Here is a 62,130-nt window from a genome sequence, read left to right on the forward strand (position 1 = left end):
TGAATAGTAACAAATTGTGTCACTTCAGAAATATTAGTAGTTCTATTTGTTAGGAACTCTTAACTTGAAAAAGAACAAACTTTTCTTCTCAAACAGTAAAAAAGAGAAAAGAAAGCTCTCTTCAAAAGATAAAAACTAAATTCTCTTCTTCTCTGTGAAAAGCTACGAAGATCATAAGTCTGAAAGAAAGAATTCTCTCTTTACAAACTAAGCCAGGTATCAAAAAATAAGCTTTTGAGTATCAAAGCAAGGCATAAAACAACAGATATATCTCGAAAAGTTATCGTGATGCTTATTTGGATTGCAAACAAAATATGATGGACAAGATGGTATAGGTTCAAAAACATCAAGTTATATTATGTAGGGTAGTGTGTTGGTATGGGGCGAGTTGAACTAGCCTTCGCCAATTCATGAGAGCTTGCCCCGCAATTGCATCATCCGATATCATTTGTCATTCCTATTCATCAAACATCAATCCTCAATGATTGATTCGTACAGCCATTGAAATATCATAAAATATTTAAAAAGCAGAACAGTTTGCGGAGGACATAAACTTTGATAGGAAGGTGTGGAAGACGCGAATTAGGGTAGAGGGTTAGGAGATAGGAGTGCGTTGTTACTAGTAAGAAGGTGGGCTTTGTGGGTAGTTGTGTCTTTAGTCATAGTGTTATGCATGTGTCTTGTAGTTTCTTATTTGTTGTGTTTTGATATTGTTGGTGATTTCGGATAGATAGTTTATAGTATTAATCTATGGATGTCTTGTTTCTTGTATCGTTTGGTTATGTGTTTTTATATTTTTCTTTGTTATACTGGTGTCTGTTCTGAGTCAGGGTTTATCCAAATAGCCTCTCTACTTCATCTGATGTTGTGACATGAATTGCATACACTTTAAACTCCAAACTCCAATTCATAAGAATACACTGAATATGTTCTTGTTATATAGATTTCTAAAATATTCTTTCCTTCTTGAACTTTGTTTTCGGTCAATAATATAACCACATAAATGACACAAGGGAGTAACACCTGTCTTAACGAGTTAAATTATATACTCATATAATTTAACTAGTTATACACTATCAAGTTAAAGTACACACTCATATTATACTCTATCAATTAAAAGTGAATTATATCTTTCCGTTAATTTAGGTTCGGGCATGATAAGATAGATACCACTTTATCATATTAAAATTTTTAAAATTGATATCGTGATTTTAGTATTATGATATTTGATGTATATTTTTAGTTTTTTTTTTTTTTTATTTTTATATTTGATACGGCAATTAATATTTAAAGAATATTAAAATATTTTGTGCATCTCTCTCTATAGTCTATACTGAATTAATTTGATATAACAATGATAGCTTATTTTAATAATCAAAAATCAAAATCATCTGACCAACATTTTTAATAATGTACCATTCCCATTCATTCCCTAAATCATTGGCTTAAAAGAATTCAATTAAATCATCTTCATTATTGCATGTGACTCCAACACTTGCAAATTCATATCATTTCCACCTTTTTAGTTGGAGCTACATCATCAAATGAGTCATTTTCACACAAAATTTATGATTAGCATAAAATTAATTGTTTTGACGCTATGTTGTATTTCGACTACTTTATTTTGTTAAATATTTTTAATTGATTAGCGAAGAAATTACTTATATTTTCTTTTGAATGTTTCACGTGTAAAGAAGAAAATTGCTTGTATTTTTTTAAAAAATATTTCTACATGTGTAATTGATTAAATACGTATAAAATTTCTTGAACGTTCTTATGAATATTTCTACATGTGTAATTGATTAACGAAGAAAATTGCTTGTATTTTCTTTTGAACATTACTACATATATAAGGTGGTATTATGATATAGTTTGAACGTTTCTTGAAAAATCAAAGGCAAATAAATTAGTATAATTATCAATTTATATTGCGCTACGATATATCAAAAGCGAACTTAAGAATAACGAATCATACTGAATTAATCAATCTGAATAACGAATCATACTGAATTAATCAATCTAGTATGGTAATGATATAATATTTTTAAAAATTCAAAACCAAAATTACCTAACAAAAGTTTTTAATACTATACTACCATGCCCACCTCTTTCCCTACATCATTGGCTTAAATGAATTATTGAATCCACCCAAGAAATCCACTCTCTTCTTCGTCATAGCCTTTCCTAAAAAATGGAAGAAATTCAAATAATTTCCACCTGTTTAGTAGGAGCAACATCAAATGAATCAAATTCATACAAAAGCACCTCAAAAATTTCTAAAATTGAAATGACACCATGGGATATACAACTCCTCCTTCGTGATACTATCCAAAAAGGTCTCCTTTTCCACAAACCAAAACAAGATAATAATATTGATCACTTAAAAACATCCCTTTCTCACACCTTACACTTCTTGTTGTTTTTCGATCATCAAAAATACTAATGATGACACGGTTTCTTTCTTCATCAACTGTAATAACGCTGGCATGGAATTCATTCATGCCAGCGCTCCAAAATTAACTGTATCTGTTATTCTTGATTCTACACTCGTACCAATTATTGTTCATCATCTTTTCCCACTGAATAATGTTCGGAATTTTGAATGTGTTACTAAGCCTTTGTTTGGGGTTCAACTAATAGAGCTAGTTGATGGTTTATTTATTGAATGTACTATGAATCATAGCTTAGGTGATGGAACATCTTTTTGGCATTTCTTCAATTCTTGGTCTGAAATCTCTCGTGGATTAAAAGTTATTTTCAAAATTCCAGTTTTAGAACGTCATTTTCCTAAGAAAATGAGTCTTTCGATTCATCTTTCCTTGAAGATGGATGATGAGAAATTGTCTGAAAAAATTGAAGTTCCAACATTCGTTGAGAGGGTTTTTCACCTTAGTAAAGAAAGTATTGGTAGGCTCAAGGGTAAAGCCATTTTAGAAATGAGTGTTAATCGATTTCTTCTCTACAAGATTTTTTGGCGCATCTATGGCGCACTGTGACTCGTTCTCTCAAGCTTGATACTGTGGAAGAAGTGTTTGTTTACCTAACCATAGGTGAGCATACACTTCTCATTTGAAATAATGGTCAAAAATATATTTGGATTCACTCTTCGCAGGTTTTAATCATAACTGTACATTGTTTTCTTTTCCAATATGAATTATCAGTATCTATATATTAAAATACACCTAGTTGAGTTTCTGGTGATAGTTAACTAGTTCAACCATCCAAGGTGACAATTGATGGCTGTAATACCCCGATCGTTCCTTAAGTCTAAATCCGTCTTTTGAGTATATGGAAATGACTTCCAAAGTGAATGACGATTTAACCGTATAGAATTTCACTATTTTTGAATTTTTGTCCTGTAGAGTATTGAATAAAATTTCCATCGATATCAAATTCGCCCAAATCCGACACTCGGGTGAAGAGTTAGAGTCACTTTAGTGAGACAGTGTGCCACCTAGCACTTTAGCTCGTTGCAGAGCCAGCCAAAATGAAAATTGTCATTTTTCAGTGAGCCTCTGCGATATTGATGCATCACGCCAAGGATCAATATTAGGATTGTCAAATTTCAGTGCACCAACGTGATTCCACCGCATCACGGTGCCCTTCCAGGTCACAACCAAAGTGACAACGCGATTTCACTGCGTCGCGCCACTGAGCAGTTTCCCAATTGTCCAAATCCAGTGAAGGACCGCGATCCTAGCGTGTTGCGCCAGGGCCAAAACTCGGGCTCCAGTTCTAGAATTTGCTCAAGGGTATTTTGGTCTTTTCCACCCATTCTTACCCTCTATATATAGATCCAAGTAGAGAAGAGAAATTCATTTCTCTCCAATTTCTTTCCAAGAATATTCAAGAAGCTAAGGTTTTCTCTCAACCCAAAAATCCAATCTTCTCCAAGAAAATTCAAGAACCTTCCATAAATACCTTCAAGTGGTTCAAGATTTAAGATATCTAAGTCAAGGCATCAAGAAATTTAGCTCAAGAGCGCGAGAAAGAAGTTCCAATCAAGTTTCTTCATCTCAAAAATCATAATCAAGGTATGTGGGGTTTGAACAAGGACACTTCTTTCATTCTTGTGCCCAAAGATTTAATTTCTACTATTGAATTTCATGATTTTGCAAAGTGGGTTTACACCCAAATTACTTTATCAATGATTGAGTTATTAGAATTGAGCTATTCAAGATTGATATACATGACTATTTCATTGTTTTATTTCCTAAATTGGGAACTTATGCTATGAATTGTATATTGTTACTGTGAATTAGAATTGATGATTTCCAAGTGATAAATGATAAGAGTCATGATTTTAAGCTTTTCCATGAGAAGATGATTATTGAATATATATATTGACGTTTGAGTTTAAGAGTCAAGAATGAATCTTGTGATGCTTTGACATTTGATATGAGTTAATAAGCAAGTCCACTTGATGTTGAGAAAGATTGTTTTGAGTTGAGTCAAGTTAGGAATCCACAAATTATTTATGATTTATTGATGAGATATATTTATGATTTTGGTCTCTATGGTAGACCCTTGAGTTGATTAAGGTGGACTTCCTAACGCATTCTGAGCTTGAGTTTGGGAGTAGTATTTAACACCGAGCGGGAAGTGTGAGTTCAGCACATCCTACTTTCCCAGAACTACGTGCCCTCGTAGGATAAAGATTAAGGGCCAAAGGCCAAGACAGTGATCACTAAAGTTAAGGTTCTACTCCGATGGCAAGGATAGAACAGTTCTCCCCAACGCAGGCAAAACGTTGGACTCTATGTAAGCTCACATGATTTATGTTGGTTATAAGAAACTCCCAAGTCCATAACAGTCTAAGTTTCTTGAGTTACCGAGTCACTCTAAGTCATGAGTTAAAGAGTTTGAGTTGAGTCCAATGATTTATGAGATTTATAAAACATGTGTTACTGTTCATGATTTTTGAGAAACTATATTACTGTTTAATTCAAGCGAAGAGAGTCATTATTCTCAGCATGCATGATTTTATTTTACACTTATGATATTATTTAAAAATGTTTCATACACGCCCACATACTCAATACATTCCCAAAGTACTGACCCATATATATATATATGTGCATATATATATATATATATGTGCATATATATATATATATGTGCATATATATATATATATGTGTGTGTGCATATATATATATATGTGCATATATATATATATATGTGAATATATATATATATGTGTGTGTGTGTGTGTGTGCGCGCGCGCGCGCTACATTGTCTCATAACGTAGGCACAAGTGGTAGCGCGCATACCGTATTCAGTCAATTTACAGCTTCCAGTCAGCAGGTGGTGAGTCCTTTTGATTCAAGGGCTTGAGTTAGTTATACAGTTCGAGAAGTATTATATTTTCTTATTTTAGTCGTATTGAGCTTGGATAGTAGGGAGTCATGACCCGGCTATCTAAAGTCAGTACCAGTAGAGGCTTCATAGACAGTTAGTAGAAATTGATGTATTCAGTTTTAGTTTCATTTTGTAAAGGTAGAGTTGTAATCTTGTAAAGTTCATAATTATATTGATCTAGTTCAGAGAAGTGCTATGTTTTCGCTGATTTTATATAGATTTAAGCATTTTATTCAGTCGCTTATGAGTTATGCCAGCAGGAGGGTTAGCTTGGGGTCACTTGTGCTCCTAAGCACCTTGTGACGTCTCGGGACCCAAATCAAGTGACCCTAAGCACCTTGTGACGTCTCGGGACCCAAATTTCGAGGCGTTACAATGGTTGGCCTAACCAAGATATGTTTTAATATATAAATAGTGATAGGTCGAGTAGAAAAAAAAAACTAATAGTTGAGTTGTAAAACTCACGAAAATATGATATTTCAGTGATGCTATTTTGACCATCAACTCTTTTAATTTCTTAGTTATTATATTGTGAAAATGTTCAAATAAGCCATGAATTCTATAGAAATGGCCAACATATGTCATCTGTTAAAAATGGGGTAAAATTGGTCTAAATATGTCCTTATTCATTAATGACAAAAGCTTTTTTTTTTTTTTTAACTCATGGCCCTTTTTATTAGACAAAAGGCTTAAATTTGCCCTTCAACTTTTGAAAATAGTCTAAATTTGCCCAAGCCCAAATTTATAACCACCAACCCTCAAGCCTAAATTCCTCTCAAGTAAAACTCAAACAAACCTAGCTAGGTATACAATATTTAGTTTCTAAATCATTTGCTATGGTATTGTGACAGTCAAGGGAGGGTTATAGTGGTTATGGATTATTGGTCTTACAATAAAAAAGAAGCTAAAGATGAAATTGAGAGGCAGACTGTTTGAATGATGTGGTTTGGAATTTTTGAGTATTCATTATGGTTTTCAAGTAGCGTTTCATTTAGAGCGATGATTGATGATTGATGATAGATGAGTAAAATAAAATAAGCAAAATTTCACAAAGTTGAGGGACAAATCTGGATCATTTCACAAAGTTCAAGGGAAATTTGAGTCTGATTAAATAAATATATTTCAATATACAATAAAATCACTATCACAGACATATCATAAAATCTCAAATGTATGTTTTATACAACCGCCGAAATATCATGCTTTTAGATGCTCACATGACATTCACATATAATAGTGATTGATACTTATTTACATTGATGCATCTGTATTTATAAATTCTACAATAGCATATGCATTTTTCCTTCTTGTTGTGATCAATCTCTTGAGCATTCATGATTAATACCTGTTAAATTAAATTTAATGATTAAATTAGTTTAGAAGTTCAAAATCTAAATATAAAACACATTTTTTTATTGAAAGAATGCATCTCTTTCCAACCATAATTCTCAAATCATGATTCACATTTTGGTGTTACCCTTGAAGAATGTACTACAATTTCATTCAATATAAAATATAATAAGACTTCTTTTTTGTTAACGTATTATGTTTTTTGTTAACATTAGTTTATCAAAGATCCATAATTTGATACACATTTATTATGTCACACACCAATTCAATCTAATACTCTTATCTCTTTAAAATTTTATCGAACAATAAAAGAACATACGTCAGATTCACTATAACCTCAAGATTCTTTCTCATTCCAAATTTGCTGCTCCTCTAATTTAAAGATTGATACTGCTGACTACATGATATCCATCTGTGGAAATGATTCGGTTTCTAAATCTTCAGAAGGATAATTGTTGGGTACTATGTAGTTTTGATGATTCACAAACTAACACATGAATGAAACATGTTACTTGGGTTGGTCCACGCATAGAAAATCAGATTTCCAATTTCACTGATAGATGCAAACAAGATTGCTTAAAGACAAGAACAAATAAGCAAGCCTAATTCTGATATACTCAAGCTACTGAACATGTGGGGAATATAACAAGTTGAATTTGATTCAAATACTTAATGATAAGGGAAAGCAATTTGAGTTGAAAAAGGAGTCCTACGTGAAGAAGGAGTTTCACTTCTGAGTATATCTTGAAGAGTCCTATGTGTGGGAGAAGAAAGATTCTGATAAATAAACATGTGTTGATTTAAAAGAGTTGAAGTTTTACTACAACACTAAGGAAACAAGAGTTGGAATTAAAGAAAGAATCTCACTTGAAGTAGAACTCTATGCAATGAGAGTTCTAATTAAAGGAGGAGTTTGAAATAAAGAATGACTCTTTGAAGAGCTGTGCTTAAATAGAAGATGCATCATTCAGAATAATTCACGCACTTACAAAGCAAAAAAGCACAATCGATAGATTGACTTCACGAAGTGTTACTCAATTACTGAAGAAACACATTGAAGAACCTGGTCCTAAGTATAGAATCCAGCTAAGAGTTTTAGCGTTGATTTTTAGAGTTGTTCATTGTGTTTGAACTATTGATGTAATATTAGTTTCAGTGTGTTATAAACTGAATTAGGAGCTAGTCTTTGAGTTGGGGAAAACTCAGAGACTTTAGGAAAGCATACCTTAGGAGGTGTGTGTGTAGTTAGGAAGTAGAGTTTATAATTCCTAGTTGTTGAGTTATAGGGATTAGAGTTTATAATTCCTATTTGTTGGTTACAAGAGTTTTGTAATCATTCGTTGTTGAGGCTCAGAGTTATTTAGTGAAGTTGGGCTTAAATTCTATAGAGGTACAGGTCGTGGTTTTTTACACCTTTTTAGCCAGGTGTTTTCCACGTAAAAATCATTGTGTTCTTTAATTTCTGTTTTACTGCTTCCTTAGAACACGTCAGTGGAACACGTCAGGCAACCCGTTCCATCGATAAGCAACAGTTGGTCAAAAATAAGATAATCAGTAGGGCACGAATTCTTAACAAGTGGTATCAGAGAGAGGTTGTCTTAAAAAGGGCTAGCACCTAAGACAGAGATCAATATAATAAATTCCACACCACCTACCGGTCACAGTGAAGGTCAATCCACTATTAGACCTCTACTCTTTGATGGTTCTTACTTCATTTGGTGGAAAGTTTGGATGGAAACATTCATTCAAGGGGTAGACTATGAGTTATGGGATAGGATCACTGATGGTATTACTATTCCAATAAAGTTAGAAGATGAGAAACAGGCCAAGAAAGTAAGAAGTGAATTCACTCTTGATGACTTATTGGCATTAAAGAAAAATGCTAAGGCCAAAAATATTTTGGTATGTGGATTAGGAATTCTGAATACAACAGGGTATCAATATACACCACTGCTAAGAAAATTTGGCATGCTCTAGTAAATGCTCATGAAGGCACATCTCAAGTAAGAAAATTTAGAATTTCAGGCATTTATGATGAAGGAGAATGAAACCTTGCATGAGATGATGACAAGGCTTGCTGCCTTAACAAATGAGCTAACCTTCTTATGAAAAGCTATATCTGAAGAAGAACAAGTCGAGAAGGTACTGAGGGTATTACCAAAATCAAAGTAGAATATTAAGGTGACTACAATCAGGGAAGCAAATAAGGACCTTGCAGGCATGACCCTGGATGAATTAGTGGGGAATTTAAGAACTTATGAAATGAAAATTGATGGAACTAAAGTGCTAGAAGCCCCAGAGGATACCTTAGCTCTAAAGGCATCTTACAATGATGAAGAAATTGAACTTGATAAAGAACAAGTTCCCTTTATATCTAAGAACTTTAGAAAATTCTTCAAAAAGAAGAAGGGAACAGGTAGCAAGAAATGGTCAAATGACAATCTAAATGGATGCTACAAGTATGGTAAGACTGATCATCATATCAAGGATTGTCCTGTATGGGAAATAAAATAGAGAAAGAAAAGGGATGAAAAAGAATTGAAAGAAAAAAACAAAAAGAGGAAAGAATATGCAATGGTAGAAGCTTGGGGATTTGACTCAGATGATGATGAAGTTGATGAAGCAGTACTCATGGATCTTGGAGATTCAGACTTGGAGGAAGAAGATGATGCTTCTGAGGTAAGTATACTTGAACTTAAAGAAAAGCTGCATTTGTTTTCTAAAACAAAACTTATTTCCTTGACGAATGCACTAATTGATGACTTTCAAGAATCAACTTCTGATAGGGATGATCTGTTCAACAGTCTTACAAGAATCAAATTTGATTTTATTGATTTAGAAGCTTGCAAGAACACTCTTGAACAGGAAAACTGCTCTATCAAGAAATAGGTTGAGCAACTTGATTCTTCAAATAATGATCTTAAGTCTGAAGTTCTAAAATTGACACTCTCTGAAAAATAAAAAAACACCAAGAGTAAAGAACAAGAAAAAGTTGAACTTGAGTTGGTCAAGTACAAAGAAGAGTGCAATAATGCAACAGAAATGGTGAATAAACTGAGTCAAGAAGTCTCTAAACTAAAACTTGACCTTGAAAGAGCAAACAGGTGGACAAATTCCTCAAGAATTGTTCATAAATTGAGTGAAAGATATCACAGTGAAAAAGATGGTTTGGGTTTTCACAAAAGTCTTGATGCTTAACAAGACGTGTTATATCTATGGAAGCCTTGGACATCCAACCACTAAATGTCCAATTGCTGCCAAAAGCAGATCCAGCAGTCTAAATCTGGCAAATAATCTATCTCAGATCAAGAAAATGATAACTAAACCTGGTCAGAGAAACAGGTCATGCAACCTGTTGCCTGCATGGGCTAGAAGAAATCTGATTCATCCATTTACTCATAAGAAAGGACCCAAGCTTGTCTGGATGCCTAAAGTTAACCCCTAATTTGTTTTGTAGGTGAGAGTGAAAGAAGGCAAGTAAAATTTGTGCATAAATAAAGCTTGTTCAAGGCATAAAACTAGAAGAAAATAAAGTTTCTTTCACTCACCACATTTAAAGAGGGAATGGATTATTTGAAAGATGGCCAGATTTGTAGTACTAGTGTAAGGGGGAAGTAAGGGAGATTTTTAAGAAAAACATAAAAAAAAGGATGACAATGAAACTGATGAGCATGCATAGGAACATATTTTACTACCTGGTCCAACTGTTGTATAGACTGAGGGCATATTGACAGGGGGACAACAAATAAAGAAATGGATGCATCAACAAAACTAACACAAGTTGCTGGTAATTTTGTTGGTAGTTTATAAGAATTGGTGTTGTCAAAAGGATCTTGAGATATCCCATGGAAATCAATGGCTTGAGACTATGGTATCCAAAGAAAAGCAATTTCACTCTTGAGGGCTATAGAAATGTTGACTATGTAAGCACCAAAGGCACTAAGTAAAGAGCATTTTGAAAGGAATAGGTTAGACTTGGGGATGATTAAAATTGCATGAACTTCCCTCAATGATTGACTAAAATAATCATTTTTTTGTTAATCTTATTAGCTAAAGAGTTATTCTATTCTGTCTTGCGCATTTAGTTGTGTGTCCTAATTCCAGATTTTTGACTTTTCTAAACTAATTTTGTATTAGATTGTGCAGAAAAATAGGTACAAGCAAGCAATTATGACCACAAAGTTCTTCTTAGCAGGTATGTTCTTCACTGACATAAGTATAGGCTGTCTAAGTTGAAACAGTTGAGCACACCTGTTCAATTCCTCACACTTTATTCTCCCCTTGTCTTATAAAGTTGACGAATTGGTTGACTAAACTTTCTTTGATTCTCTCCAAATGGTTGTGCACAAATATGTTAATCCTATACCAGAAATTCCTTCTTCTCTCTCAACCAAAATATCAATTGTGTACCATGGATTTGTCAAGCTTGATCATCAATCACATGCAGCATAAGTTTTCTGAGAAATGAAAAGGGATATGATCTCCTTTTTAGTTCCTAATTGGTTATTTTTTTGGGATTTTTCAGTCCTAGTTCAGGTTGACTTAGAAAACAACAATAGATGTTCTTGCACAGATGAATTATGTTGCTCTACTAGTTTCAATAAGGAGCGCTAACACTAAAAAAAAATTGAAAAAAAATGATTTGGCTAAAAAAAAAAATATCTGAACTTAGAAGCTGCACAAGACAGTCATGAAGTGGAATAAGTGGTCCTTCAGGCTTGGATCATGACTTTGAAGCTTGACCTTGATTAAGTGAGGGATGAAAATGTTGAAGTAATTCGTCAATTGACACAATTGATATCACCTGTTCCTCCTTTTTCTTCACTATTTGCATCCTTAGCCATGTCCCACTTTTATACCATATTTTTTGATTAATGCTCAGTTATTTTGCTTTGTTCAGTACTAGCTTAGGTTAATGTGGAACATGCTCTGTCAGTTAAATGGAATGGCTATCTTTGCTAAATTGACTCATGTTTGCTCTCTTTAATACATTACTATGTTGGCTGGAGTCTTTGTCTGATTATTTTGGTGATATCCCCAGTGGCCATGGATAGCATAACAAATCACTTTGGCTAGTATATTATTGCATTGAAATGATTTTTCGATGATGCCAAAAGGGGAAAGATAATAGGGTTGTGCAATGTTTATAACCCATTGACTAACTTGTTTCATTCTAGTGTTTTATATTTTATTGCCTACAGGGTAAAGATGATTGAATGCACAAGACAAGAGGTTTGTAATCATCAAAAAAGGGGAATTTATTGGGTACTATGTAGTTTTGATGATTGACAAACTGACACATGAATAAAACATGTTACTTGAGTTGGTCCACGCATAGGAAAGCAGATTTCCAGTTTTACTAATAGATGCAAACAAGATTTCTTAAAGACAAGAACGAATAAGAAAGCCTAATTTTGATATACTCAAGCTACTGATCACGTGGAGAATATAACAAGTTGAATTTGATTCAAACACTTAATGATAAGGGAAAGCAATTTGAGTTGAAAAAGGAGTCCTACGTGAAGAAGGAGTTTCACTTCTGAGTATATCTTAAAGAGTCCTATGTGTGGGAGGAGAAAGATTCTGACAAATAAACATGTGCTGATTTAAAAGAGTTGGAGTTTTACTACAACACTAAGAAAACAAGAGTTGGAATTAAAGAAAGAGTCTCACTTGAAGTAGAACTCTATGCAATGAGAGTTCTAATTAAAGGAGGAGTTTGAAATAAAGAATGACTCTTTGAAGAGCTGTGCTTAAATAGAATATGCATCAGTCAGAATAATTCACGCACTTACAAAGCAGAAAAGCACAATCGATAGATTGACTTCACGAAGTGCTACTCAATCACTGAAGAAACACATTGAAGAACCTGGTCCTAAGTATAGAATCCTGCTAAGAGTTTTAACATTGATTTTTAGAGTTGTTCATTGTGTTTGAATTATTGATGTAATATTAGTTTCAGTGTGTTATCAACTGAATTAGGAGCTAGTCTTTGAGTTGGGGAAAACTCAGAGACTTTGGCAAAGCATACCTTGGGAGGTGTGTGTAGTTAGGAATTAGAGTTTATAATTCCTAGTTGTTGAGTTATAGGGATTAGAGTTTATAATTCCTATTTGTTGGTTACAAGATTTTGTAATCAGTCGTTATTGAGGCTCAGAGTTATTTAGTGAAGTTGGGGCTAAATCCTGTAGAGGTACAGGTTGTGTTTTTTTTATACCTTTTTGAGCTGGGTGTTTTCCACATAAAAATCATTGTGTTCTTTACTTTCTGTTTTACCGCTTCCTTGGAACACGTCAGACAACCCGTTCCATTGATAAACAACGGTTAGGAGAAAATAAGGGCACGAATTCTTAACAATAATGATTCTAGTTTGTTTTTGAGGTTATTCATTTCATTGGGATGATGTTACTTAAGTATCATATGTTCCCACAAGTTCACCTGTTATTTTGAGCTGTAAAGGAATGGAAGAGGTTACTGCTCACTGTTTGACCAATAAATGTTAAAAAATATTGCCCTAAGAAACTAAAGGTAAAAATTATGCCAGCACCTAGAACTTCTGTCCTGAAAAGTGATTAGCACTACTACAGCTATAAAGCTTCACCTCATCTTACCCAAAATGCTGAGATAAATTTGTAACATAAATGTTAAATCTGGATGTGTGCAAGACAACAAGGAGCAAGAAGTAACCATGCTTTTTAAGCAATTAAATAGAAGAATGAAAAATCAGACTATGAACCTAAATACCATGTTGAGCTGCAACAGCGATATTATAATAGAGGGTAATTGCAGATGAGAAAACTATTCTATGAAGGTAACACCAAAATGTTTATATTATGTAGTTTTACAGGGAATACCTGTTTGCTGGCTGAAGAGCTTCAAAGCTGGATACACGCCTTAGGTTAGCTGCAACAGATGAGAGAATACTTCATACATCACCCCATATAATACTATTGTTTGGGACCAATCACTGCATCAGTTTTAAGAAACTTGAAAGAAGACATAATATTGGGCCAAGTCAATCATAACAGTGTTTAATTTCAGAAATTATGCTATATTAGTGTTCAAATCAGCCCAATATGCTTATAAGATGAAAATGACATTAGAACGATGAGATCAAACGAAGCGATGGACTAAAAGTCAGTTCTTCAGACATGAGGACACATAATCAAAGGAAGCTCTAGTTATGATGCATAGACCAACCTCTGTCTTTCCTCTGAGTGGATACTCCTTGAATAGCATTGAAGATATCTGGTGTAAATACGTACACACCACAGTTGATGCGGTCACTCACCTGTATTCCAGTCATATTTAGGCAAGAATTCATGAGGATTAGTTTATGCAAGTAAAACCCCAGAGTAAGTTAGTGTTGGATATGGACGTACAAAAGTTTCAGCTTTTTCTGTGTAATGCAACAGTTCTTTGGTGACGGGGTCAGCGGCCAATTCTCCAAATTCACTGGCTGTATCAGCTGACACCTATACATGGAAACTCAAGTTAGACTTTTAACAGACAGTAATCACAATAATAGATGTTAATAAGCTATAAAATAGCCAATATCATGTGTCCTAGATAAGTAGTTAGAAGACACTTTCATCTACCTTGCTGACAAGAATGGTTCCCATTCCACCATATCTTCTATGAGCCTCTCCAAGTTTGGAGTAAACAGAAGGCAAAATTTGGAAAAAAATCAGAAATTCTAAACCACTACAGTGCTCTTTATTGCAAGAAGTTGATCAAAAGAGGATATGAGTGAAGGTAAAGAAGTGTGAACAAAGTATAAAGAGGGAAAGAAAGAGCCAAATACCGAGCATCTCAGGCAGTGGAAAACTACAACAAACGTCTCAGTTCAGCAAAAATATATGTGACTACCAGATGAGATTAAATAACCACGTCAATGGTGATAGCTATTCCATAAGATTAAATTAGCATTCAGTAAAATAAGACAAGTGACCTACTACTTTCATCTTTAAATCCCAACTATCATGTAGAATACGAATCTGGATTAGTCGAGTCAATAAACTCAAAAATAATAGGTGATTGTTTGTTTGTTTCTATAGCAAATAAAACAAAAAGGAGCACTTGTAGTATGATAAGGCAGTAGCCCCACTTGTATTTACAGATATTTTAGACCACTTGTTACTTTCTTTATTTCATATTTTAATTGGATTTATAATCAAAGTAATATAGAAATAAGATTTCTAGTTTTTAGTCGAAATAGGTTTTGTAGTACTATAAATATGGATGTTACTGCGTATTTTTTAAGGTTGAGAGTTAGATCTAAATAGTGGTGTTGGAACCTTGAAGTTTTGATGAATGACAATATGAATGAAACAAGTTGATATACGTGTTCCATTGATCCGACAAGTTCAAGAGTGCAGTCTATGATATAAATGATTAAAAATCAGAATGAGTTAATTCAGTGCAATTGAAAACTTCAACTTACTGATCACGTGGGGAATAGAACAAGTTGAATTTGATTCAAACACTTGATGATAAGGGAAAACAAGTTGAGTTGAAAAAGGAGTCCTATGTGAAGAAGGAGTTTCACTTCTGAGCATATCCTTAAGAGTCTTATGTGTAGAAGGAGAAAGATTTTGAAAATTGAAGAAGTCTATGCAAAACGTACAATTTGAAGGACTCTTTGGAGAGTTGAATTTTGACTACAACACTAAGGAGACAAGGGTTGGAATTGAAGAAGGAGTCTCACTTGAAGTAGAACTCTATGCAATGAGAGTTATGATTAAAGAGGTAGTTTGAAATAAAGAATGACTCTTTGAAGAGTTGTTCTTAAATAGAAGATGCATCAGTCAGAATAAACTACGCACTTAAAAATCAAAAAAGAACAATCGACAAGATTGACTTCACGAAGTGCCACTCAATCACTGAAGAAACACATTGAAGAACTTGGTCCTAAGTATAGAATCCATCTAAGTGTTTTGGCGTTGATTTTTAGAGTAGTTCATTATGTTTGAAATATTGATGTAATATTAGTTTCAGTGTGTTATAAACTGAACTAGGAGCTAGTCTTCGAGTTGGAAAAAACTCAGAGACTTTGGAAAGGCATACCTTGGGAGGTGTGTATGTAGTTAGGAATTAGAGTTTATAATTCCTAGTCATTGAGATAAAGGAATTAGAGTTTATAATTCCTATTTGTTGGTTACAAGAGTTTTGTAATCAGTCGTTGTTGAGGCTCAAAGTTATTTAGTGAAGTTGGGGTTAAATTCTGTAGAGGTGCAGGTCATGGTTTTTTACACCTTTTTGAGCCGGGTGTTTTCCACGTAAAATTCGTTGTGTTCTTTACTTCATGTTTTACTGCTTCCTTAGAACACGTCAGGCAACCCGTTTCATTGATAGGAAACTCTTACGTTAAAGTCACTGATCAGTAGGGCACGTACTCTAACAAGTGGTATCAGAGCAAAGTTGTCTTAGAAAGGGCTAGCACCTAAGACAAAGATCAATATAATGAATTCCGAACCATCTACTGGTTACAGTGAAGGTTAATCCACTATTAGACCTCTACTCTTTGATGATTCTCACTTCATTTGGTGGAAAGCTAGGATGGAAACGTTCATTCAAGGAGAAGACTACGAGTTATGGAACAGGATCACTAATAGTCCTACTATTCCAATGAAGTTAGAAGATGGTGAATAGGTCAAGAAGGTAAGAAGTGAGTTTACCGCTGATGACTTAGTGGCATTAAAGAAAAATGCTAAGGCTAAGAACATCTTAGTCTGTGGACTAGGACCGGCTGAATACAATAGAGTGTCAAACTATACCACTGCTAAGCAAATCTGGGATGCACTGGTCAATGCACATGAGGGTACCTCTCGGGTGAGAAAATTCAGGATTGCTCTTCTCTTTACTGAATACGAAGCTTTTAAGATGAAGAAGGATGAAACCTTGCATGAAATGATGACAAGGCTTACTGCCTTGACAAATGAGTGGACTTCTTTGGGAAAAGTCATCACTGTTGAAGAACAAGTTGAAAAAGTATTGAGGGTGCTACCAAAATCAAAATGAAATGTTAAAGTGACTGCTATTAGGGAGACAAATAAGGAACTCACAAGTATGGCACTAGATGAACTAGTAGGGAATCTGAGAACTTATGAAATGGAAATTGATGAAACTAAAGAGCTAACAACCCCTGAGGATACCTTAGCTATGAAGGCATATGACAGTGATGAAGAAATTGAACTTGATGAAAAACAAGTTGCCTCTATAGATAAGAACTTCAGCAAATTCTTTAAAAAAAAAAGGAACAAGTAGCAAAAAACGGTCCAATGACAATCCAAATGGATGCTACAAGTATGGTAAGACTGATCATCAGATCAGAGATTGTTTTGTCTGGGAAATAGAATGGAGAAAGGAAAGGGATGAAAAGGAATTGAAAGAAGAAATCAAAAAAAGGAAAGAATATGCAATGGTAGCAGCTTGGAGATCTAACTCAGATGATGATGATGAAGTTGATGACACAGCACTCATGGCTCTTAAAGATTCAGACTTGGAGGAAGAAGATGATGCTTCTGAGGTCAGAGTGAAAGGAGGCAAGAAAAATTTGTACATGGATAAAGCTTGCTCAAGGTATAAGACTGGAAGCAAATAAAGTTTCATTCACTCACCACATGTAAAGAGGGAATGGATCTTTTGGAGATGGCAAAAAAAACTGATGAGCATGCACAAGAACATGTTGTACCATCTGGTTCAACTGTTGTACAGACTGAGGTCATATTGATAGAGGGGACAACATATCAAGAAATTGATGCATCAATAACACCAACACAAGTTGATGATAATTTTATAGGTAATTCATAAGAATTGGTGTTGTCACAAGAATCTTGAGACATCTCATGGGAATCAATGGCTTGAGACTATGGTATCCAAATGAAAGTAATTTCACTCTTGAGGGATATAAGAATATTGATTATGTGGGTTACTTAAATGACTAGAAAAGCACCAAAGGCACTAAGTAGAGAGCATTTTAAAAGGAATAGTTTAGATTTGGGGATGATTAAAATGACATGAACTCCCCTCAATGATCGACTAGAATAATCATTTTTCTTTTAAATCTTATTAGCTAAAATGTAATTCGATTCAGTCTTGCACATTTAGTTGTGTGTCCCAATTCCAGATTTTTTACTCTTCTAACCTAATTTTATATTAGATTGTGCAGAAAATAGATACAAGCAAACAATTATGACCACAAAGTTCTTCTTATTAGGTATGCTCTACATTGACATAAGCATAGGCTGTCTAAGTTAAAAGAAATGAGCACACCTATTCCATTCCTTACACTTCATCCCCCCATTGTCCTATGATGCTGACGAATTGGTTGACCAAATTTTCTTTGACTCTCCAAATACTTGTGCACAAATGAGTTAATCCTACACTAGAAATTCCTTCTTCTCTCTCAATCAAAATATCAGTTTTGTACCATGAATTTGCCAAGTTTGATCATCAATCACATGCGGCATATGTTTCTGAAGAATGAAAAGGGACATGCTCTCTCTTTTAGTTCCTAATTGGCTCAGATCTTTTAGAATTTCTCAGTTCAAGTTTAGGTTTGACTGTTTAAACAACAATGTATATTTTTGAACAAATGAATCATATTGCTCTACCTGACTCAATAAGGAGGGCTAAAACTCATTGCAAAAAAAAAATGATAAGAAAAATGATTTAGCTAAGATAAATTTTGAACTAGAAGCTGCAATTGACAGTCATACATATGTGGTCCTTCAGGCTAGGATCATGACTTTGAAGCTTGACCTTGATTGAGAAAGGGATAAAAATGTTAAAGTCATTCGTCAATTGACACAGTTGATAACATCTGTTCCACCTTCCTCATCAGCTCTTCACTATTCGTATTCTTAGCCATGTCCCACTTTTATACCATATTTTTTTATTAATGCTCAGTTGTTTTGCTTTGTTCAGTACTAGCTTAGGTTAAATGTGGAATATGCTCTGGAAGTTAAATGGAATGGTTATCTTTGCTAAATTGACTAATATTTTTATTCTCTTTAATACATTACTATGTTGTCTAAAGTCTTTGTCTGATTATTTTGATGATAGCCCCAGTGGCCATGAATAGCATAACAAATCACTTTGGCTAGTATATTATTGCAGTAAAATGGTTTTCGATGATGCCAAAAGGGGGAAGATAAGAGGGTTGTGCAATGGTTATAACCCATTGACTAACTTGTTTCATTCTAGTATTTTATACTTTAGTGCCTACGGGTGAAGATATTTGAATGCACAAAGACAAGAGGTTTATCATCATCAAAAAGGGAGAATTTGTTGGAACCTTGAAGTTTTGATGATGACAATATGAAAGAAACAAGTTGATATACGTGTTCCACTGATCCGACAAGTTTAAAAGTGCAGTCTACGGTATAAATAATTAAAAATTAGAATGAGTTAATTTAGTGCAACTGAAAACTTCAACTTACTGATCACGTGGAGAATAGAACAAGTTGAATTTGATTCAAACACTTGATGATAAGGAAAAGCAAGTTGAGTTGAAAAAGGAGTCCTACATGAAGAGGGAGTTTCACTTCTGAGCATATCCTTAAGAGTCCTATGTGTAGAAAGAGAAAGATTCTGACAATTTAAGAAGTCTATGCAAAATGTACAATTTGAAAGACTTTTTGTAGATTTGGAGTTTGACTACAACACTAAGGAGAAAAGAGTTGGAATTGAAGAAGGAGTCTCAATTGAAGTAAAACTCTATGCAATGAGAGTTATGATTAAAAGGGGAGTTTGAAATAAAGAATGACTCTTTAAAGAGTTGTGCTTAAATAGAAGATGTATCGGTCAGAATAAACTACACACTTAAAAGAAAAAAAGAACAATCGACAGATTGATTTCACGAAGTGCCACTCAATCACTGAAGAAACACATTGAAGAACCTGGTCCTAAGTATAGAATCTAGCTAAGAGTTTTAGCATTGATTTTTAGAGTTGTTCATTGTGTTTGAAATATTGATGTAGTATTAGTTTCAGTGTGTTATAAACTGAACTAGGAGCTAGTCTTCGAGTTGAGAAAAACTCAGAGACTTTGGGAATGCATACCTTGGGAGGTGTGTATATAGTTAGGAATTAAAGTTTATAATTTCTAGTTGTTGAGTTAAAGGAATTAGAGTTTATAATTCCTATTTGTTGGTTACAAGAGTTTTGTTATTAGTCATTGTTGAGGCTCAGAGTTATTTAGTGAAGTTGGAGTTAAATCCTGTAGAGGTGCAGGTCGTGGGTTTTTTCACCTTTTTGAGCCAGGTGTTTTCCATGTAAAATTCGTTGTGTTCTTTGCTTCCTGTTTTACTGCTTCCTTGGAACACGTCAGACAACCCATTTCATCGATAGAAAACTCTTACGCTGAAGTCACTGATCAGTAGGTCACGTACTCTAAGAAGTGGTCTTAGTTGAGAGTGTTGATATTAAGGAAATTTTAAGTGAAAGATCAAAGCCTCCTATGTCCTCTCTCTATTTAGCTATATTTCTTCCTTACAACTATTGCTGAATCTTTCACATGTACCTAAGTTATCTTTGGGGTTATTTTGAAGCGTTCAGCATAGTTTCCAGTGGAGACAAAGGTATTGAATTCGAGTCTTACAGTCATCCATTATTCGAAAAGAAAAAAATCTACATGTTTGGCCCATGAAGAAGAATCAAGGCAGCACATGACAGGGCGTGTTGGAGACATAATTAAGGAAATATATGTGTGCTCTGTCTAACAGCTTCAACTTTTAAATGAGATGATCATGCATTTCAACTACTCAAACATATCATAAATTTCAGCTTAAATTTTTGCATGAGAATATAAAAATTTATTGCTTGAAATACCATGGAGAAGCAATTTCAGTTTTTGGAAAAGTTATCTACTGTGTTGAATCTTCTGTTTGGTCCAAGGACCTTTTGAACACTGCAAAACAACTGAAAAAGGATCCAAAATATGCAAAATAATGAAATGGAAGCATTACCAGGGAAGCTTTAGAGTGTCTTTCAACCATCCATGCTTTGAGTAGTTTGTAATAATTCTATTCATGCGTACAATGATCTTAAAATATATTGCAAAATCATGTTGTCATACTCCTTAATATTACTAAAATATAAGAAATCTAAAACAAGGTAATGCACAGTTGCACACTGTAAAGGTGGATATTTATCATCAGATAGATGAAAACAGGAAAAATAAATCATCTTCCACTTAAAAATGTCTAGGATCTTCAATGAGCTCTGGTAGGAAAAGAACATCAAATTGAAGAATGCAAGTTCAAAGTCAAACGACAACAGATAATACTGGACTAAGAAGCCAGATATCAGAAGCTAAAGCAAAACACACATTACTTCTGAAAACAACAAATAAAAATCCTTTTCTCAATCCTTTCACAAGGAAGTCATATCCATCAGAATGATTTGGAGTATGACATGGAATGTCTCCTATATTCAGTATGTGATGTTGCTATAACTGCATAGGAACGGCAAAAGATCAGATTGCATCAAAGTATTGAAAATAAAAGCGAATAGGTGGGCTTACTCTCTATGGTCCGGCGGATACTTAGATTTTGACTTGATTAATGATGGTCTATTATACTCTTTGCACATCAATCTAGCAGCCTCTTTAAGTGACTTGGGATGAAAAGGTTGGCATCCCTCCATCATCTAAACTCAAAAAAGTTAACCAACATTCAACAGTGAACTAAATCAAATACTGCAAAAGATAAGAGCTCTAGAATATTTGAGGAAGACAAAAATTAGCTAAAAGAATTATGTAGCAAAACGAAGGCAGCCATAAGTTAAACTTTCTAAAATTGAATCTGTACCTCATAAAGTAAACTCCAAAAGAATATACATCCACACTTCTATCAAATATTTTGTCATTATAAATCTCAAGTGCTATATAGGTACCTACAAGTAACAAGAAAGAGAATGCAACAGGCAACAGTTATCATAGTTACAATTTCTCCAAAAGTAGTGGATTTTTGGAGAAGCCGACATGTGTACAACATCGAAAATGAAGAGTCATCCCACTTAGGTGGACGCTAGTATCGAACTGGAAGGTTTTTTTTCTGCCTTCTATAAGGAGTATTGTTATTTAACAGTATGAGCTCAGATTTAAGTACTTACTTGCACGGTCAACAACTTCAGGTTGCAGCGACTTTGCTTTGTCAGGTGAAATGTTTGACAATCTAATCAAACCAAATCTTGCAATTTTCAACAGACCACCATTGTCCAGCAAAATATTTTTGGTACCTTACAAAAATTACAAACTTTAAAAGAAGTAGATATTTGGCATGAGTATACTGAAAATGGGTACTTAATATATAAGAATTATAAAGCATTTAGTTTTCTAACTTTGGCATTAAAAGACAATGGATGATTGGGTTCGATTTACATTCATGAAGATAATTCATGCCCCTGAAAATAAGATCATACGACGGAAACAGAATACAACCAAAGAAATAAGAACATCTTATCAACATAAAAATAAAACATCTCAGATGTAGTAATAGAGATTTTTTTCTGTACATATGAAAAAGATCAGACTTGCCTGGCAATATCCAGAGCAAATCTTAAAACCTTAGAAGGCGATAGACATCCCTTCTTCTGAAGATAGCTGCCCAGGTCCCCCTGGAAAGTCCATAAACATGAATGCACATACCTATCGGACAGCTAAGCCAAGAAACAAGAAGTAGAGCGCATAAAATCTATAAGAATGAAAATACATCAGGAGATAACTCAAATCACAAATTTGGATGTACTCTTGATGTAAGAGCTGATTGAATATTTCTCAATATTTATCTATGCATAAATAACATACAATATTGAAAATATAGTGTGTAGGCGGAGAGAGTGAAGAATGGATTTTTTTGTGGGGAGCAGGGTGAAATAGAGAAATAGAAAAGCTTACACTTGGATGATGCTCTATTACTAGTATCATTGGCATACTTTGGGTAAGAGCTCCAATAAACTGAACCACATTAGGATGCCGTACTTTTTCCAACAAGTTAATTCATGTTTCAAAGTGTAAAGGCCTCTGGCTGAACCATGTGGTTTGTCCTCCTTTAGGTATCTAGTAACAATACGTTCAATAGAGACATCAATAAGCTCCAAAGTTCAGAAAATTCACTGCACGGATAAGCAGGATAGTAATGTAATCTGACAGGAATACGTAGTTCATTTGAGATTGAAGAGACATATATCGCAAATTCACGCTCCTCATAGAAGCCAATGAGGTAAATCTGTGGTAGATTCGGAATCTGCAAAGCTATAGCACACAAGTCATTAGCTAGTTATTGGATTTTATGTCAAAATTTCACTTTCAAACTTCACATTATAATTAATCTTCTCTTATCGTTTAACATTGCACTTGATATTAAGCAGAATGCATGTTTAGCTTTGGTTTTGATGTATGTCCCATATTAATCAGGAATTTGATATCAGATAACTGTTAGTTGAAATTATCTTTATGGTACCAAGAGTAGTATTATTGATTTAGATGGTGCGATAGTATGAGAATAGAATAAAGACACAGAAGCAACAAAAACATAGTGAACCAACAAAAGCGACAGTTTTTAATAACATAACTTTCTCAAATGTGCTGCTAGTTTTGGAATACGGAGGAGCGCCAAAGTTGCACTTTGTCAACCAAATTATCCGTTACATACGGTAAGTTGACAAGTGTATTCTTTGCTTTTAGCTAAAAATACCAAGCTTATCACAAATCACTCGAGAGCCATAAAAAATACCCTGTCTAAGGTCATTATTCTGATATTAGTGTCAGATGAATCTTTTTAGATACAATTTACTCCCATATATTCTTTTTCATTTTATTTCGTTGCTATTTTGTTATCTTATAAACTCAATATTTCAATCTTTCCAGACCTGTATGTTTAGAGGCGAATATATAACATGAAATTGATAATCTGAAATACCCAAAAAGCAAGGATTCAAAAGAATATAAGGAAAATAAATAAGAATTAGGCAAAAATTAAAAGATAGAACAAACCTGAAATTTAACCCGTTGTGACACTTTAGAATATGATAGAGAGAGAGGCAAATCAATGATTCTAGATAAATATTGTGCAAAGTCAGGGACATTGCTAAACAAGACATTGCTGAATTACGTTAGAGGACAGAAAACAAGCATCATACCTGAGAAGTTAGTGTTCCCATTTCTGTTTGGATCCAAGATTGGAGTTGGCGTTTGAGAGCTTGATGAGGAAGAAAAAGAGGAAACTGTATGATGATTGATTGTGAAGATGCAATACAAGGATTCTAGAAAGTGTTCATAGAAAACACTAATTGTGGAGGGGCACTGCCACATAGGAAGATATTATTGAGAATAAAAAGACAAAATTTCCCTTGGTCGTTCCATTAGCTAGTGATGTTTCTATATAGTAGAAAAATAGACCATGTGTTGGAAATATTATGTGGTTGGTAAATAAAGGCATATTAGGACCAAATAACTATTGACGGATTGTGTAACTCTTTTTTTGACTGAGCACACGTGTAAAAATACGTGTCATTGTTTAAGACATACTGAAATGAAAATAGTATGTATAAATTGGAATGGAGAAAGTACTTAATAATGTTTTCAACAGGTGCAAGATCAAGGCTAAATCCTCCTCTTCCAGAAGGGTATTTTGGAAATGCAATTCATATTAAGCAAGTAAAAACAACTGCGGGAGAGCTACTGAAAAATGGACTGGGATGGGCTGCAATGCAAATAAACAAGATGGTTGTTTCTCAAAACTCTAAAGAAGTGATGATAAAATTCTATGAAGAGTGGGCAGAAAATCCACCTATAGTTCTCCAAGATATAATATTTATGGTAATGATTTTGGTTGGAGAAAACCAATTGGTGTGAGGAGTGGGATGGAAAATAAAAATGATGGGATGATTACTTTATTTCCTGGTGTAGAAGAAGGAAGTGTAGATATTGAAGTTTGTATTTTGCCTGAGACTTTGCAAGCATTGGCGAATGATCAAAAATTCATGGAGGCTGCAACCAAGAATTAAAAACATTCCTTAGTTACTGGGATCATTTTTATGTTGTATTTTCTTATTTACTTTTGTTAATCAGTAATAAATACTTTGAATTAAAAAAAAAGTATTTATTGTTGCTCCTAAAAGAATATGCAAATATATATGGTTGCCAAGTAATAAAGTGATGATATGATCAAGTATCATTATCACATAGATTTATGATCAACTGTTCACAAAATTTAACTAACATTAATTATTTATTAAACTACTATGAAAATGTAAAAGTAAGTACTTAAATTGAACGAGAAAGCTCAAATTGAAATCAATGAGAGAAGTATTACAGAGTGATTGTTCCACGAACAATTTTGTTGGAGTGTATATATATATTTGAACTGACTAAGTGGTTTGTCTAGTTTATTGATTAACATACTATTGATATTAGAGCAGTTAGTGATTAGGAGGTTGTTAAAGTAGTTAGATTAGAGGGTAATATAGTCTTTACACAAGACATAAAAATGCGGTTACCAACTCTATATGTACAACTTCAAAGTAACAGTGAAAAGGTAATCAAATGAAAATAATTTTTCTTCCTCTCTGTACTCTCAGTTGGTTCCTTCATGTGAAGTAAGAGAGCTTCAGTAGCTCATTTTCTCATGGTAGCTGAGCGGGTACTTGCATACATAAATCTCTAGTTCCAATCCTGGTTGAGATCACCATTGTTGAAGCTTGGTAGGAAATCGGCCATGGCGGAAAGTGGAACTACTCAAATTGGACAATCTCAGACCACACAAATAGATTACAATCATCCATTATTTCTACAGCCCAGTGATACTCCAGGTGTTGTGCTTATTGGATTGAAATTAACGGGGCCAGGAAACTACACATTGTGGAGTTGTTCTCTCACAATTGCGTTGTTGGGAAAGAACAAAGTAGGATTCATTAACGGAAGTTGATTACGAAGCTCGTATAAAGGAGATTTGGCGAAATAGTGGGCTCGTTGCAATGCTATCGTATTATCATGGATATAAGATGAACTGTTGCACCGGAGCTGGTTTCGAGTATTGTATTGGTTTCTACTACAAAGAAGGTATGGGAAGACTTCAAAGAAAGATTTGACAAATCGAATTTTACCAGAGTTTATAAATTACGGAGAGAAATTGCGACTCATACTCAAGGTAATGATTCTGTAACCACATACTTCTCAAAGATGAAAGACTATTGGGATGAATTTGATCTGTTAATGCCTACTCCACCTACTTGTGATTGTGTAGAATCAGGTCTTTACATTGCACATTTGAACAATCAACGTTTGTTACAATTTCTTATGGGGTTAAATGAAAGTTATAGTCATATGCAAAGTGATATTTTGTTAAGAACTCCAATTTTATCTCTAAATTAAGAATATGCCATGGTTGTGCAAGAGGAAAGCCAGAGAATACTAGGAGTAGTAGACATCAACTGAGAATCCTTGAACCTATTTGTAGGAAAGAAACAAATTCAGAATTACAAGCAAAAGAAACCTGGTAACAATGCATATAATGCATCAGGAAATACTTGTCGAAGTTGTGGTTATAAGGGACATTTGACAAAAGATTGCTACAGAAATATTGGTTATCCAACTGACTTTCAGAGTAATAAGAAGATGCATGGGATAGAGGAAAGGATATATACTCATCATGCTACTGCTACTACTGATGAACCAGGTCCTAGTGATGGTCATTACTTGTCAAATAGCCAGTATGAACACTATACGAAGCTCCAGGAAATGGAGAAATAGGGTTTGACTAGACCAGATGAAGCCACAAGTAGTTACTCCTCTAATATGGCAGGTATATCTGCTATACTGTCTAAGATAGAGAGTTATGACTGGATAGTGGATTCTGGAGCATCTCATCGTGTTACCTCTCTTCGAAAAGTTCTAAATGACTTCAAGCTTGTTAATAAAAACAAAAGTAATATAGTACAAGTGCCAACTGATAGTAAGTGCAATGTAATTCACATAGGAGACACAATAATACTGAAGAACCATACTCTTAAAAATGTCTTGTTTGTCCCAGATTTTAAGTTTATACTGTTATTTGTCTCTAAACTGACAAAAGAGTTGTGTTGTTTAGTCAAATTCTATCCTAGGTTTTGTGTTTCAGGCACTTTACAGTGGTAAGGTGTTGGGGATTGGTAAAGACAGTAATGGCTTGTATTAGTTGAATCAAGATGATTCTATTAGAGCTGGTGCAGTTTTACAGAGCAAATATTGACTCTAAAGTTTGGCATTTGAAAAAAATAAATAAAGAGACACACCGAAATTGCATGATCTGTCCACAGGAAAAACAAACCAAATTCAAATTCCCTCAAAGTGAAAGTAAGACTAGTGTTATGTTTCAGCTCATTCGTGTGGATTTTTGGGTCCCTTCAAGGTTCCTAACTATGATAGAAAACTTTATTTTGTCACTATAGTAGATGATTTTAGCAGGCATACTTAGGTGTGTATGATACAATCTAAATCTTTCATTATTGTGCTTAATGATTTCTTGCTTAGAGTCGAAACTTAATTTGATACTACTGAAAAAATTCTGAGATCAGCTAATGGAACTCTTCAACTCTGGTTGTGGAAACTTGTTTTCTTCTTATGACATTATTCATCAAAGCAGCTTTCCATAGACTCCATAAAAGAATAATGTTGTGGAGAGAAACACATTTTAGATATAGTAAGGGCATTAAAGTTCCAAAGTTTCATTCCTAATCGATTTTGGAGAGATTGTATGAAGACTGCAGTTTATTTGATTAACAAACTGCTTGCTCCAATTTTGAATGGTAAATCTCCTTATGAAATACTACATAACAGGCCTCCCACATTTGACCACTTGATACACTAAAAACTTGGAAACACAAGAAAAGTCACAAAACATACACCAAAATCAGTCCACAAGCTAAGATAGTCGAGGACCCCTTTTGGTGACCTCTCTCAGATTCAAGAACACAACAAGAACACTATGTAATAAGGTGTTTAACACCTATTTTCCAGAAGCAACCCAAACTATTTTAGCAACAAGATAACAACAACAACAATGTAGTAACAATAACAACACCTCATGGGTTGGAGTACAAGAACAACAAACAAACGATTACAACAATAAAATGGATAGATAGTTAAACAAATGAAGGTATAATCTTAAGAATCCAAGAATTTAGTGGACTCTTGACCCTTAACACCATCCGCAACACAAACCTAACTCTACGTTGACACAAGAGGGCCTTTACCTCCTCTAAACACAAACATTTCAAGCCAATGTGCAAACACAAGTGAATTTACACTTGTATCTACCCTAGTTTCAGTTGGAACTCACTCTCACAAGACTAGAGAGGGAACTTTTAAGTGTTACAAGTTTCAAGTATTAAAAATAATCAACTAAGGAGCAAAAGACCTAAAATGTTTTATTTATATTACATCTCAAATAAAAGGTGAAAATACAAAAATGCCCTTTAATGACCAAGTGAACATTACGCACCTATGTAGTGCCCATTATGGACGGTTTTGGAGTCTCTATCACACTTAACGTGTGCTCCTTCTCGATTGAGTTCAACAAGCTCAAAAATATGTCTACCTACAAGGTCGTACTTGTATCATCCTCTCTACCTTGAAAGGAGTTTGACCTCAAACTCATGGCTTCATCAACATCATGGCTCCTCCATAGAATCACCTCCTTATTTTCTATCCCAAAGTTTTGAGGATTTCCCAAGGGTTCCTTGAGTTCATCAAGCATGTGTTGGTGAGAAAGTTTCTTGGTGTCTCCCCTACGAAGAACATGATCATGTACTTGCATACAAGAAAAGGCGGTACTAGGCAAAATGCTAGTACCTACATTAGTGAGAAGTAAAGGATTCCCGGGGGTAAGTCCCAAAAGTAAGGACCCCTTGTCTCTTTCCTCATTGGTTCCCTCCTCTTCTCTGTACTTCCACTCTTGGCCTTTCCCTTTCTCTTCTTCTTTCTCTTTTTCTCCAACTCCCTCACTTGTTGACTAACTTCGGCTACTTGTATCGGTGAGAGAGGGTGGAGCATATATCTTCGTCCATGGAGCTCCAAAGTATAGCTATTGGTTCATCCATCAAGCACGGTAGCTCTATTTTATTGCCATGGTTTCCCCAATAATAGATGGCACACTTGAATAGGAATAACATCACACAACACCTCATCAAAGTAGTTGCCTACCTTGAACTGTATCACCACTTGTCGGTTTACCTTTATCTCACCACACTCATTTAGACATTGAAGGTTGTATGTGCTGGAATGATGGATAGTTGGAAGCCTCAAAACATCAACCAATGTACTACTAGCAATATTGGCGCAACTACCTTCATCAACAAGCATAGAACACATAACCCCTTTAATAAGGAATTTGGTGTTAAAAAGGTTTTCCCTTTGACTAGGATTACCCAAAAAATTACTAATCATGGACTTTCTCACTACAAATAATGGCACTTCAACCTCACCATCACATGTCCAAGAATCCTTTTCATCCCCTTCATTTGGCTTCTCGGGTTCTACCCCCATCTACCTTGCGATTGATCATCAATTTCTTTCGGTTCAAGTACCACCTCCTCCCCAAGAAAATACAATGTCCCCTCCCTTAGAATCATATTTCTCCTATTCGGACACTCACTAGCCTTTTGTCCCCAACCTTGGCATTTAAAACATTGAAAGCCCTTAGAATTAGAAAAGGAATATGGTTTACCTTCATTTCTTAGAGGGTACCTTTAGTGAGCTTTATTCTCGGCTTGGGCAGCCTTGGTCTCGGGTTGCTCCACTTTGGATGGATTATTCTTGTCATGGTGCCAACTCGAGGGTTATTGGACTTTGAACTTGGACCCTGTTTTTTCCCGCAACTCTCTTTCAATTTCCAATGCAGCTTAGAATATAGCATCAAAGGTGTCAAACTTGTGAAGTGTCAAACGTGAAGCAATATCTCTATTCAAACCCACCTTGAATTGGATGATGTAATGACTCACTTGTTCCCCTCTATGATCAAGTTTCAGGATGAGTTATTGGAACTCATCGTAGTAAGCCACGACGCTTTTGTTTCCTTTCCTCAAGCATACAACTTGGCAAGAAGATCTTGATAATATATTTCAGGTAGGTACCTTTGTCTGATGAGGTACCTTAGACCAAGGAGGGGTCTTCCCCTCTACCAAAAAGTTGCCAAAACGCTTAACATACTCCCACCATGTAGTAGCATAATCCTCAAAGTGAGAAATAGCATAGCAACTCTTCTTCTCCTCAGTAAGATCATTGACTTAGAAGACCCCCTCACATACGGATTCCCATGTAAGAAACTCTTCGAGATCACTCTCACCCTTGAATATTGGTATCCCCATTTTGATGGTATTTAGTCCTACTTCACGATTTTGGTTCCCTTGTTGGTTACAATGACCAACTCTTCTTTCTCGGCCATGAACCTCTTGTAAATCAACATGTATACCCCGTACCTCTTCCCCCTTCATGTAACCATCATCAAACAGTCTATATCCCTCATTTTTGATAGGTATATTTGGGTTAAGTGGAGCTTGTAGTGGCGGGTTTGGATTTGGTGGATAATAAGGTTTGTGGTCAAGTGGAGTTTGATTTGGAGGGCTCGGGTTGTGGGGTAGCATTTGGGTTCCGAATCCTTCTTGTTGAACTTGGTGAAGTAATGGTTGGATTTACCTCTCATGGTATTGGGTGAGGGAGTATAGTGGAGTTCGGTTTGTGACATTAGAGGGTTTTCTCGGTGGATGGAACATTTGGTGCAAGGCCTCGGTAGTAGTGGTTAGGGAAATATGTTGAGGGGTGGATGGTCGACTTCTTTGACTTTCCACATGCTCTAATCTCCCACTTATTGATGCCACATCCATATCTAGTTTCTCAAGACCCATATTTAACCTAGACACATCTCGGGACATAGTTTCAAGGCGAGCCAAAATGAGATTAATGACATTACTATCCATTATTTGAGCATTTGAAGCCTCGGGTTCCATTATGATGATATCAGAATTAATCCTTCATGTTAAGGTCCAACAAGTCACCAAATCAGTTAACTATGTAACACACAACAATACAATAGAAAAGCTACAAAACAAAACACACGTTAGTTCAAACAACTTCACTATTCTCTCACTCACGTTGTGGCCTCACACTTGATGTCACAAATGTTTGCAAGTCGGCTTCTAGTTGTGGTGAGTTGAAGATAAGTCTACTCCTTAGTCCGAACGGATTCTTTATTGGACGACTCAAGTAAGTAATGTCCGAAATTGAACCAAGAAGCACTACGATTATAAAAATGACAAAAGCACAAAAGAAACGTAGACACAAGCAATGGATTCAAAGGACTAATTGGCAATCTAGTAGGAATTTACTAGTTTGTTAATTAGTTTTAGGATCAACTAATGAAACCAAAAATCAACAATTATAAACTAGAAAATTCAAATTTGAGCTTAATATTGACGTGAACAGTAGCAAGTGGTGACGTGGCAACAAGAAATTATCTCGGGCCCACATAATTTATTCATAAATTTTGAATCTTTAACTTTCACACATTTTAGAATTGGAGGACAATTGGTTTTTGGAGGAAAAAATACAAGTCTTCGAGTCCTTTGTAAGTTTAATCTCAAAAGATGATCTTGACTTCTACTAATTCCACCAAACAAGGCTCCTTGATTTAAGGATAGTAGTTGGAAAAGTTGATGTCAAGTCTAGGAGGTGATGGTTCAAGTCTTCTCACAAACAACTTTACAACATTTGTCTTACAACTTTTTGGATCTATTTTTTCACTTTTTGTTGTCTTAAGTTGTAATAATAGATGAAGAACAAGATGAACATATCAACAATCCTTCAAGAACATAATAACAACTTCTCAAGATCACAACAAGAACAACACCAATCGGTTACCAATCTTCAACAACAAGGTTCAACACATGACCAACTTTAAGTCACCACAACAATAGTCAATATTAACTTTAGATCTAGACTCTTTAGCATTGGTGAGAAAGAAACCAACACTACAAATACACTAAACAAGAAAAAATCAACTAGATCTAGTCATAAAAAACTCTTGGCCAAGTCAACACCACAAGACTAAGAGTTTTGCCAAGGTCTAACAATAACAAAATGTTTCTAAATTTGGTAAGATCTTCCCAAGATTGGTTTTGTGAGAACAAAACCAAGCCTTGAGATTTTATACCAAATTATACACTAAAAACTTGGAAACACAAAAGAAGTCACAAAACATATACCAATATCAGTCCACAAGCTAAGATAGCCGAGGACCCCTTTTGGTGACCACTCTCGGATTCAAGAACACAACAAGAACACTATGTAATAAGGTGTTCAAAACCTATTTTTCAGAAGCAACCCAAACTATTTTAGCAACAAGATAACAACAACAAAAATGTAGTAACAATAACAACACCTTACGGGTTGGAGTACAAGAACAACAATAAAATGGATAGCTAGCTAGACAAGTGAAGGTATAATATTAAGAACCCAAGAATTTGGTGGACTCTTGGACCCTTAACACCATCCGCAACATAAATCTAACTCTAAGTTGACACAAGAGGGCCTTTACCTCCTCTAAACACCAATATTTCAAGCCAATGTGCAAACACAAGTGAATCCATACTTGTATCTACCTTAGTTTCGGTTGAACTCACTCTCAGAAGATTAGAGAGAGAAATTTAAGTTTTACAAGTTTCAAGTCTTAAAAATAATCAACTAAGGAGCAAAAGACCTAAAATGTTCTATTTAAACTACATCTCAAATAAAAGGTAAAAAGACAAAAATGCCCCTTTAATGACCAAGTGAACATTAGGCACCTATGTAGTGCTCATTATGGACGGTTTTGGAGTCTCCATCACACTTAACGTGTGTACCTTCTCGGTTGGTTTCAACAAGCACAAAAATAAGTCCACCTATAAGGTCGTACTCGTATCATTTTATGCTCTTAACAAGATAATTTTTTAAACATTTTGAAAGAATGAATCATGTTGTCTTAAAGAACAAAAAGTTGGGCTTAAGAGAGCTAGTAGGTTACCCGAAGAAGGCGTGTGAATGTAAGGGCTCATCGCTGAAAACCATGATTATCAATGCAGGTGTTATGATATTGTATCCTACATGGGAGGATAATAAAAATGATTAGGACATCTCACATGGGGGGATTCTTGGGGTGTGCTCACATGGGGGGTATCATTAGCTCTAAATCCTGGCGGATACTTGGATCGGAGGCTCGACCATCGAGTTATAGACGGGTCCAACATAGCCCTTGGGAATACAGATCTGTAGGGTATACCGACTAGCTCAAATGAATAATAAGAGTGGGTCAGTGTGGCAAACTTGTTTGAAGTCTTAAAGGTATGCCCAAGTACGATTTCTTTTACTTTTATAATTATTTTTGACATCATGAAAAGCTCTCTTCTATTTGTATAAAAATATGTTATTTTGAGTTATTTCACATACCAGTACAATTGTATTAACCCCCTATATTTCAGGGTCTAAGGCTTAGTCTAGGGTCCTTCTAAGCCGTAGATTTGTCTCAAACAGAAGTGAAGTGTGCAGTTGGTGAGCCTTTTCTCTTCTGGAAGGCCTATTTCATTTTAGAAATATGTTATTTATTTTGATTTAGGTCCACTAGGGTCCTTGTCCCAGTTTTCAGACAATTTTATCTATTTTCGTATGTAATAGAAATTTCGTAGACTGATTTAGATGTTGTCTAGATGTTGATAGAATTCCTTCAGTATTGATTAAGTTGAATTCAGAGTTTGACCATGGTTTCGTAATGTCATTTATTTTTGCATTTTATCTTTGTATATGAATGGTGTATGATTGTAAGTTAGAAGGGCTCTTGGTCCTTCATGGTTCGGGATGCTCATAATGGCTAGGGCCCATTTTGGGTCATGACAAACTTGGTATCAAAGCACGGTTCATGGTCCCATGGTGTTTGCAAAATTGCGTTAGGTAGAGTCTTATTTGTGGGTGTGTAGCATGCCACACTTATAAGCAGAAGGCTACAAGGCGTTTAGGAATGTTTCACTTTTTTTCATGTTCTAATTCGTGCTTTGGAGTCAGAATATTCCTCTTTCATACTCTAGTTTGTGCTATGGTTTCGTCCATACGAAATTAAAGTTACCCAAATTCTTTCATCACTCTGATATTCTTAGATATGTCTCCTTGTTGAGGTGGTTCAAGTGCAGAAGCTTAGAATCTAAATGATGTGGTCCTTTCTGATTTAGTCATACCAATTATGAGATTTTACAAGGACTTGAGAGGAGTCCATAAGCACTTTAAAGATGTATTGATTTGAGATTATACCCCTTTGTACATCAATCGTGCATTTGAGTCTGAGGAATGAAGTGTGTTCAGTCTCTTTTTAAAATTTTTGGTGCGGATCTCATGCAAAAGGGGAATGATGTGTAGCAGAATATTGAAACTGTATTTCCACTCGAGTAGTAGTGTATGTTAAAGTGTTATGACCTATTGGTAGTGAGATTGGACAAAGAAGTTGGTGATATGAAGTCACAAGGTTAGAATTCAGAGTGAGGGGGGACTTTTGTTTTGTGTAAATAAATATTTTTTTTTAGTTGTATAACCATCGATCGAGGGATGATTTGTCATTTTATATTGATAGACTAATGTGGTAGTAATATTTGTAGATTGTAAGGTGTTCGATAAAGTAAGTGTTTGGTTGTGATTATTATCTATTCAAGAATAGGGAAGGAGCCTAGAGTTGATAGTTATAGTGGTTATAGAAATCCCTTGTAGGTTATGAATGGAAATGTTTGGACTTGCCAATAAGTTATAAGTATAGACTCATTGTTGTTTGTGGAATTTGAAGGTAGTCTAAATGTATGCTTGGGTAAGTAAGTATGATGTGAGAAAGAAGAATATGTAGATAAGATTGTATAGGGTTATAATATAAGATTAAGGTTGACCATGTCTATTATGTGACCGTCCTCTTAACCTCTTTTTCTTTAGTAGTTATAAACCGGTACTACTTGTAAGAAAGTATGTAGTAGATTTTGAGTTGTAGTAGTAATATCATGGAGGTGATTTGGTTGTAGGTAGTATCTAGGTGAAATGAGGTATTTGTGTAGAATTTTCCAATTTGATGGACTAGTATATTATGTTGCATTCTTCATTAGTGGTAAGTGATTGTTGCTAGACTATAGGCCCAAACTTTAGATATAGAATATGGTGGTAGGAGTAGTAGCTTAAGGTTAATGATGTATGTTTTGTGGGAATCAGATAGTAGGCTTGATGTAATTTGTGAAAGAGCCTAGGTTGATAATTTATGAAAAGTTAAGTGGCAATTGTGAGGTTGTGTATGCTCATGAGACTGCGTGTTGTAGGTTGATGATGATGGAGGATAGCAAAAATTCAGAGTAGCATTCTAGGAAAGCAATGCCTTTAGAATATACTTAAAAAGGGAAAGTTTAGAATTTATGTGTATAAGTGTTTTACGTACCTAGTTTGTGTTCTTAAAATTATAGTGTGGAGAATTCTGGTGAGATGTTATTCTGTGTTCGTTAGAGTTGCATTGAGGAAATATTGGTAGGCAATATGAGCCTTGGGTATGATTTTACAAATTTTGTTAAGTTGTAAGTTATGTGATTAGAGGTGTAATGCGAGTATTCTAAGGAGTTGAGTATTGAGTGTTAAGTGTTTGGAAGCATGGATGTCCATGCACATAATCATGTTAGTCATAAGTTGGTGACTCTGGGTGATAGAGGAAGTTATGATTAACGTTCCTGAACGGATGTCCTTGAAAGAATTTAGTGTCATTGTATTAGAAATAAATAAGAGGAGTTGTATTCATGTGTATATTGATATCCCTTTGTGATAAGGAGTGTGGATGCATATGCTCATGGGAGTGGGAGTTGTAGAGTGATGGCTATAGAGGTTAGCGAAAGTTAAAAGTTGCATTTTTTTGGAAAACAAGGCCTTCAGAGTATAGTTCTCCAAGGAGAATTTAGAGTTTAAGTTTGAGGTGATGTCTCTTTTATTTTGAGAGTTGTGGCTATAAAATTGGTGAGGAGATATGTTAGTAAGTCTAGGATGGTGACTTTAATCTAAGGGGGAGATGGGGAATTAGGTTAGTTTCTGAAAATTTTCTCAATGCAGAAAGTCGCAGGGAGGAGTCATGATAAATCTGTTCCTACTCAAGCATACTCCTCCTACTTTCATTTCGGAGGTCATACGTCATGTGTTCAAGTCATTCCTATGCCTATGATTCGAGTTCTCTATGGACTTATATTTATGATCTAACCTCCAAACTAGAAGCAATTATGTCTCTCAATAATTCAGTCTTTCATGTATTCAATCCATATGTTATGTTGTTCGTGATCAATGAAAATCTATGTCTCTCAATATGCTTGGTCCTAAGACAATATGTTTTTATATTTCAGCTAGTCATCCTATGTCGGGTTTAGCCAAAGTGATTAAGTTTATGCAAACTCATGGAAAATCACAGTTCCTTAAATGAGGAGCAATCGTTTCAAGCAGAAATCTTTGTCTTAGTCGTAATGTGACACCCTGTAGCATTCGACTCAATACCACTCTTAGTTGCATATAAGGAGAGTTAACAACCTGGAATTTTTTTCTAATTGTCAAAACGGACTTAGTTATATTCTAAGCTCCTAAACTTTTGTGATTTCTAAATCGATTTTTTTTAAACCTTGAGGTATGGGTTTTTAAGTTGATTCATATTCATGGGAGTAAAGGAGATGTTTTGGGGAAGTTTTTGATTTTTTGGACAACATTAGAGATGTGTTTGGATGTTGGAAATAGTGGCCCGATGCAAAATTGATGCGCCGCATCGATTATCGTGTTAATGAAGCAGTGGCCCGGCGCAATATCGACACATCACGTTGGTTGGCGCATCAGGTGCCCAGTTCATCATACTAACTTTACGGTCCAAGAGGGTAATTCAGTTTCTTTCCCTCATTTTATCTTGATACGTGCACCAACGTTTTCTCACTGTGCTCTATCCTAAGAATTCATGCTATATTGTGTTTCTTTCGAACAACTCTCTACTTATGATACATACACTTGATATATGGAGCACTTCGTGTCTATTTTATCATATCTTCATTTCATGTCCCTCCTTGAGTTGTGCAATAAGCATAAGTTATGGTCTAATAGTGTTACTTTCATTCATGACCTTTATGCTCGGGTCCCTTAATGACCCTCCGTATGATAGTATGATGGTAGTTATGAAAGCATGGTGATATGTTAGGTAAGGGAGTAGATATTCTTGAAGGAGAAAAAAATTTGAGGTGAATTCTCGAGCTAAGGTTATAGGTGAAAGGAAAAAGAAAGAGATGAACTTTTGTTGTATGAAATAGCTAAGGAGGAGGAATGTGGCGAGATCCATATAGTGGGTGTAGTAATGATTAGTCTTGAATGTTGTGGTTGCTGAAAACACAAACCTATGTGCTTATGGTTAGTACTATCTAAATTAAATCTTGAGTGTGTTTGATGGTAGAAATAGGGTGAGGAAATATTCTTAAGGAGATGTACAGTATAGTGTCCTGTAGCTTAAGTTTCCTACTTGTTACTCTGAGTTAGACTTCAACATAAAAGTGCTTTGCATTGGGACTCAAACTCTTGTGGTTAGATGTGTGATAGGATAATTGTAAGTTGGAAAGTGTGAAGTATGTTATTTATTGTTTGGGCTGTAGGCAATTGGTGTCTCTAAGTTTAAGTCTATTCGTTGTGTCTTGGAAAGTGAGGAATGCTCCTAAATCCTATGTCCCATGGAAACCTTACTTCATGATTAGTACCGATGCAAGTCAGTCCTGTTGTCACCAAATTAACTCATGCCTCATGTTGTGATGATTATGATTCATATGACTCTTGTGGAAGATCATCCCTATGTAAAATCTCATTATCCCATGTTTCATGCTTTCACATTTCACTAGAGGTTATTATGAAGCTCGCTGGATGCCTTTGCATATTTTGTTAGGAAAAAATGTTCTATGTGAGGTTTCGTTCTTTATTCTACACTTTCATAACTTCAGCAAGTCTCTACTCATCATTCGGGAACGAATGATCCCAAGGGGGAGATAATATAACGCCCCGTATTTTCGAGCTAGAAATTGAACCATCGTTTCTACATGTGTAAGCTCTAATTACATAATTTTTATTTAAATTCGTGTGTCATGATCTTTCTCCTAGTATTTGAAGTGATTATGAGGTGAAAATATGTTCATAAAAATGGCCTAAAGCAAAGTTGAGCTAAGAACCTTTCATTCATCCAAAATTGGATATTTTATTCTATAAGGGTCTAATTTGAATGTGTATAACTTTTAATACACATAGAATTTTGCATCTCAAGACCCACCAAATTGTAGATAATTGAATTAGCTTTTCAACGATACCAATTTTGCCAAAATTTGATAACCGAACAAAAAGTTATGACATTTTCTGTGTGAGGCAGTAAGCCGACGCAATGTCGACGCGACGCGTCGGCCTGTGCGTTACGGAGCTGTTTCACACGCTATTTCAGTTTCTAATGGTTCTAGGGGTATTTTGGTTATCCCCCCTCACCCAAATCCACCTATAACACTCGATTTTCACCCCCAAAAAAGATATAATACACTCTATAATTCAATTTTCCTCTCAGATTAAAACCCTAACTCATCCCCAAAGATCAAGAACTCATCCCTAAGATCAAGAATTCCAAGAAACGGATCAAGATCTGGGTTCTATTTTTCAAATTTATAATCTAAGGTATGTGGGACTACTATAAAAAAACTTGGGCATAAGTTTAAATATTTTATCAAGATTAAAGATCCCCAATTATGATTTATAATGAATTGTTCAATATTGTTTTCGAAAAATGTTTTGATGAAAATATATGTTGTATTAAACCACTCTTCATGGAAGTTGAACTGTAACTATGTATATTCGAATTTGTATGGTTGTAAAGTTTTAATGAGAGCATAAATGATCAAAATTCCCTCTTTTATCATGATATTGTCCATTTTGCTTGTTATGGGTTGTTTAAAGGCATGAACTTTCTAAATGAAAACCAATGGGCGAATATTTGTGAAATGATCATTGTTTGATACTATTTATGAAATATTGAGCATATGTTTTCACATGGTAAATGGTTATTGTGTCAAATTAGCATCTTCCTTGGTTTTTAAGAAATTTAAAATATGAGGCGACTACCTATTGATTTTGCAATTGGGAGGAGAATGTTTTGATGAAGATGTTGAATGAAAGATTTAATGCATAACTCTCTCATCTCATGTTTAAAAGTAAGGGTGGTCACTAATATGATAATAAGTGAAAAGGGCTACAGATTGATATGATGTGATTTGATTGACTTGCAAGTCAGGGTATGATGATACCCGGTGATTATATGATACAAGATCAAACACACAACATGGATTCAAGAGATCTACAAGATCAACAACAATAGAGAATCAAAGGCCCCACTTGGTTTCTTTATGTTTTCAAGACAACAACAACAATATTCAACAAAGTAGATAGAGAATACAAGATTACAAGTACTATAGTGAATCGAAGAGGCCTCACACGGCTTCACTATGTCAATACATAAACAACAAGATTACAACAACTAAAAAGTTATGGGTACATTAACAACTATAAGAAACCAACAGATTCAACAACATACAAGATAAATAGTTAGACCAAATGAAGGGAAAATCTTAAGAACCCAAGAATTGTTACACTCTTGGACCCTTAACACTATCCGCGACACAAACCTAACTCTACGTTGACACAAGAGGGCCTTTACCTCCTCTAAACACCAATGTTTCAAGTCAATGTGCAAATACAAGTGAATCCACACTTGTATCTACCCTAGTTTCGGTTGGAACTCACTCTCACAAGATTAGAAAGAGAACTTTAAGTGTTACAAGTTTCAAGTCTTAAAAATAATCAACTATGAAGCAAAAGACCTAAAATGTTCTATTTATATTACATCTCAAATAAAAGGTGAAAAGACAAAAATGCCTCTTTAATGACCAAGTGAACATTAGGTACCTATTTAGTGCCAATTAAGGACGGTTTTGGAGTCTCCATCACACTTAACGTCTGCACCTTCTCAGTTGGGTTCAACAAGCTCAAAAATATGTCCACCTACGAAGTTGTACTCGTATCATTATATGCCCTTAACAAGATAGTTTTTTGAATGTTTTGAAGCATGAAGCATGTTGTTTTAAAGAACTAAAAGTTAGGCTTTAGAGAGCTAGTAGGTTACCCGAAGAAGACGTTTGAGTGTAAGGGCTCATCGCTGGAAATTATAATTGCTGATGCGGGTGTTATGATATTTATCCTACATGGGAGGATAGTAAAAATGATTAGGACATCTCACATGGGGGATTCCTGTGGTGTGCTCACATGGGGAGTATCACCAGCTCCAAATCCTGGCTGCTACTTGGATTGGAGGCTCGATTGCTGAGTCATAGACGGGTCCCACATAGCCCATGGGACTAAAGATCTGTAGGGTGTACCGACTAGCTCAAAAGAATAATAAGAGTGGGTCAGTGTGGCAAACTTGTTTGAAGTCTTAAAGGTATGCCCAAGTATGATATTTCTTTTACTTATATAATTATATTTGACATCATGAAAAGCTCTCATCTATTGGTATAAAAACATGTTATTTTGAGTTGTTTCACATACTAGTACAATTGTATTGACCCCCTATATTTTAGGGTCTGAGGCTTAGTCTAGAAGTCCTACTAAGCCATAGATTTGTCTCAGACAGAAGTGAAGTGTGCAGTTGGTGAGCCTTCTCTATTCTGAAAGGCCTATTTCATTTTAGACATATGTTATTTATTTTGATTTAGGTCCACTGGGGGCCTTGTCTCAGTTTTCAGATAGTTTTATCTATTTTTGTATGTAATAGAGATTTCGCAGACTAATTTAGATATTGTCTAGATGTTGATAGAATTCCTTCAGTATTGATTAAGCTGAATTCAGAGTTTTACCATGGTTTTGTAATGTCGTTTAGTTTTGCATTTTATCTTTGTATATGAATAGTGTATGATTGCAAGTTAGAAGGGCTCTCAGGCCTTCATGGTTGGGGATGCCCGTCACGTCTAGGGCTCGTTTCGACACTACAAGAAAAAGGTTTATGTAAGACCAACTTTCAGGGATGAGTCAATAATTTGGTCTTCAAAAGTATACTTATTAGGTCGAGATTAAATTACGATCCTTAATTTTATATGTTAATGCGAAAGTAAAAGATTAGGTCCCTAATTTTTTTCAGCTGGTCCCAAATGTTAATTGGGAGCTTTGAGAGGGAAAAAAACACCAAAATAAAATATTTAATTTCAATAAAACTTATTTACGCGTCAATTCTTTTTACTTTTAACATTACCGGAACCCACCTTCCCTCGCCCAAAAAAAAAGAGCTCGTGCTTTTGCAAAGCCGCCTCTCTATAGATATACGAGTACTGTAGTACATGATATCGTCGCCTTCAATCCTCAAAGAAAATACAGCGCCTGGTCGCAAATCATATACTATACACACCAATTTTGCACCGATTTTCCAATTGCTTCTTCAATTTTATGGGTTATTGCAGCTAATAATTTGCCCTGGTTTATCTGATCTATCGCGAATCCGAGGTATGATTTAGTTTTGGTTTTAGTAGTATTGCGCTATAAATTTGTAGAACAGAGTCAAAATAGAGCGAAATTAGATATTAAAGATTCATAAGCATAGTCATTTCACGATTGTAGAGTTTAATCGGAGTCATTGCTCGTCGAAATCTATTATTGAGGTTGTAATTATTGGCTGTGTTATTTTTTTTCCAAAGGAATTGCATTGCTAGTGCCGTAGGATTTACTAGTTTCTTCTAGGGTTCATAGTTCACTTCGATTTGGATTAGTAGTATTGCGCTTTGAAGTTGTAAAACGGAGTCAAAATAGAGAGGAATTAGATGTTGAAGATTCATAAGAACAGTCTACAATTAGTACTAGCTGGATTTTCACGATTGTAGAGTTTAATTGGAGTTGTTGGGCGCTGAGGCTTTGTGTAATTCTTTTGTTAGGGAATTGCATTTTTAATGCCGTAGTGTTTACAAGTTTCTTCTAGGGTTTATAGTTCACTTTAATTTGAATGTGTTTTGGTGCTCTGATTTTTTGCTTCCATTGATTATAATGTTCATTCACAAGTCAGTGTCATGTGAATGTTTAGCATATGATTTCTTAAGGGATGGGGCTAATGGATATGTAAAAAATTTTGCGCCTGTAATCATCTTGCTAGTAGCTCATACCCATTTGTGCCTATCTTTTTGATGTTAAATCTTTACACAACATTCAGGTTTCACTTATACCAGGGGTATTATATACGCTAAAGGAATAAATATCCCATCAGCTCCCACAGGATGCAACTGTCGTGGTTCTTGTCTTAATCCAAGAATTTGTTCTTGTGCTAAACTCAATGGTTCTGATTTTCCCTATGTTCATAAAGATGGTGGTAGGTGAGTACAGTGTTTCATTCATTTGTCGGAGATGTAAGTTTAAGTTACAGATGATTTTCGTTTACCTCGGTTACTAACATCCACCTCCACTTTTAATCCTACATGCTTACTTGCGCAGAGATTGCCTACTGTAGAGGCATGATTGTCTAGGTCTACATGCTACTTATTTTATTGTTTGGATCTTTGCACTTTGATCATCCCTTTTACATATAATAGTGCTCCTTCTCTGCTTTCTGTGTTTTTTTAATTTTAATAGGAAATAGATATTTTTAGATCTCTTGGGATTTCTAGGGGATTTGACAAGGGTGCCTCATTTAACTGCTCCTTTTCCTCTCTTGAAAGTCCTCTGCTGACTAATTGAGAAAAATGAGGAAGGTGGTTTTATCAGTGTATTTGTTTTAGGAAATAGACTAGTGGGAGTTTTTTATACCTCACTGTTCTTTCATATTGCTTTATATTTTCTCGGGCCTTACATTATTATGGTTCTGTAAGCCCTGAAGCTAGGTGCAAAACATGTTAACTGCTTTGTGGAAGCCTCAGTTTGCAGGTAGTGCAGGCACCAAAAATCTTTATGGCCTTGTTGCCAGTGGGTGTTATCTTGAAAGTCGTGTCACTAAACAAGAAGTAGTTCATTTTACTCTAGACTTAATTGATAATTTCTTGTTTAGAGAAACAAAAATGTTTAAGTTTCCGGACTTATTTTAAAGGTATTTTATGGTACCCGTTAGTAAGTAATTCTGACGAATAGAACAAAGAATATTTCAAGATCCCTTTTATATGAATTTTCCTTATCTGATACCTGTTTGGTTTGTCTTATAAGTTATGGCATAGACAATTTCTTGCTCATCATTTCACTGTAGTTATATGAGATAGCATAATGCAATTTCTTGCTCGTTAGTTCCCTGTTTAATTTTTGACAACTGCTAATTGAGCTTTGTTTGGTACTCGACAGCAAAGTCGAGACCTTATTAATATTCTGTTTGCAGTAGAATTCCTTCAACATGCCTTTTATTTTCGGTATATTTTTCTTTGTAGACTCATCGAGCCAAAGGCTGGTGTTTTTGAGTGTGGTCCAAATTGTGGGTGCGGACCTGCCTATGTCAACCACACTTCTCAGAAAGGATTGAGATATCGGCTTGTGGTTCTTTCACTTGTTCATTAGCCAGATTTCAGATTCTTCTATTCATATGAGTGTTGCATATTCATTTCTGAGGTTGTTTCTATATCAACGGGCAGTTTTTTCGTACTCCAAACAAGGGATGGGGTGTGAGATCATGGGATTATATTCCTTATGGAGCAACCATATATGAATACATTGGTCTTTTGAAGAGGACAGATCAGATTGACCCTGCAGCAGATAACAACTATGTTTTTGACATTGACTGCTTGCAAATAATGAAAGGGCTTGATGGGAGGGAGGCAAGTATCCTGTTATTTTATCGCCCAAATTTCCATTTCTTGTTCTCTTATGTCATATACAGGTCTTCTAGGTTTAGCCGAATGGCGCCTCCAAAACTACTATTTTCTCCTGGACTTGATATAAGATTTAGCTGTGTACAAATTATCCAACTTTTGCACTCTCTGATAGTTTTGGCTGTTGCAGTTTTCCCAGAGATCAGGCATCATGACAATAGCGCTATTCTCCCATTTGGGCTTTGGTTTCTTTGTTTTGTTTTCTTATCCACTTTATTTTATTTTGTTGTTCTACAGAGACGGCTGGGTGAGGTTTCTGTCGGGAAACTGGCCGAAGGATGTTGAGATGACGTCTGATGGAGGGCCAGAGTATTGCATTGATGCTATCTCTGTGGGAAATGTTTCGAGGTTTATTAATCATAGGGCCTAGGTAGTCGGATAAAGCCAACAAGACATCTATATTAATAGTATTAGTTAATAGAGAATGCCAATTTTATTTTTTCCATGAAGTATTTGTGTAAACAATGACATGACTAATGTGTGTGTATATATATGGTGTTTTTATGTATATATGAAAGCAAATAATGGTAATTTTAGAGACCAATTGTCCCTTCTCTATTGAGTGTATTTCTTGTATTTCTCGTTGCTAAAGAATAATTTAGGACCAATTATTTCTTGTCCCTAAAAGATAATTTGGGACCAGGTAGTTAGTCTATTTGAGACGAGATATATCGTCGCTAAAAGATAATAATGACCAAGTAGTTAGTCTATTTTGGATGATATATTTCGTCGCTAAAAGATAATTATGATCAGGTAGTTAGTCTATTTGGGACAAGATATACAATCGCAAAAAGATAATTATGACTAGGTAGTTAGTCTATTTGGGAAGAGATATATCATCGCAAAAGGATAATTACGACCAGGTAGTTAGTTGTTTGGGACAAGATATATCGTCGCAAAAGGATAACTACGACCGAATTATTGGCCATCACAAAAGGTTTTTAAGGACTGGCTTTGTTGCGTCGTCGCTACTGAGCTTTAACGGCGGAGCCTGTTAGGACGGGACATGATCAGTTTTTTCCATCCAAAAAGACCAATTGGGATGAGATTTGGACTTTTTGGGACCAGATTTTTCTTTCTTATAGGCTATTTTTCTTGTAGTGTGGGTCATGACAATTGGCATGGATTGCATTCCTTGATTATCTCTATTTGTATGCCCAGATAATGCCTTATGAGCTTATTTTCATGTTTTCCTTATGGACTTTTAGCAGATTAGCTTTAGTTCTTTGATTGCTCCATGATGAGATGGAGTGGATGAGACTTAGGTGATTTTCCTCCTAGTTTGGAGTTGATAGAATGTGTAAAATGGTTAAAGAATGTTATTTTTAGGTTTGGAGTTGGTTTTATGACTTATGTCTTGATTTTCTTTTGGCTTGGATGAGCTTTTGTTAATTTATATGGATATAGAGATGGTATCATCATGATGTGATTCAGATGTGCGTGCATCAGCCTTTCTAGTTCAGCAGAAGGCTAGTTAGCAGTTAAGTTGAGTTGGTTATTTTGGAAGTAGAATGAGAGTGTTGGTTGAAAAAGGGATACCTATGGCAAAATCCTTTAGAAGTGTTTTCTCTCCATTGAGGCTACTTGGGAAGTATTTCTTGGAGTATGTGAGCCCAGTACCTCATCCTTTCGAGCTTTTGAGATTCTTTCTATCAGTTGACTTTTGGGGATGAAAGTTTTTTTAGTAGTGGATGTTGTAATGACCCTTCAGGTTATCTTCCATATTCATGCTTATCTTCACAGTTTGAGCTTCTCCATAACTGCCCCAAGTCATTTATGACTTGTTGGAGCCGATGTGTAATACCCCGCGAAGTCCTCTTCTAGTTGGAGCCTTAGAGCATAATCAGTAAAGTGAAAATTCGAGTCCAAAAGTTTCAGAAATATCTTCTCAAGTATGAAATATTTTGAATCATCTGGAATTTTCCTAATTTCTATTTTTTGTCATGTAGAGCATTGAATAAGCTTTCCATCGATACCAAATTCGCCCAAATCGGACACTCGGGTGAAGAGTTAGAGCCATTTTAGTGAGATAGTGTGTCACCTGGCCTTCTGGCGCGTCACGGAGCCAGCGAAAATGGAAACCGTCAAATTCTAGTGGACCTCCGCGATTCCTCCGCATCGCGGTGAAGTTCCAGTTCGCAACCAAGTTGGCAAAGTGATCCCCACTGCGTTGCGTCGTCCTGCAATTTCCCAATTGTCCATTTTCCAGTGAACTGGCGTGATTATGGCGTGTCGCGCCAGCATGTAAAATCAGAATTTTTCAGCTTAATTTCAAGGGCATTTGGTCTTTTCTCCTTTCCCCTAGCCTCTATAAATACCCGGTTAAGGGATCTCAGCCTCATTTCTCTCTTCCCACTCCAAAACTAGGGTTTCCAAAATAAAAAATCCTCCCCACTCTTCTTCAAGCAAAAATCAAGAAAGATCGAGAGAAATCAAGAATATCTCCAAAGGCCTTCAAGAAAAGAGTTTCCCCAAAGTATGTAGATGTTGATTCTTGGGTCCCTTTCATCCAAGAAGCTCAAGAACCCTTTTTAAAACTTTAAGATTTTTATGTTTATGAGATTCCATGATGTATATGAGTTGAAATTGATGTTCCTTGTGAGGTTGAGTTTTGATTCATATTTGTGTACACGATTTATGAGCTTTGACCCTAGTATGTGGAATTTATGTGATGTGTTCATAGTATTTGGTTGTAGAAATGGTTGAATAAGCGAAACATGTCCCCCATAGGTTTGATAAAGAGCTTAGGTGAAGCATAAGGGCCATTGTAGTATGTTAAAGATGAAACCTCAAATTGTGAGTTAGTTTATGCATGCCTAGTGTTTGATAAAATATCCAAGTAAACGAATTATTCCATGATAGTGGGAAATCCCCAAATAAGTATGAACTCGTGCATGTCTAGTGATTGTTGAAGGACCTTAGTGAGCTAGTGGAGATATGATGGTAGTAAATTTCCACAATTATGTGCTCTTTGATATATGCTAAGTTCTTAATACGTGCCAAGTAGTTAGCAAGTAAGTTGTGACGTGACAGTATGAAGTTTTCCCCAAATCATATGATGTCCAAATACATGTCAAGATTGGTTTTGGTTTGAAGTACTTGAGGAAAGACCTTGTTGAATAGAGTATGATCTAGTAGCATGTTTCCCCTACGCTATTATATGTTTATGATCCCTAAATGCTCGACGCATTGTCTTAGTGATTGTGAGGATGCACATATGATATGATTCCTAAATACTTGAAGAGATGCTTTAATGATAATGATGATGAATGTATGGCTGTGATGATGAATGAATGATTGTGATGATGATAATGAATGAATGGTTGTGATGATGGAGGAATGATTATGTTTTATTCTATGTTATCGAGTCCTGGGGATCTTTATACCAGACAATTTAGCTGCAGTCTAGAGCCCGTGTCAGTTTCACGATAATTCCAGTCGAGCCATGATTCTCAGAACTCAGTGAACTAAAGAATTCTATATCTTCAGACAATTGCAAAACTTAAGAAAGCTCAGTAATCTCAGTTATCTTTGTAATCTTCGTATCGCTAGTAATCTAGCTTCAGTCCTGAAATTGGGTCAGATCTAATAGTACTAAAGTGTTCAATTCTAATCTCAGAAGCGATTTGAATAATCTATTCAAGCTCTATATTATCAGTCATATACCGTGATCTAATAGCATTCTATCAGATATAGAACCAAGTGATCTCAGCGTAACTCAGTTAGATATTTTGAGAAACATGATCTGTATCAAATTCAGCTCAGAGTCTTTCAGTTGGGAGTAGAAACTAGCACCGAGCAAGGGAAGGGATGGCGGCTCCTCCCGTCAGCGAGAGAGGCCGGAGTTGTTAGTAGCAATCCCTGACCTCCAGAACTGTGTAGCCAGCGCAAGATATAGGAATCACCATTAGGAAAAGGCTGTCACCTCCAGAGAGAGTATTTGACTGTTATATTGCCTTAGGTCAACTGCCTGGTAAGGGTCATCCGTCAGATAGGATTGACCAGAGAGAGGTCTTTACCCATGGCATGGAATTGACACCCTTCCAACTGGGGTTATAAGTTGAACCTCACCTATGGTAGGTCGGGGCATGTCGGTTAAGTAACTACTTCCCACAGTTTCAGTTTCAGTTTCAGTATCAATCTTCAATAATCAGGACTGTCAGATACAGTCATCTATCATTATGAGGAACTCAGATAGTTCCATTGATTCACGGACCATCCCATTAGATAGGCTTGGTCTCATATACAGTTATTTGATTCCATATTAAGAGATATGCCGCCAGACAAGCTTGATTCACAGTCTCAAATTCTATTGAGTACCCTTGTTGTTAGATTCAGATATATTTATATTTCTTATAATTGATAATAGTTTCTGAAATCATCCGTTAGAGAGGTTGATCTCAAATCCTTTCAGTCGAAAGTAGTAAAGCTCAGAATTCAGTCCTTGATATAAGTATATCCAAATCCTCAGTTATCAGTATCAGATGAATCGGTGATTCAGTATCTCAGTGTCAGTAGTGAGTTTAGTCTGCGGTAAAGTGGTATCCAAGTTTCCGTATCTAGAGTTGTGATGATTGTGATTATGGTCTGTGCATTTATGTATGTGTTCTCGTGCGACATTTTTATGACTGTTCAGTTTAGATATTGTGCACGCATGAGCCCTTGCATTTGGCCTTACCTCGTCTACATACTTAGTACATTCCTGTACTGACGCATTTGCGCTATGGTATTTTATTTGGCACCATAGGTTTTGAGGAACAGGATCCAGAGTGTCCTCAGCAGTTCAGTTCCAGTTAGTAGTAGTAGAAGTGAGTCCTCTTCTTTCGAGGACGAATCTCAGTTTACTAATTACTGCATTAGATTTTATTTATTCTCAGTTGACGGAGTTAGTTGGGGACATGTCCCATCAACTCCACAGTTCAGATAGTTTAGAGGCTTTTCAGATGGATATTGATGTATTAGTATTTAGTTTTCAGTTTAAGTATGTATATGTATAGATGTATTGAATCAGTTAAGGGTTAACTTGTGGTCCTTTGGGGTCATAAGAACCGTGTGACATCTCAGTATGGGATCTTGGGTTTTTACACAATGGTTTGGTTACCGGACAGTTTGTTTGATTTTTAGAGTCAATTCTTGTTTTGAAGTCTTCACTGGTTCCAAATAGCCACCGAGTGAAAACTTCAGTGAAATGATCTCGGATGAAAATTCTGACTGCGCCAATAGATCTGAAATATCTATTCTAGTCTAGGGAGACCTTTGGTTCGGGTCCCAAGGCTCCCAAACTTATTTCGGGCAATTGAGCAAAATTTATGAAAATCAAAACTATAAATGTGGGCCCTACTTTTTACCAAAACGATCTCAGATAAAAGTTTTGATAATTCCAATGAATTTGAAATGTGGTTTATACTCAAATTTCACTACTGAATCATATATTTTGGATTCTGAATGAGTTTCGAGGGTCAAAAATATGTTTTTGACTTTGCTGGTGGCCCAGACAGCGACTGCGGCATCACCAAAGCTGGTAGGGGTATTTAAGCACTCTATAGGCCGCGTTTTTCACCATTTTGACTCATTTTTTAGAGCCTAAAATCCTAAATGGGTATGATAACTCATAATTAAGTCTTGTGGGTGTCTGGGGAGCTTGGTAAACATCTGTTAACATGATTATCATCCGGATTAAGGTAAGATTTTATCACTTTATTGGTGAATTTCTTAGTTCTTGACCCAAAATCCCAATTTAGCTTAGGGCTTGATTTCGGCCTAAATTTGGTTTTTTTTTCACCCATTAATTGAGGTTTATGATTCCTTGGTGACGTATGAGCACTGGGTTGACCTTGAAAATACGATTTCCATATGTGGGACCCACTTGAGGTTTTTTGTGTTGTTTTTGGACCCAAAACACAATAGTTTAGTGTGGGTATCGTTAGACTCGTATTGATGAGTAGATTATGTTTTCGATAGTGCGATGGCATTTTGGGTATTGTGAAGTGAAGACGAGCATGTGGTGCTTGAAGTGTGATTTTGCGGTTTAGCCTTGAGGTAGGCTTCTGTCTACTCTTTTTCATGGATGATGTGTGATATATATTGCGTGTGAATGTGAATGTTAAGATTGATATTGGATATAATGACTTAATATTGAATATACATATAGGTTTGGGGATTAGATGGGGGTTTTGACCCGTAGGTTGAATTACTTAATACCCTTGTAGAATCTTATTGCCTTCTCCCTAGTTTGGGTAAATTTGTAGCATGAATATGATATAATGCTATTCTTGGAATATTGTTTTAGCATTTGAAGCATGATTTGTATATTTAGCCTTATTGGGCTAGTGTGATAGTTTTGGAACCATAAGTTTGGTAGAGTTGACTTGAGTATTCTTGTTTCTTGTCGAAGTTACTATCTTACGCTTTAATATGGCTTGCTTGACACCTAGAATATGAACTAGATACCTTAGCCTAGTTTGGGGCATAGTATGCCTAATTGTGGGAATTATGGATTAGAAGTGAGATCATTCGGCCCACTTAGGCCTAAGCTTATGTTAAGTCTTGTGGACTTAGTTGTGGATGTTAGACATAGATGAGGCTAGTAAACCTTAGAATAAGGTTACTTCATAACTTGGTAATTTGTATTGATGTTTCAAGATTGTGGCTTTTGAGTTATGGTTATGATACTATTTGTGGAAGTGATATTGGGCATTTATAGATGATATTCCTCCTAGATACATTATGTGGCCTATAGAGATGCTATTTTCTCTTAGACTTGATGATTAACCTATAGAGATACTATTTCCTCTTAGACTTGATGATTAGTCTATAGAGATGCTATTTCCTCTTAGACTTGATGATTGGCCTAGAGAGATGCTATTTCCTCTTAGACTTGATGATTGGCCTATAGAGATGCTATTTCCACTTAGACTTGATATTTGGCCTATAGAGATGCCATTTCCTTTAGTTATGATTGTTGGACCTATAGAGATGATGGTCCTTTTAGATATGTAAATTAGCCTAGAGAAGCGATATTCCTCGTTGTCTTGACGTATGACCTATCGATATATGATATTTTATAGACAATTATACGTCTATCTATATTATGCCTCCTAGAAGTGAGATGCCTTTTGTGTGATAGATGATAACATATTTATTGATACTATGCCTCCTATATGCGAGATGATTAGAGGTATGCTATGGCTTATACATATGATTATTGATATGAGTTCCGGAAATATATATGAGCCTAAGGCCTTGATTATGATGTTGTGATTATTCCGGATAAATTAATGGGCCAAGTATAGTGTTATGGTAATAATTAAATATCCAAGAAGTGTTTATCATTATGAATGATGTGATTGCGATTCATGAACAAGAATATGTATATGTTTGTATACAAATCTCTCCGATATGGGACAGAGGAAGATGTGGTATGATGCTTATTATTCCATTGATTGAATACTGGTGATGGCATGCATAGGTTTGGTAGGTTCATGATTATTTACCATTATAAATAATGTAATTATAACTAAAATGTAATCTTATGGTTGTTCTTCTAGTTAGATGGTTAAGCTATGTGGTAACTAGTTGTCTATTAGCTGACAATTGCACTTGATGGCTAGGAAACTAATGTATTAGTTAATGAATCTTTCTTAGTTAGAACATAGTAGCTAACGATGGTTAGTTAATGAATGATGTCAATTAATAAAAGATGGTTAGGCGACAAGTAGTAATGTGCTTTCTAGTAATGATTAACAAAAATAGGATGAATAGTTGATAATAATGAATGGTGGATAAATGACGGTTTAGGTCTAATGATGAACCTAGACTAGATGTTAGGTTTTGTCTATTAAATGAATAATGGTTATTTGTTATCCCGTGAATAAGGATTATGTGAAGGATAATGTTTAGGCTAATAACTAGAGGTCATGTGATGACTAGAGAACTAGTGGTTTAATAATAATAATTGTTGGTTAGCTAATAACGAGTAGTTGGGATGTATTGATAAGATAGATATCTTTACGGTTATGAGTATATCGGCTTGTGTTTGTGCACCTATTATATGCCTATATTTATGTGTCGATAGTTATGATGATACATTGATACCCGGTAAGGCCGGAGGATATTGTGATAACATATTAATACCTGACAAAACCGAAGGATATTATGATGATACTGATACCCGGTTTGAGTTTGGAGAATACTATTGAGATGATATTGATACCCAACAAGATCGGAGGATATTATGATGATATTGATACCTGGTTCCAGTCCGGAGAATACTATTGAGATGATATTGATACCCGGCAAGGCCGGAGAATATTGTTATGATATTGATACTCGGCAAATATGGAGGATATTGTGATGATATTGATACACGGTTTGATTTCGGAGAATACTATTGAGATGATATTGATTCCCGGAAATGCCGGAGGTTGATTACGATGATGATGGTCTTGATGAGGACAGTCATTATGAGTTGTGATATTGATGATATACTTTACATTCATTCCTGCATGCGCATCGCCTATCACTAGTATGCACCTATGTCTATCAGCCGATATGGGATGGTTGCATAGATATGGGTGAAGAATATGCCTTATGTTGTTGTATGTTGATTTAACCTTTCGAGTCTGGGGCGGTGGGGGTACACATAGGCTTGGCTGGGAATTTTGTTATCCAGAGTAGCCAGTTATTTATGATGTTATTGATATTTTATTATCATTGTTATGATCATTATATGGCTAGCCTATGACAGATTGGTCATTGATCCAGTATTGGGATTGAGGTATGTCTTCGTCCTTTGCTGTCTTATGATTGCATTACTATGTACGATTATTCTATGTCTAGCTATATGGATTAGAATTCCTGAGTATGTTGGTATTGAACCCTGATAGTATTATAATAAGGTCTTAAAATGAGAACATGATGATCTAGGTTAGGTTTGAGATGAATTCCTATTTATATATATTTTATATATATCTAGCTATATGAAGCCATGATACTATCGGATATCCCTTCCTTCGTTGTTCATATTGTATAGTCGTTCCTTCGCCATGTATATTACATTATATATTTCTTTCGCTCTTTATTTGTATATTGACCTGGGATATATGGTATAGCATTGGCATATATTGAATGCAGCTGTAATAGGATAGTTCACCTTGATACTTCCTTAGTCTTATTAGGTTAGACACTTGGACATGAATAGGATAGTTGTTCCTTGTTATTCTAATTGACTTATTACATGATTTATGGACTATTGGTTGTAGTTTCCATTCTTTTTATATGTTGTATATATCTACTTTATCTTTGAAGCTCAGTTGGCAGTTGCCTACTAAGTACCATTTGTTTCGTACTCATACTATACCTCTGCATCCTGCAGATCATAGTACGGGTTATCGCTGTTGATGTGTGCATCGTGTGGAGTAGCCTTGATTTGGAGACTTAGTGAGCTCTGTTCGGAGTATTACTTATCTCTTTCCTATGTATTAGACTAGCCTCTAAGTTGTATTCAGAGGTAAGTTGAATCAGTGTATTTCTCCTTGATATATCACTTTTATACTCTTATTATGTTTAGAAACTCTTGTACTGATACCACTAGGTTTTGGGATTCATCTATTTATTGATCTTTATCTCATATATTCTGCATTATTTTCCTATGTTATTGAGTAGTCCGTTACTAGCCATTCCGGACTACAAATTGGCTTGCCTACTGGTGGGTTATGGTAGGCGCCATCATGACCTGAAAAGTTGGGTCGGGACAATTCAAGACCTACCTTAGTCTATCATCTCCCCCTTTGATCAAATTCATAATCCTAGACTTAAGGACATAACCTCACATAAAATCAATAGCCAGAACTCTCAACACAAAAAGGGTATCTGATAAACTATACTTTGAAGGCATTGCTTTCCGGGGATGATACTCTTAACTTTAGCTATCCTCTATAGCCATCACCCTACAACTCACACTCTTATGAGCATATACATCCACACTCCTTATAACATAACAATCCATTCTCCACTACTTAACATACTAGCATTAAACCTCTAATCGCATACCCTTAAAACTTAACAAAGTTTTTAAAACTAGACCAAGAACTCACATCATCTATCTATATTTCCCCCCATTCAGCTCTAAAAAGGACCAATAGCTCTCTTGGCTTCTCCATACTAAGAAATTTAAGAACATGAACTAGGTAAACATGACACTTTTACACATAAAACCTTATTTAATCACATGCTACCTGAGGTTCGACTTATTCTTATATACTTAACACTCTTATCCACTTAATGACTCAGCCACAATTAATGATTTTAACACTAGTCCTCATGTATATATATCACAATTATCCACTTTTTTCCACAAGTTGCCAACCTAGGCTATTTCAGACATCACATCAAGCCTATTAATTCGTTCCCATAAAACATGCATCATTAGTATTAGCTACTATTATTACCACCACAATTTCCAAACCTATAGTCTAGCATTAATCACGTACCATTGATGAAGCATGCCACATACTATACTAGTCCATCAAATGGGGAAATCAACTCAAATTCCTCATTTCATCTAACTACGGCCCACAAGTTCATTCTCTCCACGACATTACTACCACACCTTATAATCTACCACACACCTTCTCACATACAGTACTATCTTACAACTGCTAGAGAAAAGACAATCAAGGGTGTCAAGTCACATAATAAGGATAGTCGATATTAATCGTATAATATAACCCATTACGATCTTATTAGCATATTATACTTTCTCATAGTATATTTCTATACATACATCCCAACTACCTTTAAGACCCTATAAACACTTGTGAGACTTTACTTACAACTTATTCGTTAATCTACCCTTTTCCATTCACAACCTATAAATGATTTCTACAACCACCATAACTATCCATTCTGGGCTCCTTCTCTATTTAAATAAATAATAATCATAGCTAATCACTTCCTCCACGGCTACCACACGATCTACTAACCTTGCTATAATCATAGCTAATCACTATGAAGGGGTACACCACCTTCCACTTAAAGGTCACACAACTACATCTACCTTCTTCACTCAAGAGTTACCCCCACTTATAACCTCTAAACTTATGGTTTCATAGCACTAACTTTGGAACGATTGTACTGCTCATAGGTTATGACACCTTATCACATACTACTACTTGGGTGGAAATACTGTTCCAACATTCTGACATGTATCATTACCCTTAATCATGACATCTGCAAGAAGGATTTTGAAAGGAATACACTTCATACCTCAAGCTCAAATATATGATTGATGTAGATAGGGGTGTAAGATCAAATCAACACATTTTGAAGCACAAACGGACTCCTCTCAAGTCCTTGTGCAATTTCATAACCTTTTATGACTCAATTAGAAAGGAGCATATCATTTAGACTCTAAGATTTTGCACTTGAATCGCCTCAACAATGAGACATAGCTAATAATAAAAGTAAAGAAGTAATTTGGATAAATTCAATATGGACATCACAATAGCACGATCTAGAGGATGAAAGAATTGGAAATATCTCCTAGATGACTCGTAGCTTCCTCCTAAGAAGCGTGGCACACTATACACCTATTAAAAAGACTCTACTCGACATGGCTTCGTAGACACCTTGGGACCATGAACTTTAATATGATACCAAGCTTGTCACAACCCGAGCTGAGGTCCTAGCTTTGATGGGTATCCCAAACCACGAAGGTTTGGGAGACTCTTTAGCATACCATCATAAGCATAATTCATACAAAAATCAAAGTGAGAAAGATATAATGAAACTAAGGGAATTTGAAAATCAAATTATGTCAATAATGTTATGACAATATACAATAACCAAAACTCGTCCACGAAGCCTTTTCTAAATACTAACTGTCTAGGCTGGGATAAGGCACCCAGCTGGACCATAAACTAGAAGTACTCAAACATATGTGTAAATGCCTTTTGAAAGATGGATGGCTCACCAATTCTGTTATATCGCAAATGTTCTACTAATGTGATAGACCATGGGACTATACTGCATAACCTGAAATATGGAGGGGGAGGGAGGGGGTCAGTAGTTGGAGAGTATTAGTATGTAAAACTAGACAAAAACAATATACATTTCATATAAAAATAATTGAGAGCATTGTGAAAATAATTTATCATAATATATATACAAAAACACATGGGCATAATGTAAAAAGCTTCAATTCCTGATTGTAAAATATTGATCAACTCTTTGCTTTAGTTCTGAGCTAGATGGTACACCCTACAATTCTAAATATCCACGGGCTATATGGGTCCACCCTTGACTTGGCGATCAATCCCCCTATCCGAGTTTACCGCAAGGATTGAAGTTTTATAAGCTGGTGCACCCACCATGTGAGTATACCGTAGGAACCCCCTAAGTGAGATATCCCAATTATCCTCCCATATAGGATATCATATCATAATCATGCATTGGAAAAACACGGTTTCGTGGAAAGAGTTATCTGAACTCGCACCTTCTTCGGGTAACCATCTATCTCTCTTTTAAGACCATTTTTAACCTTCTTAAAATCATACTTTATGCTTATAAAACATTTAATTTCTTATTATGTGAAGGGAATATCATAACAGGGTATCGTCATACCCAGACTTGCAAGTCGTTCATATCATACCACATTATATCCATAGCACTTTTTATTCAAAAGAATGTTAATGACCACCCAAAAGATTTAAACATCACTTGAGAGAGTTCTTGTATCAAATATCATATAAAATTATGCAAAATACTCTCTTTTCAATACTTTAATATGTGGTGGTCAATTCTTACATAAAACACATGCAATTCTTCGTTATGAAACAATAACATTTAGAATAATAATCACCTCTTTGAAAAACATGTAAAACAACTATGCATAATATGTTAAGAGGCACTTAAAACTCAAGAATTATCCTTATTCATAAAACAACCCCAACATTAGTTATACGTAAATCTCATGATAAAAAAGGCCTTATAATTCAGGCCTTCAAACCTGTTTCATAATCCATGACATGTTAAGACCATAAATTTCATCATGGGAGGGGGAAATTTCAAAAATCATACTCATAAATCACTTTTCAAAACTCATATCATATATGCACATGATTATAATTCAAGTTTATGAGAAACCTCCCTAGAAATTTCATAATTTCATTGAACATGGATTTATGATGCATGCTTTTCAAACGATTTCCAAAATCCATTACATATGCGTAATTATATATCTTTATAAATTGTTAAAAATATTAAACTTACACCCATGAGATTTAGGATAGTCCCACATACCTTGAAATCGAAGAGAACATAGAGAAATTTGACTCTTGGAGATTAAAATCTTCAAATCCTAGGTGTTTTCTCCTCTCTTGCTTATGTAAAGATGATTTGGGGATTTTGTGAGTGATAAGACATGTTTAAAGAGCTAAATTTCATTCATAAGGGATTAAGGATAGTTATAGGGTGTGAAAAGATCTCAGTTCCCTTAAATTAAATCAAAACGGAGAACCTTTTGATGCTTGGCTTTGGCTTTGTGATGCAAGGCCAAAGTAAACCACAAGGTTTGCAGTACCAGACCAAAGTAAACCTTAAGGTTTGCAGTGCAAGTCCAAGGAAAACCCATTCCAGTGGAGCTTTGTGATGTCTCCGCGATGCGGAACCTTTGCGGAGCATTCTCTTTGCGACATCAATCCCTTTCCAAAGTCTAAAAGCACCCCCAACACTCACCATCCCAACTAGACATGGTTTACCATTGATATAGGGGTCTTAAAGTTCATTTTTTATGAATTATTTGAGCAATTAATGTATGGGGCATTACACATATCCTCATGTGAGAGAGGTGGGAAATACTAACCTCTCCCTAGCTGGTCTCTATGGCACGAGCTCTGCCTCTGGTGGGCGCTGCTATCCTTTCTCTACCTCGTCCTCTTCTCACCTATTCTTTACCCCAAACTGCATCCCAAACAGTCGGTTTTGGCACCTCAATTCTTGCTTCATTTGTTTGTGTTCTCACTATCTGCAAAAATAAAAATGAAAGAAGTCATATATCAATTTGATTGCCAGATATTAATTAAAATCAAGTAATAGAATGAAAGAAAGAACAATTTGAATTTTCCTAGAGTCCTCTAGCCTCTTAAAGAAAAGTACAGACATCTTCGTATCGTTCTACAAGACTCTACTAGACATGTCTTTGTACGATAAGATCAACGAACCTAGGGATTTGATACCAACTTTGTCATGACCCAAATGACCATGAGTGACACCCACACTAATCTTTTCGTGGGAGAATCATCTAACATAAACCATTACCCAATCATTTAGTCAACATAAAGACGAGATTATCATAAAAACCAACTTAACGGTAATAACTCCCAGTCAAATCATTATTCATGCAAAAATCAAACAAACTGCCTATTAAAATTCTGATGACCTGAAAGTCATCGTATAACAACTTCTAAACAAAAATCATATCTAAAATAAAGAAAAATAAATAATGTCTTATGGCCCAAAAGATGGACAAGAACTACTAGCATGATCCGTGGTAGCCTGGAGATAGAGTGCTCACCCTGGATCAAGATCATTTATAAAACGTTCGAGATGGGGTCGTATCATAGGCCTCAATTTCACATGTATACAATATAAATCGAATAACAAGTAGACATATATCAAAACATAAAAAGTGTTTAATAAATCATCAAATATATCAATGATGGGCAAAAAATGCTTTACAAACAAGCCACGTTACCATCAAGAGTATCAACCATCACGTAAACAACCATGAAATCAACAATAATACCATAAGTAACAATTATGTCCTTTTCAACCTCACAATTAGGAAACCATTAGTTCATTATCATCTTATTAAACCCCATAACCATTCAAAATCAATACTAATTTGTACACATGTAATACCCATACTTTTTTCTAGCTTGAAATCATCTCAAGAATGTTAGAAATTTTCTTTAAAAGATAAATCCACTTTTGTACACATGGTATTTTTTTAGATTTTCACATTTTTTACGTGGGAAATTGAATTAGGTTTCCAACGATACCAATTTCGTCAAAATCCAACATCGGAGGAGAAAGTTTTGGCCAAAATACAGAAGGCAGTAAAACCGCCCAGATGTAATGGTGAGGCTGACGGACCATCAGACTAGCGACGGACCGTCTCCCATGACCATCGCAGCAAGGCAGTGAGAACTACCTTATTCCTAGGAGTGACGTCCCAGGCCGACGGACTATCGGAAAAGCGACGGACCATCACTCAGGCCGTCGCAAGAGAAATAGTGAGGCCACCTTCTGGATAAGGTGCGACGATCAGGTTGACACACCGTCGAACTTGCGATGGACCGTCACCCAAGCTGTCGCAGCCAAAATAGTGAGACCCCATTCTTCCTAGAAGCGACGGTCAGGGCCGATAGACTGTCAATCTAGCGATGGACCGTCACACCCACCGTTCAGTTTTTTAAGTCATTTTAAAAAGGGTATTTTGGTCATTTACGACCCACCTATATATATACCCAATTATATCCGATTTCATCTATTTGGTTAATTATTACTTCACAATCAATATTAGGGTTTCTCTCAAACATTAATCTCTAAGAACAAAATCCAATCATCTTCAAGAACTAAGGGATTTCCAATTCTTCAAGTTCAAGAACATTAAGAACCTTAGCCCAAGTATTCATAGTGTTCATTCATGGAATCCTTTCATCCATGAATCCAAGAATCCCTTTTCCAACTTCAAGTTATGAATTTTCTTTATGATTTCATGACTGGGTTGTTCTTGTTCATGTTGATAAATGAGAAATTGATTTTTTCTCTATGTTGGGTGTTAATCTCTATGTGAGTTTAATTATTATAGATATAGATTCATGCAAACCTATGACTAAACCTTGAATGATGAAATTAGAATGTGACCATGATGTTTAATTGTTGTACAATGATATTTACATGTACCACGCCTACAATATGTTTGATTTAATGCCTAAATGAAGGAAAAGTGCCTAACTAGCATATTGTCATGAAATCCCCATGTATGTACAAGCTTATGCCTATCATATGTTTGATGAAATGCTTCAGTAAATGAGTTATGGTGATTATTATGTATTCAAGCAAGTCATGCTTTGTCAGTTTCCTTCTATCGAGTCCTGGGCGATACGAGTACGATCACGATCATGTACACTTTTTGAGTATTTTGAAGACCACCTAAAAAGTGCACAAGTCTAAGTGTGAAGGAGGCCCAAAACCATCCCAAGCACACTCCATGGGCTGTTTTTGGAGCCCTTTTCATTAAAGGGTCTTTTAGTCTTTTGTCTTTTATTTTGTAATATAATATAAATTAAACATTGTAGGGTTTTAGTTGGTAGTTTTTATAAATGTTGAAGAAAGAACACTCCTCTTAGAGAGATATTCTATAACCGAAACTAGGGCATAGCATAAGGGTGGATTCTCTTGTGTTTTGCATTCTTCTTGATACGTTGGTGCTTGGGTGGTGGACGCCTCTCTTGTGTCAATTGTAAGAGTTAGGTGTTTGTTGTGTGAAGTGTTAAAGGTTAAAGAGTGGAATATGCTCTTGGGTTGTTAAGACTACATCAACACTTGTCTAACTATCTATCTTGTATCTTGTTTTAGTTTCGGCTTCTTGTGTTGTTAATGTAACTCGTTTGTTCTTGTTGCTATTGTAATATTGTGGAACTTCATATTTTTTTGCTAAACTTATTGTTGGATGGTTGTTTTAGTGTATTTACACCTTGTATCCATTTCTTTCTTGTTCTAGATAGTGAATCCGAGAGAGGCCCCTATTTGGTCCACGATTTGTTGTGATTTGTGGACTGTTTTGGGATGTGATTTCGTGTTTCCTTGTTTGTTTTGTATTATTGGCGGTACTTGTACCCAAAATATTAGCTGTGTGCCTAGAGCCATGTCATGTTTTCATGATACTCTTAGTCAAGATATGAATCCTTAGACTTCAGACAGTATTATGACTCAGGAAATCTCCATAATCTCGTGAATTCAGTCAGTTGTCAGACATCAGTAGTATTCCATCAGTCAACGGAATTCAGTAACTCAGCTCATGTTCAGTTCATTAAATCATGTTCAGTGTTTATCTAGACGGGTGTAGAAATTAGCACCGAGCGATTCTAAGGATGGGAACTCACCTGTTATATGAGGGTGTGATTCTTAGAAGCAATCCTTGCATTTCAGAACTATGTACCCAGCATAGGTTGAGACATCATAGCATACTATATGAGGGTAGATGAGGTGGCTTAGCCTGCTATATGAGGGTTCCAACTGTTCTCACTAGAGTTACCTGTTATATTAGGGTTACTCACACATTGTCCTTACCTGTGGCGCGGTATTGACACCCTTCCAATTAGGGCATAGATTGGACCCCAATTCAGCTATAATGCGTCATTTGGGGCATGTCGGTTAGATGACTACTTCCCACAGTCACAATATTAGTCTTAATAAAAGAACTCAGATAGTTTTTCAGAATTCAGGACTCTCAGATACAGTTAACTTAGATACAGTATGGAACTCAGCTAGTTCCATCAGATTCAGGACTTTCAGATACAGTCACTCATGTTATTAGTTATCAGAAGTCAGTCATTAGTTATGTTAGTCATCAACATACTCATGTTATCAAGATTTCAGATATAGTTACTATGTATGCATGTATGTATTCTCATGTTCATACTAGTCAGTTAGCCAGTATTGTTTATGCATATGAACCCCATTCATTCAGCCTACCTCACATGCATACCAGTACATTCAAAGTACTGATGCATTTGCGCTATGGTGTCTTATACCATAGGTTCAGAGACACGAGCTCCAGAGTATCAGTAGATTCCAGATATCAGCAGTCAAAATTAACAGTGATTCCTCATCCTTCGAGGACATGATTATTTCTCTATTATCTCATTAATTAGCTTATTAGTTGGAGTTAGTTGGGGAAATATCCCATAAACTCCTTACTCAGACAGTTCAATCAGTTAGAGGCTTTCCAGACTATTATGTTCAGACAATATTTTCAGTTTTGTTTTGGGTATTCTATTGCCCCACTCAGATGTTTTATTATTCAGATTTTTTTAAGTATTAAACCTTACGGCCTTTCAATGTATGTTTTCATACTATCATATTATATTATGCAGTGTACAGGTACAAATATCAATCATGGGTTAGCTTGTGGTCCTTCAGGATCATGCGCACAGTGTAGCATTTCGGGTACCAGATTTGGAGCGTTATAACACATATGCTAAAGGACTTATTTTTGCTCAATTAGTCATGACCTTTAGGGGATAATTTAAGTCCATATATCGTACCGCCATAGTACCCGATCCTCCATAAACAAGTAATATCAATATCCATCTTCGTACCAGCATGGTACCTAATCCTCCATAACCATATTATAAACATTTTATCAAATTCACACTATCTCTCAGTGATACAAATCAGTCCACCAAGATGCCAAAACATT

General features: G+C 35.5%; 2 protein-coding genes across 23 annotated transcripts; one reads left to right on the plus strand and one right to left on the minus strand.

Annotated features, from left to right (window-relative positions):
- Positions 1 to 1,989: 1,989 nt before the first annotated feature.
- Positions 1,990 to 24,078, minus strand: LOC107849603 (mannose-1-phosphate guanyltransferase alpha). Of its 21 annotated transcripts, none has more exons than XM_047401195.1 (12): positions 23,856 to 24,068; positions 22,865 to 22,960; positions 22,612 to 22,773; positions 21,828 to 22,331; positions 21,524 to 21,608; positions 21,238 to 21,362; positions 20,544 to 20,633; positions 14,310 to 14,354; positions 14,094 to 14,186; positions 13,912 to 14,002; positions 13,566 to 13,614; positions 1,990 to 2,217 (listed from the first exon to the last, which is right to left on the minus strand). In XM_047401195.1, the coding sequence occupies exons 7-12, from the start codon at positions 20,544 to 20,546 to the stop codon at positions 2,136 to 2,138; spliced, it is 363 nt and encodes a 120-aa protein (XP_047257151.1). In that variant the 5' UTR covers positions 20,547 to 20,633; positions 21,238 to 21,362; positions 21,524 to 21,608; positions 21,828 to 22,331; positions 22,612 to 22,773; positions 22,865 to 22,960; positions 23,856 to 24,068; the 3' UTR covers positions 1,990 to 2,135. The 21 variants fall into 21 exon arrangements, 10 of the variants coding, with proteins under 10 accessions (XP_047257151.1, XP_047257140.1, XP_047257137.1 ...); XM_047401184.1 differs by having other exon boundaries at positions 22,865 to 22,968; XM_047401181.1 differs by lacking the exon at positions 22,865 to 22,960 and adding an exon at positions 23,710 to 23,770 and having other exon boundaries at positions 22,612 to 22,829.
- Positions 24,079 to 41,047: 16,969 nt separating this feature from the next.
- LOC107849640 (histone-lysine N-methyltransferase, H3 lysine-9 specific SUVH4) lies at positions 41,048 to 44,187 on the plus strand. 2 transcript variants are annotated; one of them, XR_007048467.1, is made up of 4 exons: positions 41,048 to 41,313; positions 42,011 to 42,170; positions 43,206 to 43,589; positions 43,881 to 44,187. XR_007048467.1 is itself a non-coding variant. In XM_016694197.2 (3 exons), exons 1-3 carry the CDS (start codon positions 41,151 to 41,153, stop codon positions 43,330 to 43,332), a joined length of 450 nt encoding a protein of 149 aa, XP_016549683.1. In that variant the 5' UTR covers positions 41,048 to 41,150; the 3' UTR covers positions 43,333 to 44,187. The 2 variants fall into 2 exon arrangements, 1 of the variants encoding a protein (XP_016549683.1); XM_016694197.2 differs by having other exon boundaries at positions 43,206 to 44,187.
- Positions 44,188 to 62,130: the final 17,943 nt, after the last annotated feature.

The sequence above is a fragment of the Capsicum annuum genome, chromosome 1, assembly GCF_002878395.1.
Source record: "Capsicum annuum cultivar UCD-10X-F1 chromosome 1, UCD10Xv1.1, whole genome shotgun sequence".
Lineage (NCBI taxonomy): Eukaryota > Viridiplantae > Streptophyta > Magnoliopsida > Solanales > Solanaceae > Capsicum > Capsicum annuum.

Bases quoted from the DNA above. Each gene is read 5' to 3' on its own strand.
- LOC107849603 (XM_016694163.2), bottom strand. From the start codon at position 24,027: ATGTGGCAGTGCCCCTCCACAATTAGTGTTTTCTATGAACACTTTCTA. The intron at 23,771-23,855 runs GTATGATGCTTG...ATATTTATCTAG, and splicing joins TGGGAACACTAACTTCTCAG to AATCATTGATTTGCCTCTCT. The intron at 22,961-23,709 runs GTTTGTTCTATC...ATAGCTTTGCAG, and splicing joins CACAACGGGTTAAATTTCAG to ATTCCGAATCTACCACAGAT.
- LOC107849640 (XM_016694197.2), top strand. From the start codon at position 41,151: ATGATATCGTCGCCTTCAATCCTCAAAGAAAATACAGCGCCTGGTCGC. The intron at 41,314-42,010 runs GTATGATTTAGT...CACAACATTCAG, and splicing joins TGATCTATCGCGAATCCGAG to GTTTCACTTATACCAGGGGT. The intron at 42,171-43,205 runs GTGAGTACAGTG...TTTTCTTTGTAG, and splicing joins GTTCATAAAGATGGTGGTAG to ACTCATCGAGCCAAAGGCTG.